Raw genomic sequence first — 72,089 nt, forward strand, 5'->3', positions numbered from 1 at the left:
AAGATGCAGGACGACGACGAATTAGCTCACGATGCAAGCATGGAAGGCTCCGCTTAGTTTCCATGCTTGGAATTGCGATCTACGCGCGCGATGAATTCTACGAAGTGAACGCTCGACTGCGGGCCTCGACGTTTTTTTAAGTAATGGAATAAAATATTTCCATCACAATTCAGCAACTAAACAAATAAGATTTAATAAATATGTAATATTTATCGTAAAACACTTATTATACTATTAAATCTCTACCTAAATTTAGCAAAGATGTCTATAGTAACTGTCTTTGGAAGACGGCAAGCGGTGTGTATTGTGCAGCATTGTACAGATGAGGTGCAAGCGGAGTAAGATCCTGTTTATTTTTTATTTTAATTATGAATTCTAACTTAAAAGTGAAAATAAAAAATAAACAGTTATATTTTAAAAACTAATTTTTATAATCATAAATCAAGTTATATTACAAAATCTTACGATCTATAATCCGATAGAAAATAACTTTTCCACCAAAACAGGGCATGAGACCCTTGACCCTACATACATGGTTTTAAGTGGGCTGTCTCACTCCACATTTTACTACACTAAAGCTAGCCAATTGAACCGGCATGAGATCAGCTACTGTAGGCACGATCTAAACATGGTATGACATGTCATTCCTGGGTCGACTTCACGGTATGCCATGCCGGCACGGCCTAGCTCGACTCCACCCCGTCCCTATGCTGCCGCCCCTACCTTGCCCTAGCCACTCTGCGCCACCGCCCCGGCCCACTACACCGTCGCCGTGTCCTACCGCCCGGCACAGCATGACGTGTTGCACTATGTTCAGACCAACCCGACACGACATAGTAGCTCACAAGCCATACCGTGGACCACACCTTCGACACGCAAGCCGACACGGCCCATCCTTTTACTTAGCTGGGTACGACGGACCGTACCTTAATCTGCGATTGGACATGGAAAATAGAAATGAATCATGCCTAGCCGGGCCTGTGGCGGGCCGGCCCATCAGGTTCTGTTGGACAGGTCTGCACTACACTTTGTCCTTTCGTAATTAAGCCGAGCAGCCCACGACGCAAAAATATCTTCTTCCTTGACAGCTTGTTCATCCGATTCTCGGGGTCCCTCGACGAAGAGGCGCTCCGATGAGCTCTCGACCGGCGCTCGTCTCTTCGCCGGCGGCGGCGCTGACACACCCTCACAGGCGCTGCCTCTTTCTCAGACCCACGTGTGCTTCGAGATCCTCCCGTGGCCTAGCCTGTGGCGGCAGTGCGCGGTACCAGCCGCAGCCACGCCTCGTGGCGGCGGAGTCGCCTCCGCCGCTCGCCGCCGGCGCCGTCCGGAGGGACGCCGAGACGGGGCTCGCCTTACTCCTCGTCGTTCTCTCTGCGGTATCATGCCTCTGCTATTCTTTTGCCTTTGGGTTTGCGTTGGTCTTGCTGGTTTTGAGGAGCGATTGGTCGAGCCGTAAGCGGGTTGTTTAATCCGAATTCTTGGTTCGTCGATGGTTCTCGAAAATGATTCATTTTTAGATACATGTCAGGCGCAATATAGATTAGTAATTATCGAGATTGACAATATCAACGAACAGCTCAAGGCAAAGAGTTATCGATTTTCCAGTGCTCTGTGCACCTCAAGATGGTAACTTTTGAGCAGAATGGCAAGATGCGTGCAAATTCTTGGTCCTTGGAGTTAGATTTAATTTTAGTTTAATGTTATTACATGCTTCTTTAAAGGGCTAGCTGTGTTCAGATGCTCAGTAAAGATTGTTCTTTGTGAGATATTGATGTATAGAGGAGCAGTGTTCATTGTGTCTATATTTCATTGCCTATCTTAGTTAGCAAGAGTGCCCAGAACAAGGTTGGATTAGCACAAGTTGTGACATAGTTGCCTACAATGTTAAAGAATGAGCAAACATGTTGCCGCATGCAGACTTGTAGCATGTGTTGTTGCAACTTACAACCATCCGTGAGTTGGTCAATCTTCCGAACCAATCATCCGCACCATGTTCCAAGCCTCCTGCAGGGTCGAGGTTGGTAATGGCGCCAACACTTTATTTTGGTCGGACTCTTGGTTAGCTGGCCGATCCATCAAGCAAATGGCGCCTCACCTTTTCATGGCGGTCGGCAAGCGCCCGACGCGTTCTAGAACTGTGGAGCACGCCTTGTGCAACCGGTGTTGGGTGCGCGACATCAAAGGCTCTCTCACCGTGCAGGTCTTGGTTGATTATTTGCGCGTCTGGGACGCTGTGGAACGGGTAGCCTTGTCTCCAGACCCAGACAGATTCATTTGGCGTTGGTCAGAAAATTAGCAATACTCCGCTTCGTCAGCATATAGGGTCTTCTTCTTTGGGTAGACAGAGCTTCCGGGTGCGAGGCAACTATGGAAGACTAAGGCGCCGGCAAAGTGCAGATTCTTTTGGTTGGCGTTGTATGGGCGCTGCTGGACGAATGACCGTCTTCAACGGCACAACTTGCGCAATGGTGGTCCGTGTTCCCTTTGTGCCCAGGCTCCAGAAACTATACACCATTTGTTTCTTGGTTGTGCCTGCAGCAGAGAGGTTTGGTTCCATCTTTTACGTCCTTCGGGTCTCGACCACCTTATTCCTACGGCCGACATTGAGCTCGTCGCTTGGTGGCTACATTCTCGTAATCAGGTTTCCATGGAGCTTAGGCGCGGTTTTGATTCCCTGGTTATTCTGGGTTGCTGGTTCATTTGGAAGGAGAGGAACGGACGCGTCTTCAACCGTTCTTCTTCCTTGTCGGGTCCCCTGAGCAGAAAAATTATGGATGAAGGCAGATGCTGGATTCAAGCCGGTACAGGACGTTGTTATCGCTCCTCCTGCCTGCTTAGGATAGTTGTTTATCTCTTCTTTCTTTCTTGTTGCTTTCTGGTTGCGTCTTGCAACGTACGTGATGTATTCCTGAACTTTGTACTCGCTGCTGCTCTCGCTTAGGCGAGGCGTCGCTGGGTTTCTTCTTCCTCTTAATGAAAAAACGTGCTCAGGCGCGTTCTCGAAAAAAATAATTGGTACCACTTCAGAGCAGCATTGTTTGGTAGTCGTGGAGATTAAGCATTGAAACTAGCAGTAGACATGAGACAAACATAATGTGCCACCCTTCGCACTGAGACATACAGTGCTCCTATCTTGTGTTCCACCCTGTGCTCTCCAACTCTTCTCGTTATTCTTGTGTATCCTACTTTCCTGTTGTTCTTGCTCAAATTTTAATCCTGCCCATAGTCACCGGATAAGGGGTTGACCTCGCGTTCCTCGACCCCTGGACTCTGTCCTGAATCAAGGGTCGGGGATGTATGGGGTCGATGTCCCTATTCTGACAGGGTCATCGCTCTTTGCCGCACAAGTCTACGGCAAGGCAGCGTGTCCGATGGCGCGACTGTCGAGTTCTCCCTCTCTGAGGGCAAGGTCGACCGCACCAAGGTCGTCAACGTCACCGGCCCCGATGGATCTAACGTCAAGGGCAGCGGCGATGGTGGTAGCGGTGGAGGGGGCTTCGGCTTCCGCAGCGGAGGCATATCTGGCGGAGGCGGCCGCAACCACGGCGGGAGGATATCCGATGGTGCCGCTCGGGAGGCGAGTGTGAGGGAGAGAGAAAGGCCACGAGAGGGTGTGCTTGGCAGCAGCTTCCGAGGTGACAAGAGGCGGCACAACATCGAAGGATTGAAACGGGAGTGTGCGGCTGCAGCTTCTGAGGCGACAAGAGGTGGTGCTGCATTTCAGGAGAGAGAACAGCGAAGGGAAAAGAAATGGCCACTGCGCTACGTGTGTTCAGATTCACCACTGACGTAAGGATGGATGGGGTGAAAAAGATAAGGTTGGATGGGCCAGCAAATGACAGCCCAATTAATCCTTCATTCTCTTTTCTTTTCTTTTTCTCCTTTTAAATATATGATGCATTTACATGTGGATAAGGTACACTGATCCTCGACCTCAAGCTTCATCCCGGGGTCATTGACCCGGAATCCTTGCGGTCACGTACTGTGTCGCGAATTGTCGTCCCGAAGAAGTATACCCCTGTCGGTGACACAGGAACCGGGGGTCCCCGAGTCCCGAGGCTAGAACAGCAGAGTGCCACGTGGCGCCCTCCCTCGGGGGTTATCTCCCCGAGGTACGATTAGACTAAGTTCCGGGAGAGGGTGCTTGGGGCCACGAACAGTGATCCCCGAGTACCCGAGTTCCCCGATGGCCCGAGAAGACCAAGTTCCGGGAGAGGGTGCTCGGGGCCACGAACAGTGATCCCTGAGTACCCGAGTTCCCCGATGGCCGAGAAGACCAAGTACCGGGAAGAGAGTGCTAGGGGCTGCGAACAGTGGCCCTCGAGCACCCAAGTTCCCCGATGATAAGAAAAGCCAAGTTCCGGGAGAGAGTGCTCGGGGCCGCGAACAATGGCCCCCGAACACTCGGTTCCCCGAGGACCAAAAAAGCCAAGTTCCGGGAGAGAGTGCTCGGGGCCTTGAACAGTGGCCCCCGAGCACTCAGTTCCCCGAGGACCAAGAAAGGGCATGTCTGGGAGAGAGTGCTCAGGGTTGTGAACAGTGGCCCTCGAGCGCTCGGTTCCTCGAGGGCCTGAGGAGTCCTTTGTCGGTGGTCCCCACAAGGACCCAGCGGTGAGGTGTCAACTGGTGAGAGGCCCGATGCTGTATTTAAGAGGGCGCGTGACCTGTCACTTCCAACTGCTCCTCCCACGCTTACTGTCAGTCCCTGCCACGGCTTGGCAGGGAGGCGTGGGGACATTTAATGCACGGGTCACATCGCGTGTCATCCGGCGCGCCTCGGGATAACGTCGCAGAGCTCGAGGCGCCCCACCTACCGCCCTGCTGTGTCAGGCTTGCTCTGACCGGGCGGGCACGCCGGGCTGCTCGGTGGCCGCCTGGTGGGCCCTCCCCGCGGCGTCTGTTGAAAAGCGGCATGATGACGAACAAGACCAGACGAGGGCGCGTTTTCAACCCTCCCCGTCACCTCACGCAACAGCCCATGATGGTTGCTTTCCATTTATAGCGCCTTGGAACTCGCGTTACCCTTTCTGGGCACGCTACCGCCCCGGCGGGTATATAAGCGGGGCGGGCTCCCCGGAGAAGGAGAGTTCAAGTTGAGCTGAGTTGAGATCGAGACAACGGACGACAACACCGAAGCACAGAAGATAGATCAACCGAAGAACAAGGAGCACGAAGCTCTAGACTTAGACAAATATTCTTGTACCCCAGCAGATACTCAGAGAGACATTCTCAGAGCATTTATAGCATACACACAGGAGTAGGGTGTTACGTCCAGTGCGGTCCGAACTTGTCTAAAAATCCTCTGAGCATTTACTACTTCCTGCATCCGATCATTCCACCTCCACCTGCATCTCATTTATTCCTATTTATTTCACCTACGAAGCGGATTCAGAATCATCCCCTTGGCCGAATCTCAAAGGGAGTCCCTCTGGATCCCCGCTTGAGGAGTTCACCCTCCGACAACCCCCTTCGTACAACACTTTTGACAGGTGTCGATCCGCGTCTCGCTACCCCGTTACTCGATCCGGATTTTTGGTGACTATGATCCTACCCATATAGCTTTCCTCTCTCCCCACTATTAGTACTGAACCTTTGCTTTGGGGCTTTGGCTCCAGCCTCCATGCACCCCATAGCTCATAGGCTGGAGCAACAGATTGTAACATGACCATTTATAGAAACTAGTGGCTTGTGCGCGGCGCCCCTACGCGCGAGCAATAATTTTTTAGTGCTTTTTATTTATTTTGTTTGTGTAGTGATGACTGGTAATATGTGAAGGTGTATATTGAGGAGCGAGAAAAATAGGTAGGAAATAAAAATAAGCATGGTGTTTAGTTGAGTTGATTGTAAGGAATCGGGAAATATAATTATGACCTAGAAGGTTGAGTTGTATGTATTTGTTTAGGTAGAGTTCGAATTGCAACCTTTTTTCTTCCTTTTTCTTCTTATGGGAATTGGTTAATCTGGTTTGGCTAGGTTTTAAGTTTAAATGTGTTAAAATCGATCGTGTGTTAATTTTCTTGTACCGAATCGGGAATTTTCTTGTTAAATAAGCATGGTGTTTAGTTGAGTTGATTGTAAGGAATCGGGAAATATAATTATTACCTAGAAGGTTGAGTTGTATTTATTTGTTTAGGTAGAGTTCGAATTGCAACCTTTTTTCTTCCTTTTTCTTCGTATGGGAATTGGTTAATCTGGTTTGGGTAGGTTTTAAGTTTAAGTGTGTTAAGACCGATCGTGTGTTAATTTTCTTGTACCGAAGAGAAAAACATTATGAATTTTGGGGGTATAGTAAGTGGTTTTTTGAATATATGAAATATGTTATTGGGGAGGAGAAAATGGTGTTCTGAAGTATTGTTAAATGCCTGGGGAAAAAAGATATGTTACTGGGGCCTATGTGTAATTTCGATGAAGCGTGGGATGAATATCAATAAAAGGCATTGTGGTGCCTATAGCTAAGACCATCTCCAACAGCTACCTCAAATTTTCATCCTCAAAATACTATTACAGCATCCCCTATCTCTAACACTGTATCAGTACTGTATCACTGGATAGAGGATCTGTTGGAGATGAATTCTCAGTGCTACAGTAGATCGCAAAGTACTGTAGCACTGGAATTTGCAGATTTGGAGACTCCGTTGCCCTAAGAGTTCTTTTATGTGGTCGATGACAGTAAATAAATGGCTTTATGGATGGTGGAAGTTTGGCTCTGTCATCTTTCTGGAAAGGTGTAGAAGAATTACATCTATCAAGCGGAATGTGACTGGGCTCTATCGTGCGGGATATGTAGGCTATGTGAGTTGAGAGAGTTTTCTGAAGCCTGTAAACGTGTTTTTTTCTTTTCATTCATTGTTCTTGTAGTTTGTGTTGATATGCGTTGTACAAATGTATCTGGAGGAGGTAAAGCTTTGTATAGTATGAAACATTTGCTCCGTCTGTTGGATTAACTTGGTCTAAGAAAAGGGCGATTGAAGAGCCATAAATTAAAGGATCTAGGTCTCGTGCTTATTAATATGGCAGGGGAAAATATTCCGTTGGATTAATGATTAGAGCGAACACAAAGCGAGATCCACATAGATTTCGATGATAGCAAATAAATATTTGCTTTTTTTATAATGACATAGTGAACGACACTTGGAGGAGTTAAATGTAGTATTGTCACAGATGGCAGTAGCGTTGATTATTAAGTTTAGCACATAGTTATAGAGATCTAATAGTCAACAGTGCTGGAGGTACTACCGAACATTCTTATCGTATTGGTTGCCTAGAATTATAAGAGTAGCTTTGTTGCCCACATATTGGTGGGTGCTAACTGCTAAGCTATACATGAGTACCACTAGGAGAGCCTGACACTATCCTGCTCAAAGTATCTAGTTGCAGCCGTGCATGACAATGCGGGTCGGCTACACTTAGTGCCTTAGATAGCACTGATGGTCTACCATTATATACATATAATGTTATAGGAGGATCAGAGACAGTAAGAGGAGGGGGCCACATCTTACCAAAATTAGCACACTCAACCCTGCGGCACGCTTCTTGCGGATCAAACAACGCGAAGAGCTACAAGAGGAGGAAACCTGCATGGAAAGGAAGAATACCCGTTAGCCTAATAAGCACACATCGGTACATCAATGAAACAAGGGAGATGGTTTTTGTAAGTTTTTCTGTTCCAAAAAGCAGGAGGGAGAGGAAGCGAGGCCAGGGCAGGGGGTGGAGCGAACAGGACGCCAACAACACCATACTAGAAGCAACGAACAAAAGAAAACTGGAATGGATCCCTCCTCGATACTCCTTCGCTGCAATAGCTAGGGAAACACAGGGGGGAAAATTATTAGGCTATCCCTTGTCGTTTTTCTTTCTTTTTTTTCCATGCGTACAAAAACAAACTAAAAAAAGGAACCTACAAGGAGGAACAAACAAACACGCGCCAAGGCAAACACAAAGCAATAAACAAACACAGAAACAACGAAGCGATGGACGAAACAAGGGGCAAATGAGCCAAATATCCACACAAAGGCGTGTGAAAAAGGACATGAAAACCTTAAAATCGTCAAAGGAGTAAGCGATCCAAGGATATAGGGAAAATGGGGAAGAAAGAGAGCTTCAGATCGGCTCCTCTTTCCCCTACTATGTGAACAAACAAAAAAGAATCGATAGATGTGGCCAACAAGTAGGAGAAAGCGATGGAAGGACGAGCAACACCTCCTGTCGATTCCATCGACATAGAAAGCAACCACCAAAAAGGGGAAACAAATCAAAGGGGTGCTAGGGGAAGAGACATGGATCTAGCCAATTAAAAAGCAACCGCTGAAGCAACCCAGTCCACGGGGACTCAATGGGAACCACAAGCCGAAAATTGCCATGGCAAGGGATTCGAAACGCGAGCACAGGTACTGACCAGAGCAGACAAGAGTGAGGAGCCAAGAACTGAGATTGAGCAGCCAAGAAGCATATATCGCAAACATCAAAGAGATGAAAAGGGAGGAGAAAGGAGGAGCCTAGGTTATATTGACCGGCCTACACGGCTACACCCCACCCAGCTGTTCAGTGGAGCCCACACACGCGGCACAAGCCACACAATGTGGAGAGCCAACCGGGGGGGGGGGGGGTGCTCCTGCGTAGGCAGCATGGCGCCACGTGGACCGAACTAGGCGCTTCCTAGAGGCCACATAGCGCGAGCCAACTTGGGGGGGGGGGGGGGAGGGGGGACGCGCAGCCACACTTGCCCACGGGGGCCACCAGAACCTTCCTGTTAACACAACAGCGACACATGCACTGCACAAGCAGACATGCTTGCCTGGCGCGTGGCGGACAGCAGCACAGTCGCAAAATCCAAATTGGACGACCAAGGAGCAATTCGGTGACGTGGACACCGCGGCTGGCCTTGAAGCCCCGTCGCTCTCATATATAGTAATGTGCAATTAAGGTTCTCTTTGTTCCTGACAGAAATGGCCACTAGTATCTGTTAGAAAAAAAGAAATAGGCACTAGTACGTGAAGGTTGTTTTTGATACAAAGTAATTTCACTATCTCACATTTGTATTTATTTGCTGAAATGATTCGGTACTCCACAAAGCTAGTTTCAGTTGCACCTGTATGGAGGCTAGCCTGATGAAAAATTGATTGGTCAGTTCATTACTCCGTATAATTTACTGAAAGTAAAAGTGTAAAATGCTCACCAAAATCTACAACAGTAGATAGTTGTATCCTATAGTCACAATCAATTCTAGCTGTCGCAGCTGCATGGGGCATAACTTGTATCCTATAGTAGATAGTTGTAGTTCCATACCAATTCTGCCTGTCACCAAAATCTACGATCAAACTTCACCCTAATATAATTCTTGCACACCGTACAATTAACTTTCTAGATCCTAATTTCAGGTGATGAGCTTCTTTCTGTCACTCACTATATTATCGTTTTCAGCATGCAGGGTGAGTAAATCATCTAAATAAATGATATCTATTTTATAGACTCGAAAGTACTCTCATCTGAATCATTTTTCTTTCTTTTTTTATTTGAACAGGCTCTGCAGAAGTTGGAAACTGCAGCAAATAAACTGTCAAAAGTAGTTGCAGAAGAAGTACCTGGAACTCTATCTGCACTAAAGCTGTCCTTCTTGGAGATCAATGATTTAACTAGCCAGCTAAAGAACCTTAGGTAACACATGTCATAGGCAGTCCAAAATTTAATTGAAAATTGGTGATTATACTATTTGTCCTCCTGATACTTTGCAGGAAGAGGCTCACATTAAGTAGATTTGGGAAGGAGAGTAGTATTAAAGCACATTCTCGGACTGCATGGCCAAAACAGGGAGATACATGAAATTAATCTGCACGTGAAATGTCAGTTCTGAACTTGTAACTTACTACTAAAATTCTTTATCAAGTCATACACGCTTCTCGTAGTAGTTCTGGACAGTTAAATAAATATGAGAAATCATAAGCTTTTCATAGTACCCAGTAGCTTTTGTTTGGCAAATATCATGCTGCAAGTAACAAATTACGCCTGGAACCCAAAAATTTCCAAACTGACACTATTGGTAAGTAGATATTTTATTCTACACCTGTATGTAATAATGTAAGTTACATATCCTGAGTTGCTCTCTACAACTTTGCAAATCTCTTGATGCGTACTTCATAGCTCTTCATCTCATCTGGTGTTGATAGGTTGGTTAATAAGGTAACCCTTGCTGTCGACACCAAATCTTTGCACTCTGATGTGGAAGGATCTATCCGCCATATCTGGACCTCCCAAACCTTTCAGAATCAGGAAAGTTTTAGACCATAAGTCTGAGATGAATCAAGAAAGTTTTAGACCATAAGTCTGAGAAGATTGAAGTCAGAAGCTGTGCAAATAACTGAAATATTTGAAGATACAAGAATTGGACAGCAAGAGGCAAGCTACGTACACATTGGTTTTTGCTAGTTGGTACTACTGCATATTTTACACATGCTGAAAGCTAAAGTCTAAATACTTCATGAAGCGACTACTTGATATGTATATTATTTCTACTAATTATAGTTTCTGTCTATAGCTGTAAATGTGGCAGGCTAAAGGCATGCAGTGACCACTACCAAATAATTAACAACCACTTGAAGATACTGAAAGTTCAATGAAGAATTATCAATGAACTATGTGAATGGAACCAGAATGTCCACTCCCTTCTCCATTTTCTGGTATTACTGCATACATCAGGGTTCAGACATGCTGAAAGCTAAAGTCTAAACACTTATACTCCACAAAGTATACGTATATTAGTTCTGCTAATTATGTTTTCTGCTCTATAGCTGCGAAGGTGGCATGCAAGAGACCGCTGTCAAATCCTTAACAACCTCCTTGAAAATGTCAAGTGCTGGAGCTGCAAAGAAGCATGATCGGTGAATTATGTTAATGCAATGAAAATGTCAACTTCCTTGTCCATTTTTCTTGTGTTCCCCTGCACAAGGTTTCTGTTAGATCAGGTCCGATGATATTGTGCGAATAACTTCAGCTTCACTCTGCCAACTACTGTTTATTAGATTTTGCTGCCGTCTCTATATGTTGCGCAATGAGTTCGTCATCCGGCAGTGACGGAGCTTAAGCTCGGCCAACCTGGGCCATAGAGCCCCCACCTCCCCACACACACACACATTTTGGCCAAAAACAAATTAGCACTAGGTATGTAACCCATGTTGCTATACATAGTACTCCATTTTAGAGTTATTTCTATTATGATCTATTAATCTCATTTGAATGTGTTTTGAACCAAAGTATGAGAAATGTCAATGTTCTGCTCTTTGATGACTAAATCCTTAAATTTTGGTCAAGCTCTGTCACTCTCAGCATTGTCATCATGATGCATGGACACTATACCGAACAGAAGAAAATTCTATAGGACTGATACTTCAGAAAACCTCTTTTCTAACACGACATGTGCTCTCATTCTTCTCTCTTCTGCATGTGTCAACTGTTAGATAAGGAAAGGACGGTATGAGTCAGGTTTTCAGTAAAGTCTTTTTTACAAAGAATTCTATATAATTTCCTTCCATACCAAACGATAATAGGCTTCAGGTTGGCCCCGAACGGTATTTTCTTCTTTCAGTGGGCATGTCTTCTCACATGCTGCACATCAGAGAAGATTGGGTCAACATGTGCAGCTGAAGCTGAACACTTCCAGCACTCATGTCCAACTGACCCGGAAAAACCTGGTCTCCGTTTCAGCTTTTACTAGTTGCCAAGAGTGATGCTTGTGACCTGATTTCGTGAAATTTGGTAACTGTAATGTAACTACGTCTCCATCTTGTTGCTGCTTCTCGGCAATCGATTCTCCCAGCTATTTCATTCTTCGCAATTTCACAGGAATTTTAAAGGAAACAGTTCAATTCCCCACCTGGATTTGGCGGCCGAGCTGGACGGGGGTGGCCTGCGCCTGGACGAGGTTGCCGAGGCGTGCAAGCTCGATGTGGTTGATGGACAGCTGCACGCCGGCCAGCACCCCGACGCCATGTAGCCGCCAATGCTCGCCGTCGTCTCCGCCGTTGAGCCAGTTGAACGGCTGCACCGGCGATCATCTCACGAACAATAAATAATCCAAGCAGCGGCGTGCGTACGTGTACGCACGTGCTTCAGTTCGTACCTAGCAGCACGTCTCGGTGACGGGGAGGCGGCCGACGACCTCCCGCGCGGTGATGCGGGTGAACTCGAAGCCCAGCGCGCGCAGGGCCTTGTCTGCCGCGAGCGCCTCGTTGGTGCTGTCGCCGGGCGCCGCTCATAGCCGCCTCGTGCCTCCCTTGTCTCGTGTCTTTCAACTGAAGTGTGTAGGGTGGCGTCTGGCGTGAGGGGGTGAGGTGGTGGGGGTCGATAATAAACGTGGCAGAGATGGGTGGGCGGGAGGGCATCGCCTTTGAGCCTGTTTCTCGCCGATAAGAATGCAAGTTTTGTATGTTTAAATTATTGGATCATTCAATATTTAAAAATAAATAAATTAGAAATTCATTCTTGCCTAGTATGTTCGTTTTAGAGTAGCTTCTAAATTGTAGATTTTAAAAAGCTAGATTGTAAAAAACCGATGGTCCAAAAACTAAAGATTATTTGGCATCCTGGATTCTAGGATGAGTTAGATATTTGCTTTAGTTATGTAATATCCATAATAATCTTAGTTTTTCTTAATGCATAATTATGTATATTTAACCTTTTCTTTTATTGTTTATCATATTTGATTCTAATTATACGGCAATTGAGATGTGTGGTGTGCATATATTTCTAACTATAATGCTTTGGACTTGTAGCAAGATGAGAATACAAATTTTGGTAATGAAAACCATCTAAATAACAAGATGAGAGATAATTATTTTTGTTTGCTTAACCATAGCATGTGGCGTCAACATGACATGAGCAGATTTCTTGTTTGAGAATTCAAATCACTTTTTGAACTGTGAGTTTGAGTATACATAAACCAAATACAATTTTTTCAACAGACCAGCTACATCACAAATTCACAACACACGACAAGGAGAGCCGATTGAAATGTCTCGTCTGTTTACTTGTGGTTTCAACATACTTAATTTCAGGTTAACACTACTGTAAACTAGCCACCGACAATAGATGATGCCATTGACGCCACTGCAGCCCAGTGGTAGAGATGGCCACTCTCCATCAACGTGGCCGTCAGCGTCGTCTGCGGCCGGCTTGCGACCAAAGGGAACTTCCCTGGCAGGGCATGGAGCTGCAACACCGAGCAATCCCATGGCCGCTTCCATGGAAGGGATCTTAGCCTTTAAGGTCCTTCAGGAGCGAGTGCTCAGCGACGACCCAGTACGCACAGGCCGTACGCGTCGCACGAGGTTGGCAGCCCGCACCGCTCGGAGATGGCCTTGTAGTCGGAGGTCCAAGCCTTGGATAGTTGGATTCGCTTGTCCACTATACCCGGAGGTCGTCGTCGTCTTCTACAGTCATGCGCCGGAAGACGGCGGTCTTGTTCTGCCCGAACGCGTCGAACGAGAGCACGTCGACCTCCCGGCCGCCGCCCTCGAGGTACAGCCCGAAGAAACCGCGGCCGTCGAGGCAGCCGTACAACGGCGGCTGCGTTGCGTTCTCTTGCTGCGCCTCGATCGCCGTAGAACTCCATGTGCAGCGCCATGTACGTCTTGCCAGGCGGAGAGAGGTGGCGGCGTCGGGGTTGGGGCGGGCGGCTGGCAGGGATCGGGAGAAAAAAACCAATTTAGAAATAGTAATAGTATTTGTAAGCAATTAGAGGATGTTTGTATGGACACTTTTATTTTTTTATTAGTCACAATCTGTAAAAAGTTTAAGTGAGTTAACTTGTAGATTGTGGTCAAAAAGTAGATTAGATTTTGAAAAGCAAATTGTACAATCTATTGTTTTAGATTTTGCTTTTAAAAATAGTTTTTCAGAATTACAAGCTAAAACAAATTGATCTTAAATTAAAGAAAAAATGAATTAAATAATAATCTAAAATTACATATTAAATACACACTTATATCCCTACTCATAGACCCTTCACTGACTCTCGACGGATGGTTTGTTGAACATTACATTCCTTGCAAAACTCAACTAAGCTCGGTTGGATAGGCCTCAGATGGCTCAGGACAAACCTAGCTACAGAATACATCATTATCTATCTAGTCACAGATTCTACATGTTAGTTTCCTAACCACGAATAACCTACGATAGCTTATGGTTTTTTTGTTTTTACAATAGATTGTAAGAGTCTAGTTAATCTATAGAATTCACGAAAACTTATTCCCATCAGATTATAGATTATGAAATTTTGTAATATAAATTAGCTTATGAATTATGGGAATCAATTTTTATATTAAAATCATTTGTTTTTGCTTTTGCTTTTGATGTTAAATTTTATAATCAAAATAAAAAACAAACATGTCTTTACTCGCATGCCCAAAACTAATCATACATGCAGATGCATGGAAACACCCTAGCTAGCTTTAGTAGTAGTAAATTAAAGCTGCACTGGACGATAATATCATATTTAGGCTTGTGGCTACCGCATGTCGCACCGTCTAATTAGTAGCTCATCCCGGCCATGTGCTACAATACTCAACATGTCGAGCATATACTTTTCTTCCTCTGAAAATTGCACATGCCGAACATATTAGCTTTTAATTATCAAATGTTAACCTTGCAATCACAAGCTTTTAATTATTTATAGCAAAGGAACTTTCAGCTGGCATGTTCCAAGATTTAATTATATAATTAGTTGCTACTCCAGCTAGATATATTGGCTTTCAACTTCTCTTCTAGAATCATATCATTACAGGAAGTTGGACAGACTCCCATGTTATTGACAGTTACGATTAAATCATTTGATTATTGCTCGCCGTTCATACTCAATCTATCATCACTAGCACCTAATTAACAAAGTACGTACGGTCCATGCTTGCGTATAGATCTTTCTACGCACGGCCAATGCCGTGCTGGGCTTCCTTGGCTTCAGCACTACTGAGACGGACGGCCGGAGTCGACGGAGATGGATCGGAAGAAGGGGAGCGGCTGCGGACCCAGCATCAGTAATTCAGTACCAGCAATGGCACGGCACAATCGCGAGCGGTGCGCGGAGGGTACGGAGGAGCGGCGACGACGTACGGCTACACGGGCGGCGGCGGCGGCGGCGGTGGTACGCCGGCCGCGACATCACGTACCATTTCTGTTACGCACATATATAGATTGCTATTTGAGTACCGGAGCTGACGATGCATGTGACATGTGAACATGCATATTGCTTGGATCGAGGTCAAGTGTTGTTGGGAAGCCCCGGCAACGACCGGCCATCACATGGATGATATAATTTCAGGGGTGACCGGACGAGAAGGTTGTTAATCAGTCCGTCCGTCCGGCCGGCCGGCCGGCCGACATCATATTTTTATTGGCTCCATTTGCGTTCTCCAATGTTAATCAGGATTTCCGTCGGTAGATAAGTACCGACGTCCTCCGAAGATAAGCTCGAGCTGATGCGCCATACCGGACACGGAGAAACCGTTGATGGCCGGTCGTCACGGTGGCCGGTGCACGGCGGCCGAGGCGATTTCCAAACCTTGTTTTGCAAAACCACACGAGAGAGAGAGAGAGAGAGAGAGAGAGAGAGAGAGAGAGAGAGAGAGAGAGAGAGAGAGAGACGCGGGAAACAGGCGTGCATGCATCACGCGAGTGCGTGAGACCGATACGAGCACAAGGTGCACGGCTTCTGGGGCGGCGGAGCCGGGCCCGGGTGATCTGCACGCATGTTCGCTTGCATGCGACCTCATGATTCTGTCCTGTCTTTCTCCTCACGTTCATGGCATCGACCCATCGAGCCGCCTCGCCTGCACCACGCGGCACGTGCAGCCATGACCCACGATCCTCTTCTCGCTCGCATGGCATGGGGTACTTTTTATTCGGTATATGTAAAAGTCGTACACAGAAATACTATGGCACAATATATGAAATCACGTTCCTACGTAAAATTTGCATGAGCTAAGCCATTCTCATATGTCCATTTTTGGTCCTCATAAAATGCACCACACTATAAAAAACTATTTTTCGAGACACTTAAGGTAACTTTCTATAGGCGGTTTATTTGAAAAACCGCCTCAATAATTGGTGAGGGTCTCCTGCGGTTATGGATCGTCTGTAGAAATATATTTTTACAGGTAGTTTCTTATGTGAACTGTCTGTGATAATAGATTATTATCATAGGTGGTTCATATAAGGAACCGCCTATAAAAATGGTTATTTCCACATACGGTTCCTTACGTGAACTGTCTCTAGAAATGATTATTTATTAAAAAAATCATAACTTTTGTATATGAAGTAGGATGAGGAAAAAATCTATATGCAAATTGTAGCTCTCGATAAGATCTACAACTTTGTAGTTGACATTTTTTTATTTGAAGTTATTTAGATATCCAAATAATCGTTTAAAGTTTCAAACGATTATTTGGGTATCTAAATGACTTCAAATGAAAAACTTTTCAACTAAAAAGTTGTAGATCTCGTCGAGGGTTATAATTTTTATATAAACTTTATCCTCATCGAACTTCATATGAAAAAGTTATGAATTTTTAAAAATAAACTATCATCTATTTTCACAGGCGGTTCTTGACGTGAACCGTCTGTAGAAATGACCACATTATTGCAGGCGGTCCGTTTAAGAAACCGTTTATAAAAAATAGGTGATAGCTTATCTTTAAAAATTCATAACTTTTTTTATAAGAAGTCGGATGAGGATAAAGTCTATATGAAAATTGTAGCCCTCGATGAAATCTACAACTTTGTAGTTGAATTTTTTTTCATTTGAAGTCATTTAGATGCCCAAATAATCATTTAAAATTTCGGATTGCAGATATCAAAAGAATTACATATGCTCATATGTTCAGTAGTCGTTCTCTGGTGTGATGGTGGGGAGAGTTCACGCAATCCGACAGGTTTCGAGTTCGAGTGCCAAAAACGGTGTAGTGCGAGTATTTCGCACGAAAAAACCCAACCGCGTGGTGTTTCTGGTCGGTCTAAATTTTTTTTTCTTTTTTTGGTTCAAAAAAATATCGATTGAGGGACCGATTATCACAGACGGTCCGCTTAAGTAACCGCCTACAGACATTTCGCTTAAGTAACAGTATGTGGAAATCAAGTTTCACAGGCGGTCCGCTTAAGGAACCGCCTGTGAAAAACTATTTTCACAGGCGGTTCCTTAAGTGAACCGTCTATGATAATAGATTTTTACAGACAGTCATTTTTGCGTTTGTGAAAATCATTTATTTCTACAGACTTTCGATCATAGGCGGGTGCACTAAACGCCTGTAAAAACGAGTTATCATCCGCCTCTAGAAATAATTTTTGTAGTAGTGCCAACTAATAGCATAAAAAATCGACTGTACATATTTTAAATTTAACATAACGCTCTTTCGTAAACTCGTATACACACAACCAGCAAATTAAAGGACATCGCTTCCTTCTGATTTTGTCGATCGGGTGCATGTGCCTCACGCTCCTAGCCAGGCCAATTCGGAGCCGTCAGATCACCGAAGCTTCGACGATCCGACGTCTCTCCGGCCAAATGGCCAAGGCGACACTAACGCGCCAAGTGCTTTTCAATCGACGCCTAATTGATTTCCTGTTTCTTCGCTCGACATCAACGTGCGCCCCCACCACTCGTCTTCCGGATCTTGCCTCCCACCTTCCTCGATCTCTCTCCTCACCCTTCTCTTCCTCTCTCTCCTCTTGCCGTGGATATATATGGGCGTAGTTCAGGCCCCGGCCGAGTAGCTAGTTGTTGTTTACCGCAGCACAGTAGTTCGCATACACACACAGTCCAGCATACAGCAAAGACATCGATCGATTCGATACATCTACGTGAAGAGATAGACCACTAGCTAGCTGCTAGCTCGGACCTGTCGATTGGAACGGATTTGGGTTGATGATTCGCAGCATGGGATCTTGGGTTCGCTCCATCACGTCGCCCTTCAGGAAGATGCTCAACCCGCAGAGAGAGCAGCACGGCAAGAAGACGCCGAGCCACCGCCGCCAGTCCTCAGGTAATTTCTTAGCTTCCATCTACTCCATTTCTGACGATCCATCATCATGTCCTTCTGTTTGTGGTGGAATGAATCACGAAAAGATTGCTCATGTCTTCCCGATTGGTTTGATCGATTCTGCAGCCATGGCGCCGCACGGCGGCGAAGCGGCGGAGAGGACGTCGCAGCTGTACGGCGAGGTGATGGCGTGCACGTACGAGGACGTGCAGGTCATGTGGTCCATGCTCGACAAGGCCAGGATCTGCAGCGCCGCGGCCTCGTGACCACACCTATGACTAGCTTCGGTCCATCGGATCCGTCGTCCGTCCGTCCGTGGAGACGAGATGAGACGATCGAGATCGATCCACCAGTACATATATACTTATACTATAGCCACCCATTGCAAAGCTAGCTACCTGCAGTACATGCATGTCTGAAGATCGGCAATTAAGCCTGCATGCATGCAAGTTCTGAAGCTTTTTTTTTCTTTCCAGTTGATTTTTGTGTCGTCTATATATGATCTATCATGGTCGAGTCTGAATCCCCATTGCTGGCAAACATGTATGCATGTTGATGCTGGATTAACGGAGAGATTTAAGTGCTGCTACCACAACATTAGATCGATTCTCACTTTTGAGGCCATGCATAAATGTTCTGTTTCCTCTTTCGCTCTCTGCTTTGGTGTCAGAGATGATGCATGTATTCGATCATCATGCGATCCATGAATTCTATAGTATTTTGGAGGGGAGATCTGAACTCGATCCCTGCATGTAGTCCTGCACTGACTCTGCCTTTGGGTCTAGTAACAGTGCTACAGTTTTATATTCACTAATCCACTGCAGTTACACGGTTAGAGAGAGAGAGATAGAGAGAGAGAGAGAGAATTCGAGGATGTATGGAGATGAACATGAAACTGCAGCTGCGCCAGTATATTTGTATATATTGACTTGGGACGGTTTCATAGACATACAAGATCGAGTTTATTTTGTAGTTTTTATAGACTAGCATCTGACTTAAAATTTGCAGTAATTTCAGAACTCTTTTAGGAAAAACAGAAGAGTTGGTTACAGTTGTTCCAAGGATGTTTGCCTCTTGAGGGTCCGGTCTACCGCCTGCAGAGAGCCAGAAGTAACGGGCCCTTCAGGGTGGCCCAAAGCTTGGTTCGTTGGTTATGGATGGCCTGTCCCAATAGCCAGTGGCGAGAAAGGTGGAGGTTCAGAGAAGCTGGTCATCTGATAATCTTGGTTTTTCTCTCTCAAAAGATTATCTGTACTGAGCGTGTAATGCAAGTATGTCCTTGAATCGATAATTACTTGTTTGATTGCTCAATAAAAATTTTCTTCCTTCAACTTAGCAAAACCCACTGACAGTTGCGTGCATAGTCATCAAAATTTCACTGATACAAAATTTCAAGCACTAACAACAGCTAACTGGGCAGTCAATTCGGTTTTTACAGCCATAGAACTAAGCTTAAGTGCTCCACCATCTCAACTTCCAAAGGACAATCTGAATCTTAAATTGAATATGGACCTAGAGTATTTTTTGTAAACACTAGAACATAGGAGAACATGACCAGGTAGAACAAAGACTGAATTATTCATATTCTTCAAGTATTGCAACTTAATACCTCACTATGTGGCAATTATTATCATCTGCACAAAGACTAAACTGAGAAAAAAGATGTGAGAACATATCTCATCTATCTTCAGAAGTTCAGATGTCCACTTTTTACCTTCTAAACAACGTAGCATGATGGCTAAATTCATGTACAATTATCATTTGCCACAGTAAAAAATCATGCTCATGTATTATTCACCTCAAAAATCCCGACGGTAATAAGCCAATTATCACTGTGAGCCAACCAGAAACAAAGGAAACATATGTTGTTGGCGGTTGGTTTGCTGGTACGCCTCCGCGTGAGCTATCAGTTATAGTTTAGAGATCTCTTAAGAAAATAATTATACAAAAGAGATATAGTATAGTGAAAAAATTGTTTATTTTTTATTCATCTATGTTCTATAATAAAGTGAAAAAACTACTTATCCTTTAATCATCTGTGTTCTACAATAAAAGGTTCTATCCTATATATATAGTGCTTAAAACCCACAAAAGATAGAATCGAATATTTTAAGAGATCGAGACGGGCTCACATTTGGTTGCAAACTTCAGGATTCTTAACACTCTCCTTAGTCACTTCTCGCGAAATGCATATGTCTCATTAAAACTCTCAAAAAATTTAGTGAAAAAATTAAGAGAAAGAGTACATAGCTCATAATATGGTCACACAAATTGCGTCATTAAAAATCTTATCATTAGAAACTTAAAAAACTCATTTAAGGAAAAAAGAGTACAATCCACCCAAATACTTCACATAATCTTCATGATTAACTTTGGGTACTTAATCTTCTTGACTAATATTTAATTCTTTGTATCAGTATATGTGAAAATTCTCCTCCTGAAATATGCAACTCTCTAAGTCTCATTATCTCAATACCACAAACACATCTTTCAAAACTAGATGCAGGAAGAGACTTAGTGCATAAATCTGCAAGATTCTTACATAACTTGGTATGCATTACCTTTATTTTATTCATCTTATCCAAGTCATGAGCATAAAAGAACTTGAGATTGATATGCATTATTAAGTTGCTTTTCACATATCCCAATTGCACTTGTGCAACACATGCAATATTATGTTTATAGATAATAGTAGGGGTGTTAGTAGTGTTGAAACAACATGACTGCTAGATGTGTTTGATCACTCTTCTAAGCCATGCTCATTCCAGTGCAGCTTTATATAAAACTATATTTTTCGAGTAGTTTGTCGAAGTAGATATAAGACTTTGCTTTGACAATTTCTATGATATTGCAGTTCCACCACATAAGAAAACATAGCCAGTCTGTGATATCGCTATATGTAGGTCTAACGAATACCCAACATTTACGTATCCAACCAGCTTTAGATCTTGATTCTTTCTGTAGAACAGACCCAGATCTTTGCTACCTTATAAGTAACATAGAATATCCTTCATACCATTCCAATGCTTTTTAGTGGGCTCTACGCTGTATCATGAAAGAAGGTTTTCTACAAACGCTATGGTTGGCCTATTGCAATTAGCCAGATACATCAGCGCACCTATTGCACTTAAGTATAGGAATTCCGGTTCCAACACTTTCTCCTCCTCGTCTCTAGGTCTATAAGGATCTTGATCTACTTGCAATGACCTTCTAACCATGGGGGTTTAGTGGAAAATGATTTTTCAAAACCAAACCACTCTAACACCTTTTGAGTGTAGTTTGACTGATGTACAAAAATCCATCTGTCACATGCTCTAGCTGCAGGCCTAAGCAAAACTTGATTTTACTCAAATCTTTCATTTCAAATTCAGACTTCAAGTACGAGCTTGCTTCCTTCAATTTCTTCTTCTGTACCAATGATATTCAGATCATCTTCATATATAGAAATCCATTCTGGGACCAGATTGTTTCAATCCATATAGCGATTTCTTGAACTATACGCTATAAAGATGTTCGAATCAAGGCTACCATACAGATATATGGTCACAACATCCATTAGTTTCATTTTAACTTCAGGTTAACTATCATCGAGATTAAATATTAAAAGGTAATACCACATATCACCAGAGAATAGATTTCTTCATAATCAACGCCTAGACGTTGAGTGAAACTTTGTGCAACTAGTCGTACTTTGTACCTCACAATTTCATTCCTTTCATTTCTCTTACGAACAAAACCCACTTATATCCTACTGGTTTGATGTGGGGAGCTGTGCAGCATACTGGCCTAAAAACCTCTCTTTTGTTTAGGGACGACAATTCAGCTGTTATTACCTTCTATCAGTCTTCCCAATCTGACCTCATATACATTAAGTGAGCGATGCAGGCTCATGGTCATGATCTATAACTATGACAATTTTATTTGCGAAGTATATCAACTATTGTTGTTACTCTATTCCAAGATTCTCTTGAATTCACATAGTTTATTGCTATTTTATCATGAGTTGCACTTTCAGGTGCTTCTTCATCTTTCTCTTCATTATTTCTTTTAGATGCACTTTTAGGTGCTTCTTCATTATTTCTTACTATGGGAGAAAGGTCCTTTAGTTTACCAGCGTCAATTTCAGTGTGCGCATTTTCTCTGGTTTCTTCCTACGTGGAAAGATTCAAATCTACTATGCCTATTTTCTTAGGTTCCATACATTCGCCAAGTCTCAACTAGCTCTCTTCTTCTTACTTTGGGGTATTTTTATGATCGATCGTGGTAAGCTCTCATTCCTCACTTTCGCCAGACATCTTCGGTTATTTGGGACTTAAGGAACTAGATTTTTTTATCATTTTATTATTTTTCGAAGCTCCTAGGACAAGATGAGGGGTACCTTCCTTTGGTACTTTCACCCTCTCTGGTGCATTGCATGTAGGCACATGTGACTTAGTCACGCTCTTCAAATCACAAAAATGATAATGTAGATTGTTTGCTAATTTCTGCAAAATGATAATTTTCTATACTTTATCATTTGCTTCACTAGTGCATGGTTCATGTACTATAATTCCTTCGGCCTGCTAAATAATTTTCTAACATTCTTCATCTAAGGGTATATTTTATCCCCTTAATGATGAAAAATTATTTTCATCAAATATGCAGTCAGCAAAGTGGGCCATATTGAAGGTGCCATAGCGGTTCACTGTGGCGGCAGTATTGGCACATAAACCATACATCCAAATTTGTGTAAATGGGAATTTTTTAGAATTACTCCTTGCACTATTTTCATAGGTGAATGGATATTATAGGAGGATGGTCTGTAACTGAGAGCTGACGCATATAAGACTGCATGTCTCTAACATGTAGGGGCAAATTACAGTGCTACAATGAAGGTCTATTAATGAATTTTATTCTTTTTATCAGTGCTTGGGCTAGTCTATTCTGAGTGTGGATGTGCGGTACAGAATATTCAACTTTAATTCTCATACCAGTGCAATAATCACCGAATGCTTTAGATGTAAATTCTCTGGCATTTCCCATTCTAATTGATTTTACTCGATGGTCAGGAAAATTATTCTTGATTTGTATGATCTGCAAGATCAACTTTGTAAAGACGTGGTTGCGGATAGACAATAGACATACATGCGACCACTTTGAGGATGTATCTATTAATATCATAAAGTACCAAAATAGGCAAGAGAGAGGTTGAATTAGACCACAAATATCCCCTAGATTCGGTTCAGGAATGCAGAGATTTTATCTTGTACCTTTAAAGTAGACGATCTTATTATTCATTTCCCAATAACACGTGTAGGGCATACAAAATCTTCACGATTCAAAAAAATCTTTACATTTATGCGATGACCTTGTGAGTTAGTAATTATGTTCCTCATCATTCTAAGACTAGGGTGACCAAATCTATCATATTATAGGTACAATAATTCCGCACTACAAAATATAGTCTTCAAGATAGTGAACACTTTAGGTGCCTTAATGCAGTGTAGTATAAGCCACTGCTCATGGAAGGAGATTTTTCTAGTATTCTCACTTCACTATCATGCTTAGTGATGAGTAGGTGCTTCCTACCATCTTCTTCACTGATTTATACATGAAAACCGTTAGCACAAATATCTTTAAAACTTAACACATTTCTTGTAGATTCAGCGTACAACAATGTTTCCTCAATGTGTAAAGTAGTTCCCATCGGTAGTATGACTGTGGCTCTTCTAGAACCTACTATACACTTATCACTACCAGTGACAGTCATCACTTTTTCAGATATATTTCTAATAGACTAAAAATACACATTTTGTCTTAAGATATTGTTTGTGGTTCCACTATCCATAATACACACTTTCTCCATACGGGCACCACACATATTCTATTAAATACCCAAAAATATTGCTTGCAGCTAAGCTTGCTCTTCTAGACCTTTCATTTATTCATTCAATTCTTCTAAATTCAGCAACAAAATAAATGATTGATTACTCTAATTCTAGATAGAGTCTACGAAATATCTGACCACTTCTTCAATAGCTTTCTTTTCCGCTTCATCTTTCATGGCATCTTCTATGGCAGTGGAGGAGTACAAAGTAGAGACCTCTGCATCCTTTATTAGGAGGTCTTTTATTGCTAGTGTGGGAGCATCATCAACTTCCATGTGAGATATTACCCTTTCAACTATTGTTGCTTTCTTCACTTCTATCCTCACTGCAATGGTGAGGTGTGCTTTTGGCTGCTCCTTTTTCTTCTGGTATGCTTCTACAACATGCTTTGGTGCTTTGCATATTCGGGACCAATGGCCCCGAACATTGCACTTATAGCATTTTTGGTGCTGCTCACCATATGGCTTGATTTCTTTCTTTGTCTTGCCATTATCATCACTAGGCTTGACCTTGTCTGTCATCAGTTTCCTTCCTTCCTTCCCCCGCTTCTTATTGTGGTTCTTGCGTTCTCTGAAAGAGTTATGATTGACTTATAGGTCACTGCTCTTTCCTTGCAGCTGAGATAATAAGTTCTTATTTATGACTTCGTTATGAACTTCATGAAGCTGCAACATGTCAATCAGTTCAGAATACTTCTTGTATTTTGATTGATGGTGATTGCGTGTGGATTTTACCGCATTCAGGTGGAAAGTGGAGAGAGTCTTCACAATTTTCTCTTCTCCTGTTATCTTTTTCCCACAGAGACACATGAGTGTGAAAATATGGTGCAGCGTGGAGTTGTACTCTGACATGCTTGCAGTCACAAAAGCGGGGCCGAACCCATTCTTGCTCTGCAAGAGGCTTGATGGTATACTTAAGACGCTCAAAAACACTCTTGCAGTGTGTCCCATAGAGCCTTAGCACTGGTCATTACCATGTAATCATCCTTCAATGTGCGGGAGAGGTGGTGACGGAGAAAATAAAGTGCTTAATCATTTTCATCCTCTGTGGGAACTATTGCACTATTTGTTCTTAGGCTAATGGCAGCGCATAGCTTTTTTTGCTCACAGTACAATCCAGACATCCGACGCCCAAGTGAGATAGTTGCAGGCATCTGCACTTAGCTCAGCGAACTAGTTGTTTGTGATGCCAGCCATCTTCATATTTAAATGACATAAGTATTACTACTAATAAAGTTGTATCATGTTGCTAAATTGGATTACTGTAATTTTTTCGACATTTTATATGCTATCATTCAAATTTTACTGAATTTAAATGCATATCAGGTAATTTAAATAGTAACAATAATAATTAATAACATAGAAATAATAATAACAGAATAAAATACTGCATTATTGCTAAAACAGATGCAAAATTCAAAATCTAGAGGTACTTTTATGCAAGAAAAAGTATTTTTGGGGTTTTCCATAAAGTTTGAGGGTTTATATGCAAAATTTCAAGATTCACGTAATTTCCAGAAACCACAGGGTCTAATTTGCAAAATTTCAATACAACCGCAAGCACCCTTTGTCACGTCCCTAAGCCATAATTACGTAATTAAGCCTAATCATATTTCATAAGCATTAGATTTAATTTTGAGTAATTTTGTTTCGAAACATTAGAGTACTTGTTTTAAGTCAATTGGATGAGAGAAAAAATGCGAGAGAGAACGAAAGAAATTCGCAGTTGAAACGGGCTTTTTTCTCTAGCATGTGGGGTCCACATGGGTGGCCAACCACCCTATCTCCTCTTGGGGTAGCAGCCCCCACCAACTCCCTCTCTCTCCCTCATTGTCTCAGCTCTCTCTCCCTCTCAGCACGCAGCCTGAGCTCCCTCTCACTCTGAAGCTCTCTCTCTTTCTCCCACGATTCCTCCCTCTAGAAGCCGAATCGAGGTATGCATGTGGCATTCACATGATCACTAGCTTCCAATCTCCTCATCCATCCAACACATTTGTGTTTTCCCAAAAGATTCAAGCTGTTCTTGACGCTCTTGATGTTTTTGCTTGAAGCACGAGGAACCGCGGTTGGACTCCTCTTCCCGAGCGATTTCTTCGTTTCCTTCATCACCCAGTGGTCACCAACCTCCACAACCACCGTGGGTAAGTCCCTTAGGCTTCCCTCGGCAAAAATGCGTGAATTGGTGGGTCGATTTCGAGTTTGGAGCTAAGTTTGTGGAGTTCTTGAGTTCTTAAGCTTTGGAGCAAAAAGAGAGGATTCAGATGAGATTTGTGTTAGGAATTGTGTTGCTAGGTAAGTGAGTGAGTTCTAGACTCTATGAACTATCTCAAACATGTTTCCTATAGTTTGGAGAGACCCACAAATCAAATCGGCTGAGTTTCCCCCCTCCAAGCAACCTCTTTGGACAACCCGGATAGTCCGGGTATTGCCCATATGTTCTGGGTAGACCTGGAACATTCCGATGAATTATTCTCAAAAGATCATTAGGGTTCAAGATGCAATTTGAGTCTAGAATATTTTGTGTAGTGTATATCCATGTTTAGGTGGAATGGATTTAACATGCGAATCAAATCGATTAAGGAAGATCATCGAGAAGTGCAAGTCTGTCTAACCCTAATAGTCTGGGTTAAACCCGAAGGGTCTGGGTTGATTCGATTTAGATTTAGCAGAGTACCCTCGCTTGGAGCCTCACCTAGACACTCCAGCCTAATGCGGAGGTTCCGAACTCAATCCGGACCTTCTAAGTTAATTAAAAAATGGCTAACCAAGAACCACTGTTCGGAGTACAACTCGGAGGTTCTGAGTTCAACCCGGAGTCTCTGGCCTCCTATTAGCTTTCCAAAGTCATTTAGATCGCAAAGTTTACCCTTATTTCACATGTCTTTCACTTTTAGCTTGTTATTATGCATATAGTAGCGTACATTGTTCCACCTCATTCACTCATTCATACTCATCATTGCATGCATTTCTCTTTAGTAAATGAAGAACCAGAGCATGACGCGAGCGTGGTTGAAGGTGACACCGAGCCACACGTGTTCTATGAATTCTTTCTGGGTAGCATCATGCAGTCCCCTGACCAACAAGGCAAGCATCTAAGCATGTTTCTCCCATTAATTTGGATCGTATGTGTCTAATGTGATAAAATATGCTTTATGTACGTCATGCATATTTTTGAGTCGATGTCAGGTCTAGTATTGGTAGAACCTATGTCAATCAATACACCCCATATTGAGTTATTGGTGATCCATCTCCTTGCAACCAGGGTTTAACTTGATGATGGTCTAGTTTAAAAGTTAACTGAAATGCTTATCCATACATAGATTCTTTGATAGAAGTCGACCAGTGGTTCAACTCCCGTTTGTGAGCTATAGACTTTAATTACCATCACATTGATGATAATGTTGGGTTGATGGTGTTGGTTGGTTGAGTAGTGAGGACGAGGCAAGATGTGGGCGGTGTTAGGGTGTCTCTCCTGCCCCGATGTGGAGTTTTCCGGAGTAGGTCAGGAGAGAAACCCGGACTCCATAAACCACTTGTGTCGCTTAAGCACCGATCATTGTTGCAGTTAGCTTAGTACTTATCGTACATACCACATATCGATCTAATGATAAGATAAGCCGAATACCTCTGTAGCTGTGATCATTTGAGCTTGCACATCGATGGTGTGAGCAGATGGGCTTGTAAGAGACACTTGAGGTTGCTTCGGGAGTTAACCTAAATAGGCTCCACACCTAGACCAAGCCCAGTGCCGACACCCTCACCGCTTGTAGGCCTCTCAGGTAATGGGCAACACTACATTATCGTATTCAATATATTCAATAGTATATCTAATATATTCCGCAGGTTACTACGGTGATGAAGCCGGGCTGTCTTCAGCTACACCTCGACCGGTCGCACCTCAACCGTTCGCCCCCTACTACGGCACGCGCGTCTGGCCATCTACTGTTGTACCTACATACCATACAGGTACAATATTGCATTTTATACAAATACTTTCATTTGCACATTTTCCGTATCTAATAAATTCATCGGTTCGCAAGCCCCTCAAGTCATTACACATGGACGACGGCGGAACCTTCACAGTCATCATACCCGAGTCAGGAGGATAAGCCTGGGCCAGACCCCCCGTTCGACCTCGTGAGGGACTTCTTCGGGGCCACACCGGACTACAACATCATCACGCAGTCCCATTTGCCCAGTGCTCCACTTCAGACACAACACACCCAGGAGGAGGCCTTGACACCTTTGATCCCTACTAGGCCTACCAGGCAGGTTGGTCCACCCGATGCTCTGACCTACTCTAGGGGCCACATGAGGGCGAACTAGCGGCAGCGGCTCCGGGACCATGATGGTGGGACCGGCCAACGGCAGCGGGGGAGACAATAGTAGGATTGTACCTTTGCTTTTGTAACTTACATTTGTCTGTTTCATGATGCATCTTCGATTAGCAAACTATTATTACATATTCAAACGTGTCTACTCTCTATGGTCTACTTACCATGTTATAACTGCATTTCTTATTCCAACGTGACCACACACTAGTTGCATATCTTAATCCAACGTGATCACACCCTAATTTCTATCGTCCTCGACTTTGTATGAACCATTATGACAGAGCTAGAAAAGCATTTCTTACAAAGCTACTTATACACGAAGTGACCACTCGACACCTCTGTCGGGAGTTTAGCTTAAGACACGAAGTGACCACACGACGCAGCTTTAACCATTAAATGATAACACCTCTGTCCTGACGTAATCTGTAGACACAAAGTGACCACACGACTCAACTTTAACCATAAAATGACAACACCTCTATCCTGACGTAGACTATAGATAAGAAGTGACCACACAGGAGAGCTTTAACCATAAATTAAATGATAATACATGTATCTTGACACATAGAATCTCTGCCCAGCATCAATACCACAACTTTTCCATTCTTGAATAGGGAATCCAATGCTCTAGCCCCCCGCCAAGCTCATGCACTCAGTCCATACACCTGCCCTCAGCCATCATAAATAACCCTACCTTCATCCATGGATACATCACTCATTTCTCAGCTCTCTTAACTGCAATATCTTCCTCAGCTCCACTAAACCCACCCAAGAAACATTGGGGGATTTTCATCCCCCAGGCGATTGAACCACCGATGTGCTTCTGTGGCGACCTTTGTAGGCTTCGCATGTGCCAACTACTAATACGATAAGCCTCAACATGGACCGTATGAGTACCCACTGGTATAGCGACATAGATCAGTCATGTGGCACTTTCCACATCTTGTTCCCGATTTCACGCACTGTTTTACTAATCTCACATCTTGTTTTATTTGTCCAGTCTCCTCCACCTATCTGTGACTTTATTGAATGGCTCGACATGAAGTAAAATGAAGACCAGAAGCAGTGGGTCAACATGAGCATGCGGTGGAGGAGGGAAGCGTATGCACGCCGAGAGTACGAGCAACAGCAGGAGGAACTACGACTGAAGTGGCAGGAAGAGGAGCGCATGAGAAAGGCAGTGCAGGACCATATCACGGCTCAAACCCGCGAAGTTGAGAGGGCAAGGAAGTGGGAGAGGGCCTGTCGCACTAAGGCGACTGGCCCCGATACCCTGAGAAAGGGCAAATATACTAGGTGCACTCAGTAGAGAGCATCTAATATAACCCAGCATATTTTCACTCCCTAATGCATGTTAGGATTAGCAGCGGCACACTATTCGGTAGGTCTTTAGGCGTACCGTACATGTCACCATTTTTTGTCGTCATGTTTTTATGGTTAGGGTCCCATGTACTGTTTACCACCGTATGTCCCATATAATATTTGTCGTCGTTTGTAGCCTCTGCGCCGGGTAATATGCTAAGAGTGCTTCACATCTATAATTATTCACAAAATAAAATTTTGTGTCCTCCCAACAATACGTCACTAAAAAGTTACTGATACAATTTTACATCAAATACATAAACAGATATCAATAATTTTACAACAATCCATAATTTCCAAAATATCACTACTCCATGATGCTGTATTAGCCACTTTTTGACCATTTTGATCCAAAATTTCCAGCATATTAATTTCAAATATTTTTCACCGAATAAATGTGCACTATTTTTCAGATTGAGCTATACAAATATTAAATTAAAAAAACAAATTTTATCAAAGCTAGGCAGAGGCTACCCGCCCTGTCATAGGGCGGTAAGCCTACCTGCCCTTTCAAAGGGCGGTTAATCCCTACCCGCCTTTCGAGAGGGCTGTTAGGGTGACGATAAGGGGTGGCAGTGCCATCATGACATCCTTACTGTTCTCTGAAAAGGTTACAGTTATTTTAGAAGACGGTAGACATCTATTTCTACAAATCTTACCGTCAAGAATCTATTTAATAAGGAAAATATAAAAACAAAATAAAAACTTAGAAGCGAAGCGTAGCAGATAGGAGGCGGCTTAGTTCAATAGCTGGTGTCGGACCAATGCACAGTAGTAGTCACCAGGGTGGCCGGCTCAGGTGCACCCTGGCGCATGGCCCAGCAGCGGCCCGACATGGCCTAGTGAAGGCACGGCTGTGGCGGCCTGAGGCGCGGCCTAATTTTTTATTTATAAATTTTTAATTTAAAAATTATAAATTATGTGGCTATTTTAAAATTTAAAAAATATACTCCTCTTGTCCTATTCAGTGGGCGAGATGAATTGAATTTATCGTCCATCCACATGTGGCCTGTACAGGTTCAAAAGTCGCCTATCCAAGTTCAAAAATCATAAAAATGCTAGTTCTAATGGTCTCAGCTCAAAACACTATTAAAATAGCCATGAGAAATTTAAAAAATATATAGTATTGCATAGCATGCTACCATCTATCTCTCCACAAAATGTCACGAAAAACATGCCCTGTAAGATCAGAAAAAAAATTCAATGCTAGATGTATTTGTCTTTTTTGTTTTTCATTGTATAAGTAATTTGTTGAGTTGAGATTTTGTGGACTACAAGATAATAGCATCCTCTACACAACAAATGTTTTTTTTTCAGAATTTTTTGTATCTATTTCAATAGTGCTGATGGTTGAGAGCATTGGAACACAATTTTTTTTATGATTTTTGCACATTTCTAAAATAACCATATGTTTTTATAATATATATACATATACATATATTAATAATTATAATTTTATAGTTTTCAGTAGTGGGATATTTTATTTATAATTTTTTCTCAATATTATAGTTCCATAATATTGCAACAATAGACTATCGTCGCTCGTTCATTAGACAAAATCAAGGTCTCAACACATTATGGGTCGTGTTTATCAAGTAATAAAAAGTTGATGACTATCATATGATCACCCGTTTAATATGTGGGACTTTAATCTCACCTACTAAACAGACGAGATCTTACATCAGCATACGCACAAAAAAGTGTCACTCACTCTTCGGATGACACCTTTTGGTATATAAATCCTCGCACCAGGCTCGCTTGTTGGTGGTGTCTGTACGTGCTGGTGTATGTACGTTTGTTCATGTTTTCATTTAATTTTTGATTTTATCTAGGAGTATAATAATGATCCAAATATTCTAAATATTTTCATGAGTAAACTAGAACTTACTAGCAACTTATTTTAATTGATTTGATCTAAAAAACATAAGCCAATATTTAATTAAAATTCTCCAAAGAAGCCAACATTTATAATTTCTAACAATTTTTAATGCCTCAAATAACTTCCAAAAAATCAAGAAAAATTCATTAATTTTCTACTCATGTGATGTACTAATTTATAAAAATATTTGGGTTGCTTGTAAGCTCTAGTTTTCTCATAAAAATATTTAAATTTTTTGAACCACTCTTATACTCTCAGATAAAATCAAGAATTAAATGAAAAATATAAATACACACGTACATACACTAGCACGTGTTGACACCACGAATAAGCGAGCCTGGCATGAGGATTCATATACCAAAAGATGTCGCCCAAATAGTAGGCGACACGTTTTGGGTGAACCTATCGGTGCAAAATCTCATCTATTCAGCGGATGAGATCATGGTCTCATCTATTGAATGGACAACACGTGGTAGTTATCAGTTTTTTATTACTTGATAGTCGGAGCTCACAAGGTGCCATCTGTCCATAGGGCGAGACCTTGATCTCGTCCGATGAACAGACGACAGTAACCTATTGCTATAATTTTTTGAAACAGCTGTGTAAATTTGAAAATATTGAGATATATATAAATAAATAAATATAATAGGCTGGTGGTGGGCCCAGCCTAAACGGAACCCATCGACCGGGCTTGATAAAGAGAGTTTTTCTTAATTGGTACATATATTATTGGATGCCTGTAAACCATGGGTTTCTTGTTGCATAATACAAACTCATCCATTATAAGGACATATTTACTTGAGCCTTATTTTTTCTTGAGATATTCTCAATGCAATTTAAGCCTGACGCAAACTCATCCATTAGAACTATATGCAAAGTTTTTCAAGCATTTTATGCATTGGAGATGGTACTTTTCTGAAGACCTCCTCAGCTATCTATTTCGCAAGGACGGACGATTTGCAATGAATAAAGATAATTTTAAGATCCATGTTGTTCTTCGACCATAGTTAGAAATGGAGGAAAATATTAACAATTATAACTCGAGTCTAGTAGATAAATGGTTCCATATCTTTTTATTACCCTACATTTGCACATGCTGGTCTATCATGTATTACTCGTTACATAAATACATGTGTAGTATATATTAATATAATTGGATTTAGTCTGAGCTGTTATAGCAAGTCCTCTGCATACCTTAGCTATTATAGCTTGAGGCAGCTGATAGATTGTTAAATCTTTTATAGCATGTCCTCTACACACAGGACATGCAATTAGGTCAGCATACTCTTTACGATAGAAAATACAATTATTTGAACAGTTAATAGATTGTTAGATCTTTTATTTGCAATCCCGTGGGGCAAATGATATTCTTTGCTTAGTATGTGGTGTTGGGAAACACATGTCCCTTTGAAAGCAAGTCTCGTACGAGACGTAACAGCTCTGTAAAATTCTTATCAGACCAACGATTACTTGCTTTCAATTTCAGTAGTTCAAGTATAGTATACATGCAGTTGTATTATTCGTCATTGCAGCCCGGGTACAAAGGTATCTTTGAGCCATTCTTCATGTCATTGAATTTATCAAACTCTCTCGTAGTTTCATATTTCACTTATCCATGGAAAAGCATTTGGTCCATTTTGCCGAACAATGTATCATCATCCTCATACTCATCAGAAGGATAATCGTTGTTGTCCAACATGTAGTCTTCTCCATGATGGTCAACCTGTGGAACCTCTTCTTCACCGTGTTTGGTCCAACATATATAACCCTTTGTGAAACCCTTTGAATCAAGTGTGCTTATACCTGCAATTATTTCTTCCATCCTCTTTTTCTACCAAAATCAATGCATGTACAATATATATCATTCTTGGCATCTCTTTTAAATGCATCTATGCCATCCACGTACTCTTAACACCCACGACTATCAGGGTACATCCAACTTCGGTCAATCTACACAACACAAATTAAAAAAAATGATGGCATGGACAATATATTAAAGCCAAATCATCAAATAATCAAATACATTTTGAAAAAATCCTGCAAAATTATTTTCAATGAAGCAATATAATTCATGTAATAGGCTAAACACTACATATCTAAGCTTCATGACCATCGGCCATGAATTTGAAAGAAAAACCATCTCCATGATACCCTAAGTCATATATTCCATCCACCAAGAGAATTTGAGCTAAAATCTAAGCTAGCTACCTAATCTAGGTCATAGATCCATTCACACCTTGAAATTTTTGGATAAAAATATAGATAAATTAATAAAAGTACATCTCCATGAAACCCTAGATATAGCAATCAAATTAAAGCTGTCTACAACAAATTTGCAACCAGACTACTATGGAATCCATTTAGTAGGATGCTTTTGTACAGACATATCTATGGAGCCACCTGTACAAAGGGTACCACAGACGATTTTAAACTAGAACTGTCTGAGAAATAGCAATAAGCAGTTGCAACAAAGCATGACACTATAATACAGATGATTACAAACTACAACCATCGGTTCTAATAGTATTGACGGTTCTAGTTTAGAATCGTCTGTACTGTTCCTTTTGTACAGACGATTTCAAATTAGAACCGTCTGTACTATTGATAGTATAGTACAGACGGTTCCAAAATAGAATCGTTTGTACAAAAGGAACAGTACAGACGGTTCTTGTCGGAGGATGAACTCCTGTCGCAGGGATCCCGAGAAACCCCTTTTTAAAGATTCGGCTGGGGGGATGATCCTGAACGAGCTTGTCGGGGAAATAAATGGAAACGGAAATAAGTGCAACGGCTGGTGGTGGGGGATGATCGACCTAGTGCAGAAGAGAGATAGATGCACCGGGGTTTAGACAGGTTCGGGCCGCACAGGGGCGTAACACCCTACTCCTGTATGACCGCTATATCTTTCTTTGAAGGGAATTCTTCAAGGATGTATCGGTTACAAGGGTGTGCCGCCTATAGAGAGCTTGAGGCTTCCGTGTTCTAGCTTGGTTTAAGCTTGTTTGTGATGTTCTTTGTCTTTTTATCTGAGCTCTCGGGGGTTTCTTGAGGGTTGTCGGGGCAGCTGAGAATGTCAGGATGTCAGGATGTCAGGCCGCGCGTGCCTATTAAATGCGGCATTGGGCCTTTGAATGGCTGACACCCTGATGACGGGATCCTTCGGGTTGTCGGACGATCTTGCGCGAACCTTCGGGGAACCAAGTCCTCGGGGGCCGCTGCGTGCAGCCCCGAGCACTCTCTCCCGAGCACCTCGGTGAGACCTTCGGGGAACCGAGTCCTCGGGGGCTGCCACGTGCAGCCCCGAGCACTCTCTCCCGACCACTTTGGGTGAGATCTTCGGGGAACCGAGTCCTCGGGGGCCGCAACGTGCAGCCCCGAGTACTCTCTCCCGAGCACTTCGGTTAGACCTTCGGGGAACCGAGTCCTCGGGGGCTGCCACGTGCAGCCCCGAGCTCTCTCTCTCGAGCACTTCGGTGAGACCTTCGGGGAACCGAGTCCTCGGGGGCTGCCACGTGCAGCTCCGAGTACTCTCTCCCGGGTACTTCGGTGAGACCTTCGGGGAACCGAGTCCTCGGGGGCTGCCATGTGCAGCCCCGAGCACTCTCTCCCGAGCACTTCGGTGAGACCTTCAGGGAACCGAGTCCTCGGGGGCTGCCACGTGCAGCCCCGAGTACTCTCTCCCGAGCACTTGGCTGTTTGTATCATCGGGGGATTACAGTACTCGGGGGTAGGCGAGGACGCTTCCGAATACTTCCCTCCCGGTACTTGGACTCTGCGGGTCATCAGGGAAGTGGAGTGCTCGGGAACCAGAGGCGGTGGCCCCGAGCACCTTCTCCCGGGACTTAGCTTCTTCTTATCTTGCAGGGTAGACCTCGCGGGATGGTGACGCGTGGCGGATGGCCGGCCCAGTCTCGGGACTCAGGGGCCCCTGGTTCCTGATACACCGACAGTAGCCCCCGGGTCCATTGGTAGGCGACGGGACGGAGATGGCGGATGGGCCCTTCGTCGCGGCTGAGGTCAAGGCTGGTGCAGACGCCATGTGGCAGGCCTTCGAGAGGTGGTCTTTACGGACCCAGACCTCAAGTACGCCCCAACGGGAAAATGAATGGACGCGTGTCCACACAACTTCCGAAGGGTATGATGACCGTACGGAGGGCACGCGCGGTCGCCGTGCGGATCGAGGAAAATACGCCTGGCAGCTGCTGACATTGCGTGATCGGCGGGAGATTCGCCTGACGGTTGCACCGATCGAGGCGACGCTTCGCCGAGCGAACCGTTTGGGCGGCAGTTTTTGAACTTCTGAGATATTAAAGGGGGATAGGATTGGTCCACCCCCTTCTTTACGCTTTCTTGCTCTTGCGCTCTTGCCTTCTTTGTGCTCCAAAGCCCTTAGGAAATTCTCAGGCGACCGGAGCACTCTTCCTTCTCTCTCTCTTTCCACTGCCAAAACACCTTTTATTCTTGTCGAGATGACGAAGGTTGGAGGAGGACGCCGGGACAAGGCTTCGGACAGCATCCTGCCGGAGTCTCGTCTGAAGAACGAGGAGGCGGCGGACAAGATCAGGAAACTACTGGTGCCGGAGGGGCAAGAAGGTGCTGTGGTGGTGACGCCGGCGAGCCTGACGCCGGCAACAACCGTCCCAGGGTGGATCGTCCTCTTCACCTCTTTTTGTGGCGGCGGGGTTGGTGCCGCCATTCTCCACCTTCTTTCTGCAAGTGCTGGAGACGTACGGCATTCAACTGGTGCATCTAGGCCCCAATTCCGTGGTGGTGTTGGCGGTCTTCGCGCATCTCTGCGAAATGTTCGTGGGGGTGGCGCCGTCGGTGACGCTGCTTCGCCATTTCTTCGTCCTTCGGCCGGTGGGGAAGAAGAGGGGGCATTCCACGACGGACGTCGCGGGGTGCTGCAACCTTCGGCTCCGGGACGGCCTGGGGGATCATTACATTCCTCAGGTGCTGCGCAGCAAGTGGGAGGAGTGGCGACGGGACTGATTCTTCGTCGACGTCGACCCCCACGAGCGACTCGAGCTGCCAAAGGCGGCAGCGGAACCTCGACGATCGACGTGGGAGGCGCCGCCGCCAGAAGACGCGAGGCTGAAGCCAGTGTTGGAGCGCATCCTGGAACTGCGCGAGGCTAGGCTGACCTCTGTCATGGTGGTCGTGGACTTCCTGCGCCGTCAGCTGGCGCCTCTGCGAGAACGGGCCCGGCCGAGCTGGTTCTACACCGGGCCGGAGGACATCACCAGGACCCAGATCAGCGCGAGCTGGGATCTGGTGCCGGCGGAACTGCGGGGGATGACAAGGGTGATCACCGGAACGGGGGACATGGGCCGGGCGGAACTCCCATGGCCGGAGATGGCACTCTGCGCCAACCCCGACCGGGTGGCCATCATGGCGAGGCTGCCGGAGTTCGACGCCCAGGGGCCCGTGGACCGGCCGAGGAGCCGGAGTCCCGAAGCCTCCGAACTCCCCGGATTGGAGGAGCTGCTCGGCGAGGAGGCGACAATCAGCTCGGCGCAGGCTGGCGATGGGGCCGCCGCATGCAGCAGCCGTCGTGCCAGAGAGGAGGGTGCCTCTGAAATTGCCGTGGAGGTGGCGCCGGGAGACCAGGGAAAGCGTCCCCGGGCCCTGATTCTAGTGCCGAACTCTCCGTCGCCGCCGATGGCAGCGGCGGCATTCCCGGTGCTGGAGCCGCGGCTGGTGCGGATGGAGCCTGCGTCGGCGCCCGTGACCCGTGCGGCGGAACCTGAGACCCGCGCAGCGGCACCCGAGGCCTGCGCAACGGCCTTGTCGAGCCCCCAGCGGAAGAGGCGGCGGGAGGAGTCCGGACCGACGGCGCCAGACCCAGACATCAGGCTCCCAGTGGCCAAGTGGCAGTATCGGTGAGTCTTCTTTCTTGCTTTTTCCTGGGCATTTCTGGCCCAAACTAAGCTTTGACATTTTTCATCTGTCTCCCGTAGGCCGGCCGCAGGCGCTACTGCGACGGAGAAGGCGCAGGTGCCAAGACCAGGGCCGAGCCCGCTGGCTGCGCTGACGGAGGTGGGCACAGGAACGGTGGAGGCGCCAATTGTCGTGGCGGCCACTGGGAGAGGGGCAGAGGCGGCGGCCGAGAGGAGGATGGAGCAACCATCTGAATCCTTAGCGCCGGCAGAACCTACCCCGGGCACAGAGAGCCCGGGGCGGATGACTATGGAGGTGGATGTTTTGCCGGGGCCGGCGGACAGAGCGGCCGATGCGGGAACGCGGCCGCCGCCCGAGTCTTTGGTGTCGGCGGAGCCTACCCTGGGCACGGACTCGGGGCGGATGATGATAGAGGGCCCTACAGAGAGCTCGAACCCCCTGGAGGCATTCTGCGGGGAGGCCCGGGCTCTACCGGTGCCCGGCCAGCCTGCCGACCCCTTCCTGGCCGCTATCGAAGGCGTCTAGGTAGCGGTTGGGTGGCTGGGCGCAGCGGTGAATGCCAAGGAGGGAGAGCTCGAGGCCGAGCGCGCCCGCCTGGCATCGGAGAAGGCACAGCTTGCGGGTGCCCAGGAGGAGGCCCGCGCGGCGGCCGCGCGGGAGCAGAAGCTCCTAGAAGACATCCGCGCGGAAGCCACGCGGGAACAAGAAATTTTGAAGACCGCGTGGGCAGAAGCCGCGCGGGAACGAGAAGACGTCGCCCGCCTGGTTGAGGCGTCGAAGCAGCAAGCTGCCGAGGCCCTTGCCAGGATGGGGTAGGCGCAGGAGAGGGAGGTAGCAGTCGCAGCTCGGGAGTAGGCGGCAGAGAAGCGGCAAGCCGAGCTGACCCACCGAGAGGGCGCGGCCGAGATGACACGCGCCGACCTCCAACGCTGGGAAGACGACCTCCGGAAGATCAGGGAAGAGATCCGTCGCTGGGAGGAGGACGTCTCCCTTCGGGAGGTGGACAATGAGTTGTCGGTATCAGATCTTGGTGCTCGGGAGGATTCGGTGGCCCGGCAGGAGGAGGTGCTGGCCCGGCGGGAGGGCGAGCTGAGTCGCCGAGAAGGCGAACTGAGTCGTCGAGAGGGCGAGGCTGCTGCGGCGGCAGCGGCCACGGCTACCAGGGCGGAGGAGAACGCGAAGCACGAGGCGGAACTGACCGCCCGTGAACGCGCCTTATCCGAGAGGGTGGCCAAGGCGAAGCAAGCCGAGGACCAGGGACTTGAGGCGCAGCTGCGGGCTGCCAAAGAGAAGCTCGAGACCGCTTTTGTCTCGCGGGTCAACCTGCAGCATATGCTGGAAGACATACTCCGGCGGATGCGGCGGGCCGTAGAGAAGGGTGGTATTGGGCGGCTCGTTGAAGATCGGAAGAGTGACAGCCCCGCACGACAAGTGTTGGGGCTTCAGCAGGTCTGCGAGCGTCTTGAGGCCCTGCCTTGGGCGGTCCAGGAACTTGCCACCCGGGAGGGACGTGGCTTGGCACACATGCAGTGGCCGAGCACGTCCTGGCCTGCTACCGAAGCAGGGACCCCAACTTCCCGCTGGAGCCGGCACAGGAGGGAGTGGTCGAGGCTGAGGGAGAGGCCGCCCGAGTAGCGGTCCGGAGTACCGCCACCGTGGTGGCGGCCGGCTTTAGGCGAGAGGTGCCGCCGCCGCCAGCCCCCGGGGACGACTCAGAGGATTCAGCCGACGCCTCCGCCGCTGACTAGATCTTTTGTAGCTTTTTTCTTTCTTTTGTCGTCTTGATGAATGTAAATATAGGAGTGAACCCTTAGAAAATGCCTTGTATATGTCTTGTGAATATAATGGCAGCTTTTCCTTGGGCTCGCAACTCCAATTTCTCTGAGTGTTTGATGTTTCTTTTGATGTTTTGCCTGGAAGTCCCGGGGAGTACTCAGTCGGGCCGTTCCCGACCTTCCCATCCCCGAGAACAAAGTTGTCCTGATCGCTGTTGCTGGCGTAGTCGGCCCTCGAGTTCTCGCGAGTCCACACTGTCTAAGTTAAGAAACAAAGACACAGACTTCTTTGCCCGGGAGATAGATCGATCCAGCACGGTACACGCCGTGCCCAGTGAACACTTTTTCACTTTGCGGCCACTCAGTTAGCAGACGGGAGACACGTGCGGGCGAGAATGTGACCAAGAGTCCTCGTGGTCCAGTGGTGCCCGGGCTTAAAATGGGCCGGACCGAGCACTGGCAGCCCGCCCTCGAGGCCTGAGCTCCGGACTACTCGAGCAGCTCGAGCGATAGGATTACCCAGGGCACCCGAGGACTCGGTAGTGCTCGGGGTCCTTAAAAGCGGACCGAACACCACGACCACCACGAAGGGCTCCGGTCAGACATTACCGTATGCGCGGTACTCCTTTCTACAAACCGCCCGGTCGTTCTGAGAAAAAGTAGACACGCGGCAGGGTTTTGCGTGCGAGGAGACCACCTCGCCGAACAGATTAAAGCGCGAGAGCCCCCGAGAATGACTCGGGAGCACAAATTTACTGAAAACAGACTTGTCTAAATATAACCACTCACCGGACAGCTGTCGGCCTTCCGGCCAACCGATCCAGGAGGGGTGTGCTTCCGAGCTCGGGTGCCCGGGGACTTAGTTCTTTCAACGGAGCGCCCGAGTGCCCAGAGGCATATGAGGCTCCCGAGGTCGGGTGATCTCGACCACCCATGCCTAAGTGGTAGGACCACCCGAGGACCCTTTGGGCCGACCAGAAACCGGGGCATTGAAGCCCTCGCGGCTGAACTGCTCGTGATTGCCAGCCTGTGACTTAAGAGAGAATATAGAATTTCTTCGTCTGGTGCGCTCTGTTAGTGCGGTACTTGCTATAGACTGCTCTCATTTTCGACCCGAGACCTCTTGAATACCCAAACCGGCGAACAAGAGCGGACAGAGGTATAACCCATATGTCCTATGGTTCGGTGGCGCCCGGGTATGACAGACCAGACCGAGCACCGACAGCCCGCTCCGGGGGCCTGAGCTCCGGACTACTCGAGCAGCTCGAGCGATGGGATTACCCAGAACATCCTGAAACTCGGTAGTGCCCGGGAGCCTGCCACGACACCGAACACCACAGCCTACCATGCCGGACGTAAGTCAGCGGCGACTGCTCACATGCATACCGATTGGGGTTCTTTTATTAGCAAGGAAAATGAGAGAGCGAACTTTTTCTCGCACAACCGAGCACCTCACCAGACAGATTAAACATACGGAATCCAGAAAAAATATTTCAACATAGCGATTGCTTATTGAAATACTGAATGTGCAATATTTACAAGGTTGGGTGACAGCGACTTACCCAAGGGGCGGAGCCCTCGGACTGCTTGGGCGGGGAGAAAGCCCCCGGCCTTGCTGACCTGAGCCGCGAGCACGACTATCTACGGGTAGAAGCGTCGGAGATGCTCGATGTTCCAAGGATTCGGGAGTGGCTGTCCTTCCTCCGTCGCCAACCTGAAAGAACCTGCCCGCGGGACCGCGATCACGGTGAAGGGACCTTCCCACACAGGGGACAGCTTATTCATTCCTTCGCGCGACTGGACGCGTCGGAGAACTAGGTCCCCCACCTCGAGAGACCGGGCCCGGACATGTCGTAGATGATAACGCCGCAGACTCTGCTGGTATCGAGCCGCCCGGACAGTGGCACACCGCCGGCGCTCTTCCAGGTAGTCCACGTCGTCGCGTCTTTGCTGCTCCTGCTCACCCTCAGAGTATGCATGCACTCGAGGGGAGCCCAGAGTGAGCTCGGAGGGGAGGACTGCCTTGGCGCCATAGACGAGGAAGAACGGAGTCTCCCCGGTGGCGCGGCTTGGCGTAGTCCGGTTAGCCCACAGCACGGCTGGCAGCTCGTCCACCCATCCCTTCCCGTGCTTAGCGAGCACGTTATAGGTCCGGGTTTTGAGGCCCTTCAGTATCTCCGCGTTGGCGCGCTCGACCTGCCCGTTACTCTGAGGATGAGCGACGGAGGCAAAGCAGAGCTTGATGCCGAGGTCTTCGCAATAGTCCCCGAACAGGGCACTTGTGAATTGGGTGTCGTTGTCGGTGATGATCCGGTTCGGGACGCCAAAGCTGCTGGTGATACCGCGGATAAACTGGAGCGCCGTGTTTTTGGTCACCTTGATGACTGGGACCGCCTCCGGCCACTTGGTGAACTTGTCGATGGCAACATATAGGTATGCATAGCCCCCGATTGCTCGGGGGAATGGACCCAGAATGTCCAAACCCCAGACCGCGAAAGGCCATGACAGGGGAATGGTATGAAGAGCCTGAGCTGGCTGGTGAATCTGCTTTGCGTGGAACTGGCACGCCCTGCAGCGCCGAACCAGCTCTGAGGTATCCTGGAGAGCTGTAGGCCAGTAGAAACCTTGCTGGAAGGCCTTCCCGACCAGCGTGCGAAACGATGAATGGCCACCGCACTCGCCCTCGTGGACCTCAGTGAGAAGATCACCGCCTTCTGCCCGGGAGATGCATTTTAGGAGGACACCTCCTGCGCTACGTCGGTAGAGATCCCCATCTACTATGGCATAGCGTCTGGACTGCCGAGCAACTCTTTCGGCAGACGCCTCATCCCCAGGTAGGAACTTTTCTTTCAAGTACCCTCGGATGTCAGACATCCACGAGGCATCTTGAGAACATTCGGTGAGCGCAGCGCACTCACCGGGCGGCGGCGCCCTGACGGGGCTTCCCACTGAGGGCACCGCCGGGGTCCCCTGAATTAAGTTCGAGGTTTCCCCTTCATCCTGTTCGGCAGGCAGGACGGAAGGCCGTGCGAGTCTTTCTTCAAAGACTCCGGCAGGGACGCGCGCACGTGAGGAGTCCAGGCGAGAGAGCTCATCGGCCAAAGCGTTGTCGCGGCGAGGGATGTGCCGCAACTCGAGGCCATCGAAGCGTCTCTCGAGCTTCCTGACCGCAGCCACGTACACCGCCATTTGAGGATCCGTGCACTGGTACTCCTTGGATACCTGGTTGACGACCAGTTGGGAGTCCCCTTTGACCAAGAGGCGATGAATCCCGAGCCCCACCGCAGCCCGGAGGCCGGCGATGAGACCTTCATATTCCGCCATGTTGTTGGATGCGCGGAACTGCAACTGCACGACGTACCGGAGCTCTTCACCCGTTGGGGAGGTGAGAACCACTCCGGCCCTAGCGCCTTTCAGCGAGAGGGAGCCGTCGAAGTGCATGACCCAGTACCTGGGCGCATCATGCCCGGGATATGCAGAGTTCTCTTCCGGGACGATGTAGGGGACGGGCGTCCATTCTGCCAAGAAGTCAGAGAGCGCCTGGGTTTTGATTGCCTGGCGACTGACGAAGTGTAGGTCGAACTCCGCTATCTCTACCGCTCATTTGACAACGCGCCCGGTGCCTTCCCGGTTCCGGAGAATGGGCCCCAGTGGATAAGTGGTAACCACCGAGACCTTGTGCGCCTGGAAGTAGTGGCGTAGCTTCCGGGAAGCGACGAGCACGGCATAGAGCAGCTTCTGCGCCTGGGGATATCTTGTCTTGACTTCCCGGAGGACTTCACTGACAAAATACACCGGTCGCTGCACCCGGCGGGCCCGGACGGCGGCTTCACCTGGGGGGCTACTGCAGCCCCCAGGCTCGGCGGCGCAGTCGGGGCTGGTCGGGCATGCGGGCTCGACTCCCGGGTTGGGAGGAGCAGTGTGCTTGGGCTCGACCCCCTGTCCAGGGGGAGCCGCGAGGACAGGTGAGTGGTCAGGGATCTCTGGGAGCTGGGACCCAGCATCCGGTCCTGAACACTCGTCGCGCTCCACCACCAGCACTATGCTCACGACCTGAGGTGTGGCCAAAACGTAGAGCAGTAGGGGCTCACCTTGAGAGGGAGCCACCAGCACGGGTGGTGAGGTGAGGTATTTCTTTAGATCGTGGAAGGCCTGCTCGGCCTCCGGCGTCCAGTCGAAACGATCGGATTTTTTTAGAAGTTTGAAGAGGGGGAGGCCTCGCTCCCCGAGCTTGGAGATAAAGCGCCCGAGGGCTGCCATGTAGCTGGCGAGACGCTGGACTTCCTTGAGTCGAGCCGGGGGTCGCATCTGCTCGATGGCCCGGATCTTCTCCAGATTGACCTCAATTCCTCGGCCAGAAACCAAGAAACCAAGGAGCTTGCCCGCCGGCACCCCGAAGACACACTTCTCCGGGTTGAGCTTGAGGCGGGTAGAGCGGAGACTGTTGAAAGTCTCGGTGAGGTCCTCGAGCAGGGTGGCGCGGTCTCGGGTTTTGACCACGAGATCGTCGATGTAAGCTTCGACGTTGCGACCAACCTGCGAGTCAAGGGTAATACGAATAGCGCGCTGGAAGGAGGATCCAGCGTTACGCAGGCCAAAAGGCATTGACATGTAGCAATAAGTCCCCACCGGAGTGATAAAAGCAGTTTTTTCCTCGTCCCCTATGGCCATGCGAATCTGGTGATACCCAGAGTTTGCATCTAAAAAGCATAAAAGATCGCATCCCGCAGTTGAATCTACAATTTGATCAATGCGAGGTAAGGGGAAGGGATCTTTAGGGCAAGCCTTATTTAGGTCGGTGTAGTCCACGCACATGCGGAGCTTGCCGTTGGCCTTCGGGACGATGACTGGGTTTGCTAGCCAGTCGGGGTGGAGGACTTCTCGAATAAATCCGGCGTCGAGGAGCTTGCTGACCTGCTCGCGGATAAACTCCTGGCGCTCGGGCGCCTGCCGCCGGACCTTCTGCTTCACTGGGCGGGCGTCCGGACGCACCGCCAAGTGATGCTCGATCACCTCCCTAGGGATCCCGGGCATGTCGGACGGTTGCCAGGCAAACACGTCTGCGTTAGCCCGGAGGAAGGTGACGAGCGCGCTTTCCTATTTGCTACCCAGGTCACCACCGATTTGGACGACCTGGGTAGCATCTTCGCCCACCACGACCTCCTTCGTTGGAACAGAGGCATCGGCGGCGAGTCGGGGTTTGGATGAAGAGGGTCCCGGGCCCCCTATAGAGCCATCGACCTTGGCCTGCGCTGAGACCAGAGCCATGTATGACTGTTCAGCGCAGGAGACGGTGCCGCCGGAGTCGGCGATTACGGAGATGGAGCCTGCGGGGCTGGGCATCTTAACTGTAAGGTATGCATAATGCACGGCCATCATAAACTTAGCGAGCGCCGGACGCCCAAGGATGGCGTTGTAGGGGAGAGGGAGCTCCGCGACGTCGAAGAGGACGCACTCTGTGCGGAAGTTGTCCCGGCTCCCAAACGTCATGGGCAACTCGACCTGCCCGAGGGGCAGGGAGTGCCCGGGGGTCACTCCGCAGAAAGGGAGCGATGGCTTTAGGCGTCGGGAGGACACCTGCAGCTTCTCAAAGGCCTCCTTGGAAAGGAGTTTGAGGCCGGCACCACCGTCGATCAGCACTCTGTTGATCTTAACATTGCAGACAGTGGGGGACACTACCAGAGGTAGTCGCCCCACGGCTGCAGTACTGGCGGGGTGATTAGCCATGCTGAACGTGACCGGAGCGTCCGACCACTTCAGGGGCCTTGCGGCCTCCTCGCTCGGGGTTGCCGAGCACACCTCGCGTCGCATGACCTTGATGCCACAGCGTGAGCAAGGTGTGTAGGCGCCTCCGTCGATGAAGGCGACGGCGTGCTCGGGCTCCTGGAAGCCGAGCTCGGCGTTGTCAGGGGCGACCTCAGCATCGCCTCCTCCACGGGACTCGTTGCGCTCCTTCTGGCGCTGCTCTACGAGTCCTTTGACTGTACGACACTCCGTGAGGTCGTGCCATCTGGTCTGGTGTATGGGACACCATTTACCTGGCTCGGGCCCCGCGGGAGCGGGGGCCCTTGCTGGAGCAGGAGCTCGGCCGGGGGCCGGGGCTCTTGCGGGAGCCGATGCCCTAGCTGGTGTCGGGGCCCTCACGGGCACTGGGGCCCGAGGAGGAGCCCTAGCAGGGGCCCTGGCAGGACGTCGATCGACGCCCGGCCGACGCTCTTGGCGGCGGTCGGGCTCTTGCGGCACCCTATGAGCGGGGACCTGGGTTGGCTCAACAGGAGCGGCCTCGCGCTTCCTTCTCTTCTTCTTTTTCTGCTTGTCGGAGCGGGAAGAACTTGGCTGGTCGGAGGTGGGGCGAGGAGCATGCCACGCCCTGGCCTCCGCAGCCTTGGCGCACTTATCGGCCAGTGCGAAGAGTTCCGCAGTGGTCTCGATTTCATACGTACCTAGCTTTTCGAGCATCCGCTCATCGCGGACGCCCTACCGGAAAGCAACAATAACAGCATGGGGGCCACTCGTGAAATAGTGTTGTGAACCTGGCTGAAGCGCTGTATAAAGCGCCGTAGCGTCTCCCCTTCCTGCTGTTGGACGGCGTGGAGGTCGCACTCCAAACCGGGGCGCGTAAACGTGCCCTGAAAGTTGGCCACAAACTGGTGGCACAGGTCATCCCAGGAGCTAATAGACCCTGGGGGTAAGTTCATAAGCCAAGAGCGGGCGGAGCCCCTCAAGGCAACATGAAAATAGTTTGCCATCACCTTTTCGCTGCCTCCGGCCACTTGGACGGCCGTTGTGTAGATCTGGAGGAACTCGACGGGGTCGATGGACTCGTCGTACTTCTCCAGCAGCTCGGGGCGGAACTTGGAAGGCCACCTGACCCGGCGGAGCTCAGTGGCGAAGGCACGGCAGCCGGTGCCGTACCCCACAGCACGAGTAGGGGTCCTTGGTGGCGAGTGGCGGCGAGCCGGGGATTCCCAGTGGCCTTGGGCCGGGAGAGAGGAAGCCTGGTCCTCTGCCCCGACCTCCCGCCGGGTCTCCCGCTGGCACTCGAGAGTAACTCGGGCGTCCTCGTGGCCCCTCCGCTCATCAAGGTGCAAGCGGAGGTCCCGGGCTTCGGACACAGCCAGGGGGACAGCAACCTGTCTGGAGACCCCTCGGCCTGTGCGGGCGTTGCCCGTTGAGGAGTCGGCTCTGGCGGCACCACGCTGAGAAGTGGTGCGAGGACTCCCGGCCTGCACCTGGCGGTGAGCAGTGCCAACCAAAGCGACGACATCTTGTATCCACCGGCCTTTCGGAGTATTCGGCATGGCCTGAACGGGTGGGTGCCTGAGGAGAGTATGCGCTGCAAGCAGCGCGCTCTCCGGGCCGGCCTCGCTGAATGCGAGCCTGCGCCGGGATGGCACCCGACTTGGTCCAAAGGCGGACCTGGCGGCCGGGGTCCCAACCTCTTGCTGGGGGTCGGAAAGTGCATCAGCAGCGGCGGCGGCGGCCCTGCTGGGCCCAGCACCTTGATCCCCTTGAACGGGAAAAACCGCGCACGTGGATAGAGGCCGCTGATGGAACGCAGCAGCGACTGGGCTCTCCCGAGCGTCGGGCAGTACTCCGTCACTGGAAGTGGAGCCGGAACGCCGGAGACGATGCCCACCAGCCATCTTTTCCTGTGGAAAAAAGTGAAACAAACAAATCCAGGGATATTCCCCCCTACCTGGCGCGCCAGCTGTCGGAGGATGAACTCCTGTCGCAGGGATCCCGAGAGACCCCTTTTTAAAGATTCGGCCGGGGGATGATCCTGAACGAGCTTGTTGGGGAAATAATGGAAACGGAAATAAGTGCAACGGCTGGTGGTGGGGGATGATCGACCTAGTACAGAAGAGAGATAGATGCACCGGGGTTTAGACAGGTTCGGGCCGCACAGGGGCGTAACACCCTACTCCTGTATGAGCGCTATATCTTTCCTTGAAGGGAATTCTTCAAGGATGTATCGGTTACAAGGGTGTGCTGCCTATAGAGAGCTTGAGGCTTCTGTGTTCTAGCTTGGTTTAAGCTTGTTTGTGATGTTCTTTGTCTTTTTATCTGAGCTCTCGGGGGTTTCTTGAGGGTTGTCGGGGCTTTCTTGCCTTGTTCACCTTGTTTTTCCTGGTCTTCCTTGTTTTTTTTATGTGTTCTCCATCCTTTTCTTTTATAGGCGCGCCGACCTCGACTTATCCAGAATGAGAAAGAGGGGGCACGAATGCCAAGACGCCACGGAGAAAGGCGTCATCATTCCGTCTTGGCGAAGTGACAGGGGCGGTGGAAAAATGCGGTGTGCATCCGACCACCCGCCACTGTGGATGTCCTTTGGCGCCATTAAGAGGGCCCACCGGGCAGCCCCAGAGGTGCCCGGTGCGCCCACCCTGTCTTGTTCTTCTGCCAGGGCAGGGTGGCAGTCGGAGCGCTTCGATTGTGGCAACGTTATCCCGGGGCACCCGGGTGAAAACGGGATGGGACCTGTGCATTTAATAGTCCCACGCCCCCCTGCCAGAGCATGGCGGGGTCTGATACTAGGGCGTGGGCAGCTGAGAATGTCAGGATGTCAGGATGTCAGGCCGCGCGTGCCTATTAAATGCGGCATTGGGCCTTTGAATGGCTGACACCCTGATGACGGGATCCTTCGGGTCGTCGGACGATCTTGCGCGAACCTTCGGGGAACCGAGTCCTCGGGGGCCGCCGCGTGCAGCCCCGAGCACTCTCTCCCGAGCACCTCGGTGAGACCTTCGGGGAACCGAGTCCTCGGGGGCTGCCACGTGCAGCCCCGAGCACTCTCTCCCGACCACTTTGGGTGAGATCTTCGGGGAACCGAGTCCTCAGGGGCCGCCACGTGCAGCCCTGAGTACTCTCTCCCGAGCTCTTTGGTGAGACCTTCGGGGAACCGAGTCCTCGGGGGCTGCCACGTGCAGCCCCGAGCACTCTCTCCCGAGCACTTCGGTGAGACCTTCAGGGAATCGAGTTCTCGGGGGCTGCCACGTGTAGCCCCGAGTACTCTCTCCCGAGCACTTCGGTGAGACCTTCGGGGAACCGAGTCCTCGGGGGCTTCCACGTGCAGCCCCGAGCACTCTCTCCCGAGCACTTCGGTGAGACCTTCGGGGAACCGAGTCCTCGGGGGCTGCCACGTGCAGCCCCGAGTACTCTCTCCCGAGCACTTGGCTGTTTGTATCATCGGGGGATTATAGTACTCGGGGGTAGGCGAGGACCCTTTCGAATACTTCCCTCCCGGTACTTGGACTCTGCGGGTTATCGGGGAAGTGGGGTGCTTGGGAACCAGAGGCGGTGGCCCCGAGCACCTTCTCCCGGGACTTAGCTTCTTCTTATCTTGCAGGGTGGACCTCGCGGGATGGTGACGCGTGGCGGATGGCCGGCCCGGTCTCGGGACTCAGGGGCCCCTGATTCCTGATACACCGACAGTTCTAAATTAGAACCGTCTATAATAATAGTGTCCCACTCGTTTTGAGTGTATATCTTATATAGATTATTTTCATATAATGGTCAGCAATGAATGATAAGTGAGACGGTAAGAAAGGTTCGCACGAGTTTAGAGGTTTGGGTTCGACTCCTAGAAAACACACTCGTAGTATTTCGCATGAAAAATCGTGTGACTTGCAACCGTGCCTACATAATAATATATCTAGGGGGTTTGTGTGGGTAGGAAAAATATTTTTTTAGCTCCAGAAAACTTAGTTTAGATGGTTCCAATAACGAGTCATATGTACAAATAATTTGTACAGACGGTTCTAATAATGTGCCATCTGTATAAATTATTTGTACAGACGGTTCCAACAACGAGCCGTCTGTACAAAAACAGTCTGTATAAATCTAATTTGTATAGATTTTTTTCATAGACGGTTAAAAAAATATCTCGCACGTGGTTTCCGAACCATCTGTATAAATTATTTTTCTACTAGTACCACTCACTCACCTTGGAGAATATCATTCACCAAACCCCACCCAATTTTGAAGTTTGATTGCATCGATTTGGTCAAAATTGCTGCCTCCACCTCCAGGAGTCACCGCCTGTCTACCACCGTTATGTTTCAGACAAACTGAAGAATGGTGGTCGAGACTGCAGATGTAATAATGTAGGGGGGGGGGGTGGATATCTGAGATGGTTCCTATTTAGAATCGTGGGAGATAATAGGGGACATTATCTCCCATGGTTCGAGGCAGAAACCGTTCGACATAAGCACATATCTTCCACGGTTCCATGTATCTGGCTACAGCCAGACGGCCAACCAGCAGACCTCCAGCTTTAAACCACGAGAGATAATTCATCTTGTACGAGTGTTTTTGTAGTAGTGAGAGCTTGTGAATTGTTTGTGAAGTAAAAGTGTATTTGTGTGCCTTTGAACTACGTATTAGAAAGTTTGCATATATATCATTTATATATGAAAACGTGCATTTTGTTCTTTATCGTTAGTAGAATTTTCTAGTTGGAATAGGACCGTACTAAAATTAAATCAAGTGAGAGTTACTTAAACTGTTTATGCTTTAAATCCATATTATGTGTGCTTCCGAAGAACTTAAATGTTCTCCAAATTACATGCTTTCTTGATGAAACAGCACCGTAACTTATGACCAATATTATAAGGTTGCCGATATAATTATACATTAGGGTGTTCTGAAACTGTCAATCTGCGGTTGATTGAATTATAAGCGCTTTAAAATTATATTGTGAGTTATTCCAAGGCACTAAAAACTTTGCTCAGAGTGCATATTCTTTATGAACAAAATAGCTTGAAAGCACGGTAACAATCAACTAAAACCTCATTCTTATAATAGATATTATTATTAATTTAAATGATTCAATTGGTGGTACGCTGGACTATGTTCTACATGCATCTCCTCTCAAAGAATAGACACTGTGACACAAGATAGGTCTGGGTCCCGCATATGATTTTTATGGTCCTATTCTTGTCATTCCGAGTTGTCTGTTGTCCCTATTGCTCATAATATTTTTCTTGATACATTGAGATTCAATGGGATCTTTTTTTACTATTCATTCGTGTACCTTGGAATCTATATGGACTCATTTTTAACTTTAGGTTTGAAGGTAATTAAGTATATTCCAGAGCTAGAGGGAGAAACCAGTCAGCCATATGATTGTGTGGTTTGTGTCGCTGAGATCTAACTAACTATTCCTGCGAGGATATGACTAAGAACTTCTGAGATGCAAGGCAATTAAAGACAAATCGTGGGTTAGGACCGATATTGAGACGTATGCAAGGTTTGACCAAAGCATTACTTCAGATGTTATCATGGTGTAATGCAAGTTATGCAACCTCTCATAGTGTATGCAATTTGAAGTTTAGCTCATGCTATAACATTGTTGATGAGAATGAATAGCTAGCTAATCCAACATATCCATATGTTCTTTATGTTGCCGTTCTGATATTGTATGAGCATCCGATTTTTTCAAGTAAGGATTAGTTTTTAGGTAAATGAAGGAAATAACTTTAGTTTTTAGACAACGTCGTCTCTTGTGGATTATTTGAAGCAGTGAAGGCGATAACATAACATGCACCATGTGACATTGTGTAGTGAACATAGCATGCACCGTGTGGCACCGTGCAGTTTGTAGTGAACATAACATGCACATATGCAGCACCGGCCCATGTGTAGTGAACATAACATGAACATGTGTGGCACCCGCTAATTTTAGCGTTATTAAGTGTATTGAACATAACAATGTTATTAAGTGTATTTGTGGCGCCAGTGAATTTCAAGATTTGAAAAACATCCCACTCACGCAAAGTGAGAACACATTATATTACCCCAATCTATTGTAGAGAAGAAGAAATAAACCATCATTTTTTATAAAATCCAAATTGGGAATTACATAGAGCCCTAGTCTAAGGACACGACCCTAAACTTAATTAAGACTCTAACCATTGACACGAAAACAAATAACTACAAGATTGAAAAAACTATCATGCATGCGCCTGAACAAGTAGGCGTGCATGCAGCCCTTTTATTTCTGATAGCTAGGTGGGCGAACTAGCTGGGATCGAAGCCCTTCACATAGGCTTGAGGTTGAAGAGACCGTGCTCCTTCAGGATACGGTCCACGTCCTCTCCTGTAGCCTGGACGCCATCGTCCATGATGGCGTCTATCATTTCAAGAAGGTAGCTTCCGTGTTGGGGCTCGCCGTCAAGGTCCATGGGCGCATTCACACCCACAACAGCAGCGGCAGGATGAGGCTCCACCGCCGGAAGCACAGGCGGCGCGACAGCTACCATCAGCGCCATCGCAAGAGGTGGCACCATCGGTGGCTCCTGCGGCGCCCCCACCAGCGCAGATTGCGGCGGCATCGGCAGCAGAAGCGGTGCGTCCGCCACCATCGGGGCCATAGATAGTGGTGGCTCCTGCGACGCCGTCACAAGCGCAGCTTCCAGTCGCGGCGGGGAAAGCGCTGCTGGTGCGCCCTCCGAGCGGAGGAAGTTGATGCAGTCGCCAACGGTCTTCATCCGCATCTGCAGCACCCACTTGACGTTGGCGGCGACCTCGGGGGACAGATTGTCCATGTTGCGGCGGCGACCGAGGCCTATGTCGTTGAGGATGATGTTGATCTCGTCGTCGCGGGTGGCGATCCTGTCGTTTTCTGCCTTCTTGCTCAGCTTCTGGATGCGCTGGCGCAGGAAGCCCTCGTAATCCAGCGTGCTCTTCTCCTTCAAGGAGTCAGGCACGTTCGCGTGCCTCTGCAGGATGGCCGTGGCCTCAGGCACCGATGGCCAGACCGTCGGGTCGAGCTCACCGGGGCCGTACACAACCGCGGCCACGGGGACGTCGCAGAGGATGGAGAGCTCCTGCGCCTTTTCGAGCAGCGTGGCGCGACGCTTCCGGAACGCCGCCTCCCGCTTACTCTTGTCAACGATCCATTGGATCTTTACTTTCCCACGAACACGAGACATGGCAGGAAACCCTATAGCTAGTTATTTGGCTCTTTTTGCTCTTGGTTGGTGTGAGAAGGACAATGCAAAGGGCCTTGTTTTATAGCTGGTCTGGCTGATAAATATGGGAAGGAGTCATGACTCAAAAATAGAATGGTGTTATGACTGGAGATATCAGCTGAGCTAGCACTGCATGACAAAGATTGTGCGAATCAAAAAGATATTCTAACCGGGATATGACTGGATACGTCTATCTATATCTTTCATGGACACGTGGCACAAAAAGAATTATATTGTTCGTTCCACATGAACGTGTCAAGAAGAAATTATGAAAAACGCTCACACTGAAATGTCCCTTGCATGCATAGGTCGACCAAGTATAGATGCGTGTAATTTTTGTCTGTCTTAAACAATCGTACTTGTCGATCGAATTGCATGTATGGCATAACAGGATACCACACATCCATCCATGAGACCGGCATGTCTCGTTTCCATCCATCGGCACTTTTTGTTACCTTGGTTCGAATTTCATATATGGTACAACAGGCTAAGTTGAATGTGACCTAAAATATATATGAAAGGGGCGGATCTAGAAACAAGGCCACGCCTAGGGCACGAGTTATGTAATATTGTCAAGAAAGACCCTTTGTATTTTTGAATTTTTTGTACTTTTTCAGTGATACTTCCATATGCTTATGGACCTAAGAATAGGGCTGAAGCTTTGCCATAGGTATGGATCTGGCGCTGGTTTTTGACTTGATATATTTGTTTCTGGAAGTAGAAGAATTCTCTATGAAATGGCATGCATGGTAACCAACACCAGCTAGAACCTTACTTTGTCGAATTACGACACTGCTAAGCGTAAAGTCGAAATATAGCTACATTAATTACAATTGTTTTGCAAAGTCGTGTTATGAGTGATTTCGAACTATTAAATAAGTTTCGTAAATATATGTGTTAGTAATGGAATAGGATGGTAACCTAACCGTGACGGTAAATATAAATGAGAGCAAATGAACTGTTTGCGCATTAAAAGTGTATTCGTGTGCCTTCGAACTATGTACTAGAAATTTTGCATGTATATCCCTTATTTATGAAAACACACATTTTGTAGTTTATGGCCAGTGAGAAATTTTCTTGTTAAACTATGACCATACTAAATTATTCAAGTGAGAGTTAGTCAAATTGTTAATGCTTTAAAGCCATATTATGTATGCCTCTGAAAAACTCAAAAGATATCCATGAAATAGCGCCGTAACCTATGGCCAAGTGTAAGGTTGGCGATAGAACTTATGGTGTTCTGAAAATGCCGAATTGCGTTGATTGAATTATAAGACCTTTAAAATTGCATTGTGAGTGATTCCGAGGCACTAAAAACTTTGCTTAAAGTGCATTTTTCTTTACAAACTGAATAGCTTGAAAGCACAGTAACAATCAAATAAAACCTCATTCTTACCACATTAAATTGCTTGTGCTCCCGTTGGGAGATGGATAAAGCGGTTGGCTTGCCGAGGCTGATGTTCGGACGATGATTTTTGCCACACTATGCATCCCCAAAGGCTCAAACAACCTGTTGATTGGTCTTGTGTAATGTCAGCCGTGTAGTGGATGCGACGGTGGCATTGTATGGATATGCTGATATGAGGTTCGTGCCAGAGGCCAGTTGTTGGGAAAGGCTTATCAAGACCGTGTGCCGGGAGAGAAAGCAAAGGAGATCTATTGAGCTGCTGGATGTCTTGTCCATTGTTTCTCTTAAACCCTAACCAAAATCCTCCCCTCCTGCCCCTACCCCCGCTCGCCGCCTGCCACCATGTCGATGGCAGTGGCCTCCATCCGCTTTCTCTCGCGCTGGCGCCACCACCTCCGCCTGCTCGCGGTACCTGGCAGCCACATGACATTCCTCTATGGCACAGCCACAACTGAGGAGGAGGCCCCGCATGTACTCTTACACATGCCGCTCACGTCTTCCACCCCTACGACTCTTATCCCAGTATAGGACACTAAACCTGTGCTCCACAGTCCCCTCTTGATTAGCGCGGTGCATGTGTGTCTTCTTTGTGGCATTCTCTATGTACTCACATAGCATCCATCCATAAAGTATACAGTTATCTTTCATTACTTTGGAAGTAGCTGCTTACCAATCAATGAAGTATTTGCAAGTCCCATGCATAATAACTTCTACAATTCCAACGAGTGGGAGGGACCTCATACCCCGCATGACCCAGTTATAGATCTCAGTAAGATTTGTTGTCATTATCCCATACCTTGCCCCACCACTATCGTACAACAAAGCCCATTTTTTATTTGGATCATTACGTATCTACTACGAAAAGTTCCTAATAGCTGACCCTGACCTCCTTACTATCTGAGGAGTATCTGTTGGGAGAGTTCTAAGAGCTATCGGTTCATCACCTGTGGCTACTACCTCAGTTGTCTATTTCATAGTAAGTTTGTCCAGTCTTGCCCATAGGGCATTGAACTTTCTTTGCTGGTTTTGACTGCATAATTTCTTGAAAAACTTCAACAAATCTTTGTTTTTGAACTGTCTATAAAAGTTCGCACCCATATGGCGCACGAACCACCTGCTCTTCAAGTGAGGCCACTTTGCTATAACACATTGTCGAACACTCCCATATTGCATATCCAGTAAAGCCTACAACAACCCTGCATGTCTATTATGAAACAAACAAGCATCCGGCAGGTCCAGAACAATAGCATGCTTCACTCTCTCAAGGAACCAATACCAGCTGTCCCCGTTCTCACTCTCTACGAAGGCAAATCCCAGTGGCAGGACTTGGTTGTTACCATCGACCCTAATTGCAGACAATATTTGTCCTTTATACTTCCTAGTGAGGAACGTCCCGTCCAGGCAAATGATGGGTCGACAGTGCCAAAATGCTTTGATGATTGTCGCGAATGCAAAGAAAGCACATTGCAATACTCGTTTCCCGCTGTACTCCACATCAGCCGAGGGGTAATGCTTGATGTTATAGTAACTTTCAGGGTTTTTTTTTCACATATTGTGGCTAATTGACGAGGTAGATTGTGATATAAATCTTCATATGTCCCAAACCTCATCTCAATAGCCTTATGTTTCGCCCTCCATACCTTTGTGTAGTTTATTGTATACTAGAACCTTTGCTCAATAGCACAGATTATTGATCGTGGCTCATACTTCAGGTTGTCCACAATCTCCCCATACATAACATTGGCAATAAAAGTAGATGACAGGTTCCGATGGGCGAACTCTATTTCCTCAATGTGACAATTATGCTCCCTGACTATTGAACACTGCCAGTAGTCTACCCATTTTCCCATGGAATGCGTGCACCCGCCAAGGACATTCAGATATCAAACACTTCACATCGTACACTCTTTTACTCGACTTAACAACCTTGAACTACCTCCGAAGAGACAGCGATTAGAATTTAACTGCATCAATAACAGACTCTTTTGTAGGGTACATAGCACCCTGAGACACCTCATTCTCATGATACTCCCATAGTGTCCGATCAGCCTCACTAACTACCGGCTTTGAAAATTCTTCCTGATTCCTTCACTCTGCAGGAACAGGAATATTTCCCTCCTCGTCGGATGAATCCTCATCGGCAACGGCTTCCTCCAGCTCTTGATACTCCAACTCTATCTCTTCAATTATGCTAGGGATGTGCTCCTCCTCATCGGCTACACCCATCGGTTGCATCTCAGGCATATCTCCAACATCTTGCCTAGCCCCGATATTTACCGGGTCTGATTCATCTACCACTGTCTGACTTGTTCCCGCAACTGTTTCCTCAGAGTTTATCTCTGTTGGATCGTTCTAGTACCCCTCAGCTAAAAAAATCAGAGGGAGCCCACGTTCACATGATATATCTACATATTGCCTCCAACTAGATATCGTATCGATTGGGACGAGGTCGCCAAAGTAGCCCTGACTAGCACAGTTTAGGACAGCTCTCAGCTTAAGATCATATTGCTGCGAATCCAGTTGAAAATACCGCATCAGCCACTTGCACACACCCACAATGGTCCTCTCATTGGCTTTACTAAGACCCATTACGACATGACGAAACCCAGAGAGACCTACACCATTAGAACTATAACTAATTTGATCTTCACCATAATATATCTGAAAATATAATTTATCTGTCATATCTGGAAACATCCGCAAATATATCCAATGTTAAGACCGGTAAACTTTATTTCTGATTATCGGAACTAGAAAAATTACCGACACCGATTATTGCCTAACAATAGATTCTTCAATAATGCCCCTAAGCAAACTAACCTATAATTATAACTAACATCATTATTCTGTACAATCTAGATATTCAAAACTACCATACTAAAAATACTACTATGTATTTAATGACTATCCTATCATGTCGTAATTAATATTGATAATATACTACTAAATACAATATTTTCTAAACCCTAAAACCTAGGTCTAGTGCTACTTTACTTACTAACAAAAATATAAGTATAAAAAAATTACCGAAAAATGCTCTTCAAATCTGCCGATCGAAAACAGTAGAGCTTCGTCGCACTGTCTTCCTCTCCTCTTCTCTACTTTTCTCTTTTTTGGAATAAAATGAGGATTTTTTCTCAATTTAACGGCTTATATAAAGGAGACAGGAGAGGAGGGGGCGCGGGACTGGCCTCCTAACTGCCCCTTGAGAGGGTGGCAAAGGGCCGGTTAGCTCACCCGTTCTCTCAAAGGGCAACGGCCTTTTCAGAGGGCGGCAGCCGCCTATTTTTACAAATGTTGCTCCGATAAATCTATTTATTTAAATTTTTAATCGAAAAAATATAAAAATAAAAAATCTCCTAGCCGCCATGGCCGGGCCGCTGCTCCTCACATGGTCACCGCACCTCCGCGCCCCTCGCCGGTGAGCGTCTCCGATTTTCCCACCACCAAAGTTCCATAAAAAAAAAAATCCAACAATGAGAAGTAGAAGTTCCCGTTGCAGGAAGAAAAAGGTTCATAGTTCCATACACATAAAGAGAAGTTCCTACCGTGGGGCAAGAAAGTTCCAATTGAAGAGAAGAAAGTTCCACCAATAGCATGCGAGCCGACTGCTCACTAACAAGGCGTACGGACACAATCTTACCGATCCGAGGTTCGACCTCTAGACATACACCCCTATTTTAAGACCTCAATGTAGGTCACGGGAGGGGGACCTGCTGTAAAAAAAAGTTCCATCAACGGGGTAGAAAGTTCCAATCGGGACGGAGGGTCTGACCTGCCGGATGCAGTTGATTGATGCATGGGAGGCAGCATGGGCAGGAGCAGGCCAGGCCGGGATGCCAGGAAGGAGGAGGGGAGATGGGCCACAGGAATTTTGCCTGGTTCTACTAGAAAATTTCATAGTATTTTTTATTTGAGAAATTTAAAAAGTAGAATGGTAAAAATGTCAAGAATCATAGAATTAAAATTGCGTGTTTTAGTTACTTCTTAATTCCTAAAAAAAAATGATTTTTGGAAAGTAGGAAAATCTAGGGAAATGATTTTGGATAAAACTGAATATTCCTTTTGTAAATAACTCATCACTGCTGCAAATGACACCTTGTAGACCTATCCAAATGGGTCTGTCAGGCCAGCTCTATGCAGGCCCGGCTAGACATGGTATGGTTACGATACGTCCCGATAGGCCAAGTAAGGTAAATGGGCCGTGCCGTGCCACGCTCTCGGTCCACGGCACGGCCCGTTAGCCATTGTGCTATGCTGGGTTAGCCTGGGCACAGTTGCGACACACCGCGCGCGATGACATAGGAGGCCCAACAGCGCTCGGCGAGCACGATAGAAGCATGATGCATAGGTGGCCCGGTGGCACAGCGGTGCATGGCCGGTCCATCGGCACGGCCAGCCTGGCAGCTCTCCAAAAATAGAAAAAAATAAAAAAATAATAGCTACAAAATTCCAAAAAATAAAAATATAGAAAATAGATTAAAAAATGAGCTTTATTGATTGGTTGACTCATTAAAAATATTTCTATTAGAAGTAAAAAAGAGTACAACCTATGACTATGCTCTGAAAATTACATGGTTACATTATAAACCTCAGAATTTTGCTTACAATATTTAATATACTTCTCAAGTATCATGTTATATTTATAGATCTGACACCTAATTTAAGGCTGCATATATTACACTTAATAGATCTTACTTGTTCCCGTTAATTTCTCTAAAAACTTTTTTTTAAAATGTTGCCACACTAATGACCATGAACATGAGTTCACGATGTCTTGATTCATGAATGTAAATATGAAATTGAATTATTGAAGTGGGTAAGTGGCTTGGGCTAGCAAGTAGAAAAAGAGAGATAGGTGGCTGGTGGGAATGAGATAACAGGAAGTTTGGGATGGTGTCTATTTATAGGCTAAGATAAGAGATGGGTGGTAGGTCTTAGATCACTTTCAAAAAAATCATAAAAAATAAAAAAGTAAAAATAATAGGGATACAAAATTAATTTAAAAATGAGTTTTAATGATAGATTGTCTCATTAAAAACCTTTCTAGCAAAGGAAAAAATAGTACAACCTAGCTCAGAAAATTAGAAATTACACGTTCTCATCAACATCTAGATACAAATTTTCAAATAAAACTTCAAGCTCAGTGTTTTCTGTAATATGTTGCATTCGTGCTTCAGCTTGTTCTCAGTTTTTTTTACTATGGTTAGTATTTTTACCATCTCACTTGATATACTTGTTCTTCTCTCTTCGATTATCCTTCCAGTAAGACTGAAGACAGCCTCAGAAGAAAAGGTAGATACGAGAACCGTTAACAAATCTCGTGCTAACAGTGAAAGCACTGAATAATTCATCTTGTGCTCATGTCACCATTGCAGTATGTTGAAAATTTCTTGTTCATGGCTGATACTGTCGTTGTCGATGAAGGTAGTTAGCTACTCTCTGGATGTTGGAATTCTAGCGATCGTAAACGATCATGATGAAGTTTCTAAACTTCTTGATAAAAAAACCTCCACCAAATATTTTTTCCTCACATTATCATCTTCTTACTTGTTGTGGGTGCTAGTGGAGGTCATTGTAGGCGAACTTCGGTATACTTAGAATGAATATTAATATAATAAGTAGAATAATCGCAGCCAAGAGCATCATCTAGAATTGTAAGAACTCTAAAAAACATGCGATTTTAACTCTAGGATCTAATATAAAGGCAAAGATATACAGCAAAGGAATTTCTTTCCAATATTTTAAAAATTTAGATTTTATAGGAATTATACACAATCTCTTAGGAGATTGTTATTTTCATAACTATTTCAATGAGTAGCAATTTCAACAATATTATACACTACTAAACAAAATATTGGATGATAAACTCCTGATAAACTCACAGTTAAATCATAAAACAATTCAAAAAACTCTAGTATCTTCTTAGCAATGCACCAATATGCTTCTATGAGTAAAGTTTGACTCCCATGCTGATAATAGTGTGTATGAATAAACATACCAAATATGCTCTTATATGGTATAATATTTTTTAGCATTAAGAAAGTAGAGTTCTATATTACCGGCATGTCCACAACAAACTTATATAGACGCACACCCATTGCAATACAATACTACTTATATGCTGTAATTCATTGGTTAGAGGAGTTCACAAAAGATATTGCAGTATGAAAATCATTTAGGTATTATGTCAACCTCTTCAAACTGGATTTTACTATAAGATTGATAATATGACAAGCACAACGTTGATGTAACTAGAAAGATTCAACATATGTACTAAACAATAGAGTAAGAATATCCATTGCTCTAGAGTTTGCACCGACATTATCTAAAGTGATAGAAAATATTTATTTTTGAGACCAAAGTTTTCAACTATTTGAGATATTTTTTTAGCAATATTTTCGCCGGTATGTGCGTTGTCAATCAACTAGAAGTATATTATTCTCTTTTCTAGTTTCCAATCATTATTAACAGAATAAGCAATTACACTAAGATAATCCTCTCTACCCCTACCTGCCTATATGCTCGAGGTCAAAACAATTGAAAATGTACATATCTGCAATATTTCTTTAAGCTTGCTATGACATGTATTATAGTATTTTACCATATGACTACTAATTGTTTATCTAGAAATATGCATAGACCTAGAATTATGAGCTTGCTTAATGTAATCTTCAAATGTAGCAGACTCACTGGTGGAGTGGTAGATCCGCTCCTGCAATGAAGCGGCATAACTCTTTTCGAGTATTGGCGGAGTCATCCTCCCAATTACGAACAGACCCGTTAGAGTTGTACTACAGCACCGTCTACTTCATAGCTGCTCCACTCTTTCGCTTGCAAGTTGTGGCGTGTCCCTTCAAGTGTCCCGTTCCACCTGAACACTTTTGCAAATATGACACTTAGCATACCTAACATTTACCCCATCTTCCTCTGTGTAGATCTTTTTGAAGTCTTGCCAAACTTCAGAAGTGGCTCTTGATCTTTTAGAGTCGGTGCTTGTTGATGTGTGTGCACTTGTAGAGCCTAATGATAGAGGTGCTGTTGCATATGAACCAGCTGGAGGTTCAACGTCGGGTCCATCTTCAACTGCAACATTGCTATCAAAGGGGTCATACCCTATAAGTCCTTGAAGAAAAAAAAATCATGATTGATTGACGTATCATCATGATCACCGGCGTCCACGATCAATGTTGAATGACACTAAAAAAATTCAAATATTCAAAGTTAGAATAGAGAAATAACCAAATAATAAAATAAAGAATGGAAGAAATAAGAAAGAATAATGATGCAAAAAATCACCAAGATTTTTTCAAGACAGTAGGATGACGGTTTTGAAATTTCTCGAATCTTTTTGCAACAATTCAAACTAATTTTGCCAAATTATCACAAATTCTCAAGAATTTTGAGACAAGAATGAAAGGATGAAACAAGAGAGCAAATGTTGTTGCTGGTGTGAAATGTAATCGAAGGGCATGGTGGTGCTCTATTTATAGGTGAAAATAGTGATTTTATAAAAAACAATTCAAATTTTTTGGAGCCCAAACGATCACAAAATGTCTAGAAAATTAAAAAATAATGTGTTAACAAGTTAAACGGTTAGGGCGCAACCCATTCAACCAGTTAACCTGACCGTGCCACCAGTGCTGATCATGCCTCGCTAGGCTGGCCCCATGAGGACCGGCTCCTGTCCGAGCCAAGCGTGCCCGACGGGCGGTGCCTCGGCGTGCTCGAGCAGCTAAGCCAGGCCGCTACCGTGCCGTGCCTAGCCAAGCCCAGGAGTGTCGTGCTGGGCTATGCCCGTTCGTGCCGTGCCTGTGCCGGCCTGAGCTGGGTCATGCCTACAATGTCGGGCCTCGGGTCGGTCCTGTAGGCATAGCCTATTAGACAGTTTAACATCTTGTATGCCGTTCCCACACAGCTGCATTATTAGGATCACTCCATAGGAGGACATAACCTAGGCTATTTGCGACCTTTGATGCAGTTGGCTATGGCCAGCCTTCACGACACACCTAGGCCGTGCCTCGGTGTGCCCGAGTGGCTAAGCCGGGCCGCTACCGTGCCATGCCTAGCCAGACCTAAGTGTGTCGTGCCTCAGATCGGCCCTGTAGTCACGGCCCGTAGGCATGACCTTTGTTACACTGTTGTCAAGTGTAACAAACATAATTAAAAGAGTTCATCTCAGCACTGTTGTCAAGTGTAACCAACATAATTAAAAGAGTTCACCTCAGCACTGTTGCCAAGTGTAACAATCATACATAATTGATCAACAGGATTTGTGACGGACATAAAGTGTCCTACTCGTGTGGAATGAGATCATACAATGGCCCCATGTAGAATGAGAAGAACGTACTGGAGCAGCGTGGCGCGACGCTTCCGGAACGCCTCCTGCCGCGCGCTCTTGTTGACGATCCATTGGATCTTGACTTTCCCACGAACACGAGGCATGGCAGGAAACCCTAGCTAGTTATTTGGCTCTTGGTTGCTGTGAGAATGACGATGAAAAGGGCCTCGTTGTACGTATGTTAGGCGTGAGTGAGTTAGGTGCGTTGTATAATGTACCTCTCTCAAGGGAAAAAAAAAAAGAGGACCTCGTTTTATAGCTGGTCTGCCTAACAATTATGGGAAGGAGTTATGGCTCGAAAATGGAATGGTGTTACGACTGAAATATCAGATGAGCTAGCACTGCATGAATGCAAGATTGTGCGAATAAAAAAAAAGATATTCTGGCCGGGATATGACTGGATACATCTATTTGCGTCTTTCATGGACAAGTGGCACACAAAGAAAATGTCTGTGCCACATGAACGTGTCAAGGAGAAAAATATGAAAAACGCTTACACTGAAATGTCCCTTGTATGCATAGATCGACCAAGTATAGGTGCTTGTCATTTTTGTTTGTATTAGACAATCGTACTTGTTGATCGAATTGCATATATGGCATTTACCACACATCCATCCATGGGATCGGCATGTCCCGTTTCTATCCATCGGCACCTTTTGTTATCTTGGTGCAATTTTTGTTCGTCTTAGACAATCGTACTTGTTGATAGAATTTCATATATATATGGCACTATAGGCTAAGTTGAATGTTATTATAATCATTGTTAGTTGTACAATACAGGCCTTGCTAAGTACAAATGTAACCCATTCCTATTTGACACTCAAAGTATGAGAAAGACAATGTCCGCGATGTTACTTTCTTCTCGGTGGATTTCAGATAATGCACGTCGGAGGAATGACGCACACCCACTGGAAATTATGCTTTATTTTGGTCATGTGTACTGTGTTGCTACATTACTTTGTTTCGTGGTAACAGTCGTCCCGTTGTAAAACTGGTGACTTACTGTATGACCTATCGTCGATTCCTATGCCATGTGATGTATCATGTATGTTAATTATTATTGTTTTTGTGGGAATTATCATGTATGTTAATTATGTTCGATGCATATGTGTGTCTTATGTGCAGCTATGTTATTGTGTAATAGGCACTAATCAGGATGCTAGTACATACAAGCAGGTTTGTATGCTGATGGCAAACCTCTAAGGGTGAAAGGAGTAAGTCGAAGGTTTGAACCTCTGGTCTCACACACCCTATTAAAAGGCTCTAATGAAAATCTCGGGGAAAGAGATCTGGTGTTAAAAAAAAAAGACGCTAGTACATTGCACATAATCATGTTCAAAACACATTAATCATACGAGAAGAGTTCACCTTAATTAGCATTGTTGTCAAAGTGTAATGAACATAGCTAATAATCAGGTAAAATGTAACGAACATAACAAAAAATGACACTAATCAAGTAGCGTTTATTCCGCATCCCATCTCCTGTTTCCCCTTGCGACGAGCCCCATAAGGTTTTGTTTGAAAACAAAAGGGTAAAAACCTAGGGAAGAAGAGCCCCAAGAAGATTTGAGTGGCACGTGGAATCCCCTGATGAACTCAGGGGAGACAATTCCTGGATATGATACCATTTGGAAACAAAGGAGATAAAAGTCCTTGTTGCTTCAAAAATTTTCAAAAAAATTGGGAAAAATATAAAACATTCATAGACCATAGAAAACATTGTCAGATAGAACGAGAAAACAAAAACAAATTCATAATCGTTAGAAGTAGTTCATAATCATTAGAAGTAGCCCCAAGAGGCACCATCATGCCGGCTCAAAACCTGCTCGAATCTCTCTTGTATCAAGTGCACAACATGCTACTGTAGTACAACAGGGGAACCAACAAAATGTTTAAAAGATCTCAAGTCAGGTCTTGGACTACACCAGCATTCATATATTGTATAGCAATCCAATGCCTTGGTGCAAACAAGATGTCGTGGATGCCAATCATGCTATCTTTTGGAATAGATCTTGAAGGTCAAGGATATCAGCAAGAACACCTGCTGCGATTGTGTCGTTGCCAGCTCCTGCACCCTGAATCACCAGGGGGGAGCTCTCGTAACATTGGTTGCATATCTCTATGTGATCACAAGACAAAATGCATCCGTAAATTTTCAAACATCGAATAACCAAATATAGGTTACATATGAGCGAACAGAACACAATAAACAAGTATTTTTAAGCCTACTTGGTCACACTTCATAGAAGATAGTAAAAAACTAACTCTTGATTTGAGCAAATATATTGGTCACACTTCATAGAAGATATCTAAAACTCTATATCCTACTTCATATATACATATTAAAATAGCCGGTGCGAATCAAGGCACTGCAAAAATCTCAAAATCAGAAATCCAAGGGGGGCAAAGAGAAAATCATAGAAATTCTAACATTAATCAACAGAAAAAGAAAACGATAAATATGTGTTATCTTGAATTCTTTCAGATTACATTGGTGTGGATAATCGTATATATGACATAGGTAGAGTTGTAGAAGAGATATAACTCAATTATTCAAGGAAAAGGTCTAAATTACTCCCCTGAACTATTCTTAGTATCTGAATAACCTTCTGAACTTTAAAACCGTTTATTTAACCTCCTAAACTTTAAATATCGGATCACATAACCCGCTGGAGTGGTTTTTCTCAGTAGTTTTGATGACGTGGTGGCGATTTCACTGACGTTGCAGCCCATGATGTCATTTTCGCTGACATGGCAGTGCATACATGGCAAGCAGGCCCACATATCATATTTTCTTGCTCACCCCTCTCCTTCCGGCCTCTCTCTGCCTCTCCTCCCTCCGATCGGCCTCTCTCTACCTTTCTCTCCCTCCTATCATTCTCTCTCTCTCTCTCGGGACGAACGACTCAGACCACATGTGATGAGCTGCACTAGTGCTCAAGCTAACTCAGTTCCAAAACGAGAGAGAGAGAGAGAGAGAGAGAGAGAGAGAGAGAGAGAGAGAGAGAGAGAGAGAGAGAGAGAGAGATGACGTGGTAGCCATGTGGCAAAAAATAGGTGACATGGCAATCATGTGGAAAAAACTATTGTTACAAACCACTTGAGGAGGTTATATGATCCGGTATTTAAAGTTTGAGGGGTTAAATAAACGGTTTTAAAGTTCGGGGGTTATTCGGACACTAGGAATAGTTCAGGGGAGTAATTTGGACTTTTCCATTATTCAAATATAGCATCAACCATCTGAGAGATCAGATTACATTTTTGAATTTTAGTCTTGTAATATAAAATTCTTGTAAATATGATAATTTATTTGTGTTTGAGACTGTTAACCTTCAATCGTCTAACAAGCTGAAGCAACACTGCAACAGACTGGGAAATGTAGAATTTGTCATATGTCGAGATGCAAATGGAAAATTTCATGCTTTTCACAATGTGTGCCGCCATCCACTGCTACAGAAATAGTCATTAGTGCTGGCTCAAAAATATTATTAGTGGTGGTTACTATCAGTGCTGGTTTATTAACCGACATTGATAATGAGTATTAGTACCGACTCATAAAAAAATAGTACTAATACTGAGACTATCAGTATCGGTTTATAACAAGTAATCAGTACTGATACTGAGACTATCAGTGTCGATTCATAACAAGTAATCAGCACTGATACTCAATTATCAGTGTCGGTTTTTGGTACAAGCTGTCACTGATAGTCTCCGTATCACTGCCGATTTTTTGTCATGAGCTGGCACTGATGGCCCCTCCCCTCTGTACAAAATCTAGCCATTGCCGACAATAGCACAAATAATGTCACAAACAGCAAGATAAACATGCATTCAAGTTTCACATGCACATATAATTATTTCATCATATCTCATCTCATTCATGCATGTGTAACCATGTTATTTCATATGTCATTAACTAGAGATCATAACTAATACAAGTTTGCAACAAAAGTTCATAATTAACAGAAATATGCAACAAAAGGGTAAAAATTGATGCCATTCAATTGTTCTTGTTGATCGAAGACTCTGGGCAACGCTTTTTGCCTTCAGAAGAGTCAGGTAATGAATTCCATGGGCTAACTGAAGGGACGGCTTGCAAATAACACCATTTGAAAACATGGTACCACCAGGGCTCTGGAATGACTTGGTCCTTGATCCCTGCGGCATGAGGATATCTAATTCTAGCTCGAGATCATGTAATTACCAGAACTAAAGAAATCAATCTATTTAAACACAAGTAGGAACTAAAAATTAATCATCAATATCAATACCATTTACCTCAGCTTTGGTAATGGCACTATAATTATTTTTGGTCCATCCATGCATGAAGTCACATACATAATAGCCACATAAATTATTGCCCTGGGTATGAAGCCTACAAGGAAAGTTTGTTACAATTTTTCATTCCTTCCAGAATGGAAAGTAATATCCTTTTCTCTTGATGTAATGCATGTACACCATGTACATGTGTGATTATTGGCTGTAACTAGACTTAAATTCAATCAATTCAAAGTTTACTAAAGCATTAAATGATTAGTTTACCTTTGAAGCAAGTCTATGACGGGTTGGTATTCGGGTACTAGATTTGTTTTCCTGTAGAGGACAACGATACTACTATAGTTAGTCTGGATAACAAAGAGGGCTGAGTGAAATCTGCACATATGTCACCGTAGGTAATTAGTCCTAAGTCCTAACATCGTGATGCACAAAAAGAGTAGTACAAATATAGAGGGAAACATGTACCTAAATTTGTATGGTAAAAATATGTAATTTTTTAATTGGTACGTTTGAATAAAATTCAAGTGCATAATTCTCGGTTGCCTGTGGCATGGCGGCGACCATCATCTGATTTATTTTCATTGGGTCGAGGAATCCTACTTCAGTGATGCCATTTTGACCGTATGTATGTATCTCCATTCTACGTACACAAGAAGTTAAGACATTCAATCTAATGGTACAAGAATTTATACTATGAATTATACATGTAAGACACTTACAGAGTCCACAAACTTATAAGTTGAACGTCGAGGGCATCTTGGTGGTAGAGTTGATACATTTCGTCAAAATGAATCCAGACTTCACCGTCCCCATGGAGGAATTAAAATGTCTATATTGGAACGCGAACATCTCTCTATCGGCCTTCGACTCTTCCAAGTACCAGGCATGAAATCTCTGCATTTAGGTTGTTAGCTCCGATAGGGACTTGACCAGTGGTTCACCAAGCTTAAATTGCCATTTAGTTTGTGCCTTTTCAACCTTGGACTCGTCATAGAGTGCTTCTTTTGTCATTTCGCATCAATTAGAAAATTTGTTTCTAATTCTTCTTCTTGTTGTTTTTTTACCTTCTCAATCGATGCCTTCCTCAACTGTTTCATACCCATGATGCGCGCTTAGTTAAATTTTTACGGTAGGTCCACATGTCTTGTCAAAGTCTGAAGAAACTTGGTGGCCGTTGCTGGATCGGTAGCACTCTTCTCTGGCTTAGTACGTTTGAAGTGTGCAGTGACATCAACGCTCATTTTCCTTCTGGTTTCCTCATTAGTTAAATCATAAGACAGAGGATATTTCAGCTTCTTAGATGCTGACTACCATTTATTAGCTGCTGCTCCCTGGTATGACCAAGTCAATTTTTGAGATGACATCAACTTCTAAGCTTGTGCAGGTGCTACCGACTTCTGCAACGGGATAGGCGGTGGCAGTGAAGGTGTTGGAGATCTTCTTGGTGGCTGTGGAGGTGGCGGTGGAGGTGGAGATCTTCTGGGTGGTTGTGGAGTCGACGACGGGGGAGGCGGAGATCCTCCTGGTGCGTACGATGACTCCGAACTAGACCCAGACTCGTTTGTGTCTTCAACAAAAAATATGTCGTGCTTGCACCACATGACGTAATGACCTATATTTTTTGAGAGCCTTATTTCTCCCGCATCTCCAGGTAATCCAGCTTGCTTTTATGGTACTTATGTATTACACTGTCCACATGTACCCTGGCATATTTATATGGTATCGAACGACCGTTGAAGAGGGTCCCTTTCACCCATTGCTCAGTTGGACCCCTAGCCACTGTGGTAGGAACACCCAAGACTGGCATGACAAGCTTGCATGGTGTGCTTTCTGTGATGTCGTTCGCTGGGTGAAGGATTATGGCTTCTCTTGGAAGCCCCATGGACGCGCAGCTGCTTCGGGGACCACCAGGGCTCGGCACCAAAGCATTATCTATGACGGCTTACAACTCCTGCCTTGCTCGCAACTTGGATTGCTGCATAGTTGCTTCTATTTTGGCGTATGTCATCTATCTCTTCTCTACAAGTTCTTCTTTCAGCATGGCCATCATTTCTGAAATGTTTTCTTTTCTTCGTTTTCTATAGGTGTTGGCGTTTTATTCGAATCCGACCTTCCAAAGCCTCAAACCCTTGCGACGTGTGTGACTGGTGTGCTCCTTATTTCCTAGTGCCAATGTTAGATTATCGTTCTCCCTGTCTACTTGGAAAGAGCCCTAGGAACACTAGGTGTGGGCATCTCTAATCTTCTGTGTGACATCCAGATCTTGTTTGCTATTGAAGCATAAGCTTCCATCAGTCACAAGAGGCACCCCTCTGCCATACAGATAGTTCTTCGCTCGTGGAATCAACTTAGCCGTCACATGTGTGACACCACCTTTAGTTATGCCTTCTTCCATCTTCTCCCACTAGTCAAGTTTCCTAACGCACCCGCGCGAGCCGGTTCTACGGGGGTATAAGTTCTTCTAGGTTGGCCTTGTTTGATTCACTTATCCTTTTTGCTTCCTCTGAATCTCTGTACTCCACAAAATCATTTAAAAAATCTTTCACCACCGGATAATCATCCCAATCCGGTGTTCGACCCTTCAAGTGATAATCTCTATAAAATTTACCCTTAAAATTCTTAAAAATTCTGCCCATTATGACTAGGGCCTGATGCTTTGCTGTGGCCATGTTGCATCCTTCAGGGTACTCAAACTTTTGCGATAACTTACCCCACATGAAATCCTTGATGCTACCAGGAACCTCCCACTTGTCACCTCGTTTGCCTCTCCAGGTTCTGTAAGTGATTGTGACGTGGTCCCTTATGAGACACCCACATGCTGTCTTGAACGACCTGAGTACGTGTAGAGGTTTTATGGGTTCCCCAGCTAAATCAACCTCCGTGATGACAAAACGTCCCTCAAGCATCTTGTTGGGATCTTAGCCAGACTTCGGTCTTTCGGACGACTGACCATCCGATGCGGCATCAGTGGTTGGAGACGAGAGCATATCATCAGTGATCGGACCCTAAGGAGCATCAGCGTTAGGTTGAGGTATGCACTCGGGCTTCGCTCCTGAGCATCATCTGAGACTGGATCCTGGTCAGATGAGGGGCCTTGTATCGGGGGGCACATCCGTGAGCAGTGACTTGATTTTGTATGTGCCATTTTTACATAAAAATTCCATCTATTCAAATTTGTTGCAAAACCAACATTAGCATATATGATAGCTAGTGGATACATCAAGAAACAGCAACTAGTAGAAAAGGTAATAGGTCCAAATCTTCTATAACATGTTAATCTTGTCTCTAACTATATGTATTGTACCCATTATTCATGAGTCAGCAACAAGTGATGTTCATCATAATTGCTCATATCTTAAGTCTACATCACCTACTTTCAAAAAAACACAGACAAAATAGTCCTCCACCCAAATAGATGAAGAAAAACTAAAAGGTTATGTTTAATCACATTAAGGGATAACAGAACTTTACTTCTAAAACAACATTGCAACAGTTTCTTTTGTTGCTTAATTAATAGATAGGAGAAAACGCTGTTGAATTAGCAATGAAAAGAGAAATGAACAGCAATTGATTGGCATCCATGTCATGTAGCATGCTTACGATAGCAACATAGCAATGTCACAACCAATTCATATAAGGAACAGAAATGGGAGCACGAAAGCAAAGTATTTAATTAAACATATCATAACAGAGTATAAAACACATATTGATCAGGTCCATACAAATATTATACATTCAAATTATGCATCAGATTCACTCGGCCTCAAGGTGGCCAACATCTTGATGGTCCAGCAACTTGGCCAATTGAATGGCCAACTTCTGAAGGCTGCTCTTTCTTAGGTCTAAAACTATATCATTGATGTTTTCGATGGTCTACAACTATCCTCATCGATCTTTTTATGGTTCATGCCCATCCATTAGTCATTGTTCTAGAACCATCCAAAAGAAGCATGTTTTGTCTAAATCTTATAGGAAAATAACAGTTTTTTCAGTTAACAAGGATATTATAACAATTAACAAGGATTGGCAATGCAAGAATCACACAATTCCATATAGCTCTCCAATTTGAAAGACACATAAACATAATAGGTTGAGTATGCATAGATACTTGCCTTGATCACACAATTTGTCAATGACCAGCTCGGATTCAATCATGTGCACGGGATCTACATGGCATAGCAAAACTTCAGTCCAAATTTGAGAATTTTTGGAGTCCTCATCAGAAAAAACTATATTATGCGTTATTTGGCATATCTCATTCCACTTATTCATAAGACTCTCGGTAAAACATCTCCTGAAAGTACATTTTAAAGTACTACCATCCCACACATTAGCTACTGATCTAGTTTTCTCATTGACCAGTACATGCAAATCCCAAAAAACTATAGCTAGACTAGCAACACATATCCAATTGTACTCCCAAAACCTTATTTTCCTACCATTACCTATATGCCAACTATACCCAACCTTTACAGCTTGGGCTGCCCACATAACACCTTTCCAAAAATGTAAAATATTATAAGTAGGACAAGTAAATAAATTTGGATTGTTAGTATTTATATTTAAAGTCAATGATCTGTCTCCATGTTAGTACATATAAAGACGTGTTCACATTTAACTATTTAGCTATTTGCATCGCCTGTTAAGATTGTAGAGTACTGTCTCTCATACCCAACATTGTAAACTTCATGAGAATGCACTAGTACAAATGAAACATGCCTCACCATGCATAAAGAAACTACTATATATTACAGACAAACAATCCTAATCAGCCTAGTAACACTACAACCAATTGAGGTAAGATTACAGAAAGCAGCTTGACTTCAAAACAATGCAAATGTGATTTGTCTTTCCATACCTACTGTCCTCACATCGATAGCTACATGTCACCATCTAGTACTCATGTCTATTACGAAAGACAAAAGGAACAATTGGAAAGTCACATATTACTAATCCAGTGTTTTCTACACTAGCAAAGTCCCTAAAGAATAGGAATTACGTATTATTTCTTGAATATGTGCAAGAGCAAAACATCTTACTCGCAAGTAAAATATTTTCCAGATAAAACCACAGCATACAACACTTACCTAGAATGCTAGAAACATATTAGAATCACTCCAATTGGACACCATCCACCAACCATATCCAAACAAACACATGAGCTGGCCACTAGAACTATGTCGAGTCACTAGCAACCCCCCAATGCAAATGCAACCGAAAGCGATAGGCAAACCAGCATTCATGCAACAATACCCCATCTATTCAGCCTCTGTGCATATCTAATTCTCCATCAACTAGGTGAATTGATGGCCAAACCAACATGATAAACACCAATGAAGTGAAACAGAAATAGTATATGACTCATACTAATATATGAAATAGGAGTCAAATCCATCCAAGCAATAGCATTGCAAAATGCCCATGTTGATCAGATACACAATACAGTGGACAACCTAGGTGCAAACAATGACGGTGTCCCTCTCCAGGAAGAGGGTGAGATGGCTAGTCAGGTTGAAGCTGTCGGTGAGACGGGGACGGGAATGGTGGGGAGGCAATGTCGGTGATGGGGACGGCGGGGAGGTAGTGTCGGTGATAGGGACAGGGACGGTGGGGAGGTAGTGTCGGCAACATGGACGAGGACTGTGGGGAGGTTGCGTTGGCGATGGGTATGGGGACGACGGGGAGGCGTCATCGATGACGGGGATGGGGACGGCGGGGAGGCGGCGTCAGCGACGGGGACGATAGGGCTCTGGGAATGGCGGTGTTGGGGAGACAGCGGGAATCGATGGGCGCACAAAGGAGGAATGGAGAGGCTATGTCTAAGTCTGACTTATATAGGGATAGAGTATCAATGCCGGTTGTAGACCACAGCTGGCACTGATACTTGGACTATCAGTTCTAGTTGTTTAACCTAGCCACCACTGATACTTGGACTATCAGTGCCGGTT

General features: G+C 45.7%; 3 protein-coding genes across 4 annotated transcripts; 2 read left to right on the forward strand and 1 right to left on the reverse strand.

Moving 5' to 3' along the window:
- Positions 1–1,062: 1,062 nt before the first annotated feature.
- Positions 1,063–11,017, forward strand: LOC133928398 (uncharacterized). Of its 2 annotated transcripts, XM_062374714.1 has the most exons (7): positions 1,063–1,379; positions 9,381–9,431; positions 9,524–9,657; positions 9,735–9,842; positions 10,167–10,414; positions 10,535–10,676; positions 10,788–11,017. In XM_062374714.1, the coding sequence occupies exons 1-4, from the start codon at positions 1,134–1,136 to the stop codon at positions 9,820–9,822; spliced, it is 519 nt and encodes a 172-aa protein (XP_062230698.1). In that variant the 5' UTR covers positions 1,063–1,133; the 3' UTR covers positions 9,823–9,842; positions 10,167–10,414; positions 10,535–10,676; positions 10,788–11,017. The 2 variants fall into 2 exon arrangements, with proteins under 2 accessions (XP_062230698.1, XP_062230699.1); XM_062374715.1 differs by lacking the exon at positions 10,167–10,414.
- A 6,751-nt stretch (positions 11,018–17,768) lies between these two features.
- Positions 17,769–18,623, forward strand: LOC133929671 (uncharacterized). The gene is made up of 2 exons (XM_062376459.1): positions 17,769–18,026; positions 18,150–18,623. The coding sequence occupies exons 1-2, from the start codon at positions 17,909–17,911 to the stop codon at positions 18,287–18,289; spliced, it is 258 nt and encodes an 85-aa protein (XP_062232443.1). The 5' UTR covers positions 17,769–17,908; the 3' UTR covers positions 18,290–18,623.
- Positions 18,624–51,181: 32,558 nt separating this feature from the next.
- On the reverse strand, positions 51,182–52,075 carry LOC133929618 (agamous-like MADS-box protein AGL80). Its single transcript, XM_062376415.1, has one exon. The coding sequence runs from the start codon at positions 52,073–52,075 to the stop codon at positions 51,182–51,184; it is 894 nt and encodes a 297-aa protein (XP_062232399.1).
- Between the last annotated feature and the right edge of the window lie 20,014 nt (positions 52,076–72,089).

Source organism: Phragmites australis, chromosome 9 (genome assembly GCF_958298935.1).
Source record: "Phragmites australis chromosome 9, lpPhrAust1.1, whole genome shotgun sequence".
NCBI lineage: Eukaryota > Viridiplantae > Streptophyta > Magnoliopsida > Poales > Poaceae > Phragmites > Phragmites australis.

Coding starts and splice junctions, on each gene's coding strand:
- LOC133929671 (XM_062376459.1), top strand. CDS start 17,909: ATGATTCGCAGCATGGGATCTTGGGTTCGCTCCATCACGTCGCCCTTC. Junction 18,027..18,149: donor CCACCGCCGCCAGTCCTCAG/GTAATTTCTTAG, acceptor TCGATTCTGCAG/CCATGGCGCCGCACGGCGGC.
- LOC133929618 (XM_062376415.1), bottom strand. CDS start 52,075: ATGTCTCGTGTTCGTGGGAAAGTAAAGATCCAATGGATCGTTGACAAG.
- LOC133928398 (XM_062374714.1), top strand. CDS start 1,134: ATGAGCTCTCGACCGGCGCTCGTCTCTTCGCCGGCGGCGGCGCTGACA. Junction 1,380..9,380: donor TCCTCGTCGTTCTCTCTGCG/GTATCATGCCTC, acceptor TCCTAATTTCAG/GTGATGAGCTTCTTTCTGTC. Junction 9,432..9,523: donor TATCGTTTTCAGCATGCAGG/GTGAGTAAATCA, acceptor TTATTTGAACAG/GCTCTGCAGAAGTTGGAAAC.